The sequence below is a fragment of the Globicephala melas genome, chromosome 10 (assembly GCF_963455315.2).
Source record: "Globicephala melas chromosome 10, mGloMel1.2, whole genome shotgun sequence".
In the NCBI taxonomy this organism is placed as follows: Eukaryota; Metazoa; Chordata; class Mammalia; order Artiodactyla; family Delphinidae; genus Globicephala; species Globicephala melas.
This window is the reverse complement of record NC_083323.1, coordinates 84,030,370-84,102,458: the sequence shown is the minus strand read 5'-3', so window position 1 is coordinate 84,102,458 and position 72,089 is coordinate 84,030,370. Positions and strand designations below refer to the sequence as shown.

The following is a 72,089-nucleotide window of genomic DNA, read 5'->3' as shown; positions in this document are numbered from 1 at the left end:
TGACCAAATTTCGTTTCTTTTTATGGCCGAGTAATATTCCATTGTATATATGTGCCACATCTTCTTTATCCATTCATCTGTTGATGGACACCTAGGTTGCTTCCATGTCCTGGCTATTGTAAATAGAGCTGCAATTAACATTGTGGTACATGACTCTTTGAATATGGTTTTCTCTGGGTATAAGCCCAGTAGTGAGATTGCTAGGTAATATGGTAATTTACTTTTTAAGGAACCTCCATACTGTTCTCCATAGTGCCTGTATCAATTTACATTCCCACCAACAGTGCACGAGGGTTCCCTTTCCTCCACACCCTTTCCAGTATTTGCTGTTTGTAGATTTTCTGATGATGCCCATTCTAACTAGTGTGAGGTGATAGCTCATTGTAGTTTTGGCTTGCATTTCTCTAATAATTAGTGATGTTGAGAACCTTTCCATACATCTCTTGGCCATCTGTATGTCTTCTTTGGAGAAATGTCTATTTAGGTCTTCTGCCCATTTTTGGATTGGGTTGTTTGTTTTTCTAATATTGAGCTGCATGAGCTGTTTATATATTTTGGAGATTAATCCTTTGTCCGTTGATTCATTTACAAATATTTTCTCCCATTCTGAGGGTTGTCTTTTTGTCTTGTTTATAGTTTCCTTTGCTGTGAAAAGCTTTTAGTTTCATTAGGTCCATTTGTTTATTTTTGTTTTTACTTCCATTTCTCTAGGAGGTGGATCAAAAAAGATCTTGTTGTGATTTATGCCAAAGAGTGTTCTGTCCATGTTTTCCTCTAAGAGTTTTATAGTGTCCGGTCTTACATTTAGGTCTTTAATCCATTTTGAGTCTATTTCTGTGTATGGTGTTAGGCAGTGTTCTAATTTCATTTTTTACATGTAGCTGTCCAGTTTTCCCAGCACCACTTATTGAAGAGACAGTCTTTTCTCCATTGTATATCCTTGTCTCCTTTGTCATAGATTAGTTGACCATAGGCGTGTGGGTTTATCTCTGGGCTTTCTATCCTGTTCCATTGATCTATATTTCTGTTTTTGTGCCAGTACCATATTGTCTTGATTACTGTATCTTTGTAGTATAGTCTGAAGTCAGGGAGCCTGATTCCTCTAGCTCCGTTTTTTTTTTTTTCCTCAAGTTTGCTTTGGCTATTTTTTTTTTTTAATATTTCCACCTGCTTTTTTTTTTTTTTCAAAGAAGATGTTGGGGATAGGAGTTAATTAATTAATTAATTTATTTTTGCTGTGTTGGGTCTTCGTTTCTGTGCAAAGGCTTTCTCTAGTTGTGGCAAGTGGGGGCCATTCTTCATTGCGGTGCGCGGGCCTCTCACTGTCACAGCCTCTCTTGTTGCGGAGCACAGGCTCCAGATGCGCAGGCTCAGTAGTTGTGGCTCACGGGCCTAGTTGCTCCACAGCATGTGGGATCCTCCCAGACCAGGGCTCGAACCCGTATCCCCTGCATTAGAAGGCAGATTCTCAACCACTGCACCACCAGGGGAGCCCCTCCATACAAATTTTAAGATTTTTTGTTCTACGTCTGTAAAATATACCATTGGTAATTTGATAGGGATTGCATTGAATCTGTAGATTGCTTTGGGTAGTGTAGTCATTTTCACAATATTGGTTCTTCCAGTCCAAGAACATGGTATATCTCTCCATCTGTTTGTGTTATCTTTGATTTCTTTCATCAGTGTCTTATAGTTTTCTGAGTACAGCTCTTTTACCTCCTTATGTAGGTTTATTCCTAGGTATTTTATTCTTTTTGTTGCAATGGTGAATGGCATTGTTTCCTTAAGGTCTCTTTCTGATCTTCTGTTGTTAATGTATAGTAATGCAAGAATTTCTGTGCATTAATTTTGTATCCTGCTACTTTATCAAATTCATGAATTAGCTCTAGTAGTTTTCTGGTGACATCTTTAGGATGCTCTATGTATAGTGTTATGTCATCTGCAAACAATGACAGTTTTACTTCTTCTTTTTCAATTTGGATTCCTTTTATTTCTTTTTCTTCTCTGATTGCCATGGCTAGGACTTCCAAAACCATGTTGAAGAAGAGTGGTGAGAATGGACATCCTCGTCTTGTTCCTGATCTTAGAGGAAATGCTTTCAGCTTTTCACCATTGAAAATGATGTTTGCTGTGGGTTTGTCATATAAGGCCTTTACTATATTGAGGTAGGTTCCCTCTATGCCCACTTTCTGGAGAGTCTTTATCATAAACGGGTGTTGAATTTTGTCAAAAGCTTTTTCTGCATCTATTGAGATGATCATATGGTTTTTGTTCTTCAATTTGTTAATATGGTGTATCACATTGATTGATTTGCATATATTGAAGAATCCTTGAATCCCTGGGATAAATCACACTAGATCATGGTATATGATCCTTTTAATGTGTTGTTGGATTCTGTTTGCTAGTATTTTGTTGAGGATTTTTGCATCTATATTCGTCAGTGATATTGGTCTGTAATTTTCTTTTTTTGTAGTATCTTTGTCTGGTTTTGGTATCAAGGTGATGGTGGCCTCATAAAATGAGTTTGGGAGTGTTCTTTCCTCTGCAATTTTTGGAAGAGCTTGAGAAGGACGGATGTTATCTCTTCTCTAAATGTTTGATAGAATTCACCTGTGAAATCATCTGGACCTGGACTTTTGTTTGCTGGAATAATTTTAATCACAGTTTCAATTTCATTACTTGTGGTTGGTCTGTTCATATTTTCTATTTCTGCCTGGTTCTGTCTTGGAAGTTTATTATACCTTTTGACGAATTTGTCCATTTCTTCCAGGTTGTCCATTTTATTGGCATAGTGTTGCCTGTAGTAGTCTCTTATGATGCTTTGTATTTCTGTGGTGTCCGTTCTAAGTTCTCCTTTTACATTTCTTATTTTATTGATTTGAGTCCTCTCTCTCTTTTTCTTGATGAGTCTGGCTAAAGGTTCATCAATTTTGTTTATCTTCTCTAAGAACTGGCTTTTGGTTTTATTGATCTTTGCTATTGTTTTGTTTCTATTTCATTTATTTCTGCTCTGATATTTATGGTTTCTTTCCTTCTACTAACTTTGGGTTTTGTTTGTTCTTCTTTCCCTAGTTCCTTTAGGTTTAAGGTTAAATTGTTTGAATTTTTTCTTGATTCTTGAGGTAGGCTTGTATTGCTATAAACTTCCCTCTTAGAACTGCTTTTGTTGCATCGCATAGGTTTTAGATCATCATGTTTTCATTGTCATTTGTCTCTAAGTATTTTTTTATTTCCTCTTTGATTTCTTCAGTGATCTCTTGGTTATTTAGTAATGTACTATTTAGCCTCCATGTGTTTGTGTTTTTTATGGGTTTTTTCCCTCTAATTGATTTCTAATCTCATAGTGTTGTGGTCAGAAAAGATGTTTGCTATGATTTCAATTTTCTTTAATTTACTGAGGCTTGATTTGTGACCCAAGATTTTTTCTATCCTAGAGAATGTTCCATGTGCACATGAGAAGAAAGTGTAATCTGCTGTTTTCGGATGGAATGTCCTATAAATATCAATTAAATCTATCTGGTCTATTCTGTCATTTAAAGCTTGTGATTCCTGATTAATTTTCTGTCTGGATGATCTGTCCATTAGTGTAAGTGTGGTGTTAAAGTCCCCCACTATTATTGTGTTACTGTTGATTTCCTCTTTTATAGCTGTTAACATTTGCCTTATGTATTGAGGTGCTCCTATGTTGTGTGCATAAATATTTACAATTTTTATATGTTCTTCTTGGATTGATCCCTTGATCATTATGTAGTGTCCTTCTTTGTGTCTTGTAATAGTCTTATTTTAAAGTCTATTTCGTCTGATATGAGGATTGCTACTCCAGCTTTCTTTTGATTTTCATTTGCATGGAATATCCTTTTCCGTCCCCTCACTTTCAGTCTGTATGTGTCCCTAGGTCTGAAGTGAGTCTCTTGTGGACAGCGTGTATATGGGTCTTGTTTTTGTGTCCATTCAGTGAGCCTGTGTCTTTTGGTTGGAGGATTTAATCCATTCACATTTAAGGTAATTATCGATATGTGCGCTCCTATTATCACTTTCTTAATTCTTTTGTGTTTGGTTTTGTAGTTCCTATTCTTCTCTTGTGTTCCTCACTTAGAAGAAGTTCCTTTAGCATTTGTTGTAGAGCTGGTTCGGTGGTGTTGAACTCTCTTAGCTTTTCTTGTCTGTAAAGCTTTCAATTTCTCCATCAAATCTGAATGAGATCCTTGCCATGCGAGTAATCTTGGTTGTAGGTTCTTCCATTTCATTGTTTAAAATATATTGTGCCACTCCCTTCTGGCTTGTAGAGTTTCTGCTGAGAAATCAGCTGTTAACCTTATGGGAGTTTCCTTGTATGTTATTTGTCATTTTTCCTTTGCTGCTTTTAACAATTTTTCTTTGTCTTTAATTTTTGTCAATTTGATTACTATGTGTCTCTGTGTGTTTCTCCATAGGTTAATCCTGCCTGGAACTCTCTGTGTTTCCTGGACATGGTGGCTATTTCCTTTCCCATGTTAGGGAAGTTTTTTACTATAATCTTTTCAAATATTTTCCGGGTTCTTTCTTTGTCTCTTCTCCTTCTGGGACCCCTATATTGTGAATATTGGTGCGTTTAATGTTGTCCCAGAAGTGTCTTAGGCTGTCTTCATTTCTTTTCATTCTTTTTTCTTTATGCTGTTCTGCAGCAGTGAATTCCACCATTCTGTCTTCCAGGTCACTTATCCATTCTTCTGCCTCAGTTATTCTGCTATTGATTCCTTCTAGTGTATTTTTCACTTCAATTATTGTATTGTTTATCTCTGTTTTTTTGTTCTTTAATTCTTCTAGGTGTTTGTTCTTTAATTCGCCTAGGTTTTTGTTAAACATTTATTGCATCTTCTAGCTCTTTGCCTCCATTCTTTTTCCAGGGTCCCAGATCATCTTCGCTATCATTATGCTGAATTCATTTTCTGGAAGCTTGCATATCTCCACTTCAGTAAGTTGTTTTCTGGGGTTTTATCTTCTTCCTTCATTTGGTACATAGTCCTCTGCCTTTTCATTTTGTCTGTCTTTCTGTGAATGTGTTTTCTTTCCACAAGCTGCAGGATTGTAGTGCCTCTTGTTTCTGCTGTCTGCCCTCTGGTGGATGAGGCTATCTAAGAGGCTTGAGCAAGTTTCCTGATAGGAGGGACTGGTGGTGAGTAGAGCTGGGTGTTGCTCTGGTGGGCAGAGCTCAGTAAAACTTTAATCCATTTGTCTGTTGATGGTGGATCTTAGCTCCCTCCCTGTTAGTTGTTTGCCCTGAGGCAATGGAGCTCTGGAGGCTACAGACTCTTTGGTGGGGCTAATGGAGTGCTCATGGCAAGGAGTTCTTCCTGGAACTTCTGCTGCCAGTGTCCTTGACCCCGCAGTAAGCCACAGCTGCCCCCTACCTCTGCAGTAGACCCTCGAACACTAACAGGTAGGCCTGGTTCAGTCTCCTATGGGGTCACTGCTCCTTCCCCTGGGTCCCGATGTGCACACTACTTTGTGTGTGCCCTCCAAGAGTGGAGTCTCTGTTTCTCTCAGTCCTGTCAAAGTCCTGCCATCAAATCCCACTAGCCTTCAAAGTCTGATTCTGTGGGAATTCCTCCTCCCTTACCGGACCCCCAAGTTGGGAAGCCTGATGTTTGCCTCAGAACCTTAACTCCAGTGGGTGGACTTCTGTGGTATAATTGTTTTCCAGTTTGTGAGTCACCTACCCAGAAGTTATGGGATTTGATTTATTGTGATTGCGCCCCTCCTATCATCTCATTGTGGCTTCTCCATTGTCTTTGGATGTGGGGTATATTTTTTGGTGAGTTCCAGAGTCTTCCTTTCAATGACTGTTCAACAGTTAGTTGTGATTCTGGTGCTCTCGCAAGAGAGAGTGAGCCCACATCCATCTACTCTGCCACCTTGAATCAACCTCCTCCTCCTCATATTTCAAATATTTCTTCTGGAAATATTTAGTGATGTGCCTTTTTCCCAGTAATTTAACATAAAGTGTGGGAATCCTATACATTTGCTAACATGAATTTTTTTTAGGTCAGAATGTTTTCTCCTGTTATGTCTTTGATTGCGACCAAAAGCTCTTGCTTTTTCTTAAGGTGCATTACTTATACTCACAAATTTTTATTCTTTATTGTCCAAGTTTGTCACTTTCTAGTACTTTTTTTAACATCTTTATTTTTTCGCTCTAAGCTGTAAGATAATTTGTAAATCTTTGCAGCAAATGACTGATTACATTTTCTTCTTCGTCATTTCTGTATTTTACTACCTCTTGTTTCATATTTGTTTCCTGGAAGTGTTTCCTATTTATATCCATCCTATTGACTTTTATTTTAGATTTTGTCTCTTAACAGTGAAATAGCATTATAATGGCCATATCTTAAATTTTATTGAATGTGCCAATTTGTTTTCCAAAACTTTTTTTCTGATTTTCAAAATAAGCCTATTTTTAGAGATTTCTTTTTAGGGTTTGTTACTTCATTGTTTACAATACCTTTTTCAAAAGCTATATATATATTTTACTTTGATTTTACTCAAATGAGGCAAGATATTTCCAGACTTAATATTTACTAATGAAAGTGACTGTGGGTTACCTGAAGCTGAGACATAATCAATTTTCTCCTGCTTTTTTTCATAGCGGGGATTCAAGTTGCACAGCACCTAAATTTCTCTAATTTTTGCAGGCATTAGTATATTATTTAATAACCAGTGGAGCATATGAAATGCTACACCACTTAGTTGGCACTGCTTTGGGTCTTTTTTTAATCTCTACTTGACCTAATGCACTTTACTCCTAAAAACTATCTCTCTCAATCTCAAAGCAAGCGTATTGTTAATTTACTGCTCTCTTGGCTTTTGTAATTTGCTAAATCTGAGTGGATGTAGATAGCTGGGATTGAAGAAACAAGGACAGGAACAGTCTTCAGGCATGTCCCAAAAGCAGCACCTTATGAACAGACTTCAGTTGGCATAGGCTGTGTGTCTCTGAGTTAATGAAAAATACAACATATCTTAAACAATTTTTTTTTCAGGCAATATCCACTCAAAAATGAAGCATGGAAAAGCTTTTTCCAAATCAAACTTCATCTGCCTTACACTTGGTGGAATTTCTCCAAGATTCTGGCATATGTTTATCTTTCTTTCTTTGGTATTAATATTCGTGAGTTTTCTTTTTTCTATTGTCTCTTTTCTCTATAGCTTTTTTAACGTTGGAACTTGTGAGGATCTGCATGGAGGATTAAAGCTAAGGTCAATTTAAATATGTCCATGTTTTGATATTTTTAGAAAATATAGTGCCTATGAATTATGTATTTGAGCTATGTAAAATCACATCTAATAAGAAATACATGACTATATTGTTGACAGTTTCTAAATCTGTGAACAAGTATGAACTAATGGTTTGCTAATAAACAATAGCAAAAATGATAAGAATTAATACCTTAAAATATCTCCAAATTCTGAATATAAGTTTATATTTCATAACATAATATCAATGTAATACAAAGCACTCAAATAATATCCAAAATGGCATCAATGATTGTGACCCCAGACTCAGAGATTCAGAGCCTAGAAGGATCAAATTCTGTTGAAATGTTTCCTTGTGTGCTACCTCCTGCTGATCCATATTTGACCTTCCAGCTTTAGTGCTAGCTGGGTTTAAATTCTGCTAGGGATTTCTTAATTCTAATGCTCTGATTTCTGCTAAAGCACCTGAATGAAAGCCTTAAAACTCTCACTATCTGTTTATATCCTCCTCTGAAGGGAATGTAGGTTTGGGAGAAAAGATGAAGGGGAAAGATTGAGGAGGGAGGCTGTATCACCAGGGTGAAGAGATGACATCACTATTATGGAAAAAAAAATCAGAGAACACAGAAGACAAAGGATGAGCGTATTGAAAGCAAATTTTGCCCATGTTAGTTTTGCTTACAGTGACCCATTACCTGACTCCTGTTAGTCCACAAATGATCTCTTATCCACTAGTCATTATTAGCTTATTGATATGTGGGGGTGGAGTGTTTGATCAGACAATGTTCAGGAGGTGGAATTTACTGACTTTGTTCAGTTGTTGAGCATGGTTTTGAGGTTTTGAGATGTCTTATTTGTCACAGCTTTTGGAATAGCTTTTATTTCTCTGAACATGAGTGTACAAATTTAAAAAAAAAATCTCATTAAAAACCAAGCTCTACAAAGACAGGGAATTTGTATTTTTCCCTTCTGTATTCCTGGCATTTAAGAGGGTATTTGGTACATAATAGTTGCTCAATAAATATTTATTTATTGAATAAGTGGAAAAATGAATGAAGTCAGCAATCATCAAAGTGCAGTATCAAGGTTGTTGGATTATAGAAAAGTCTAAACTTATGGTTACCAGAGGGGAAAGATAGGGGGAGGGATAAATTGGGAATTTGGGATTAACATATACACACTACTGTATATAAAATAGATAAACAACAAGGACCTACTGTATAGGACAGGGAACTATTTTCATTATCTTGTAATAACCTATAATGGAAGAGAATCTGGAAAAGAATATCTTGAATATTCACTTTGTTGTACACCTGAAACGTTGTGAATCAACTATACTTCAATAAAAAACGAAAACAAACGTCTCCCCTTGTCAAAAAAAATGTTGTCTAATATAATGAATAGAGCCCTGAATGAGACATCACAATTGGATTCTCCTTCCTGTCATGGGACTAAATTTCTGTGCAACCTTTCTCCCATCTAAGTTTTCTCTTTTGTAATCTGAGTGACGAGAGAGTTTCTAATGAAGATAATCAGCATAAACTTCCCCACAAACTCAAGTAGCAAACCACATGTGTCATATTAGCCAGAAAATATCTGCTACTTTCTTCCTATAGATCTTTTGTTAACCTCGGGGCTTATGCACTGCAAAGCAGGGAGAACATTGCTGCTCTTGCTTTGCACTGCCACGTGGTATCACATGTGACAGATGATACCAGTCCACCCAGTGATGATGCTCCCTTGGTCCATAAAGCTGACCCTTCTACTGTGGTTCTGCAGGGAGGGAGGGTAATTAACAATCACTTGAGTCAGCCTGGGCAGCTCTTAGGTTGAAACAATTAGTTCTCAACTCTTTGAATCCTAAACCCAGCTGACTCCCAGCGTGCCCAACCAGGATGAAGACATGATTTAGTACAGTATTTGCCATCTTTCTGAACCAGAACCACCTCTTTCTTCCTTTCACAGCCTTCACACCTACAGAGAGTGGGCTGCTTTCTTTTAAATTTCAGAACATAAATTGTCTGATAATCCTATCTGTTGACTATAAGACACTCCTGTGTTTGACATATCTCAATTTAAATTGTAGTGCATTTAAGTACTGCTCTCCACTCTCCTCCAGGCTGGGTCTTTTAACACAGTATTTCATCACCCCAGGGTATTGTCAGATAGTCAAGAAGGCCACCTAGAAATCCCTTGTAGTCAAAACCTGATAGTCTCTTTTATCTGGGAAGGTGGGGAGAATAACTGAGATCAACTCTGATTAGGCATTTGGGAGCAGCTGGCAGCATATTGGTACAGAGGGGATAATTATATTTTATACTCTGGCAAATATGGTAACAAACTCTTTCCTTGGGCAATGGGGCACTTTGCCAGCCTTTTAAGAAAAATATCTCCTGATGCTTCCAGAGATTCCCAAACCTACCCTTTGGAAGGAACTCGGCTTCTTTCCAAAGATAATTTACCATTTTAGAAATTAGAATAGGAATACACCCTTGTTATCCATCCCTGGGCAGTGTGAATGGAGAAAAACAAAGCATTGTTCGCAGCATTGGCAAGCTATGACATGTCTGAATTTAATTTTGAGTCTCATTGTCAAAGCCAATTTGAGGAAAAATTATGAAACAGATAGAGACCAAACATTAACACCTTGCCCTCTACCTCATCAACTCCCTTTCCCATTCAATTTATCCTATACCCTACAATTGTAATACTCAAGCCCCCAGGAAGGACCTCACATATATATGTTCCCCTCTGTCTTTCAGTGGGTTTTCAACTAATTCCTGGTAAGGTTTTAACTAGTAACTAAGGTAATGTTCACTGGTAAATACTACGGAAAAATTCTGTACAAGGAAGAATTTGCATTGCTGAGTCTTTTGATAGATTATGGTTTTAATGTGTTTAGGGAGAGTGTTGCCTAATATTTCAAATTGACCTGGCCACAGAAGCCCTACTACAGGGGATTGGGGAAATTTAGGGTCTCCAGCTCGATCTCACAGACTTGTCAATAGGGACTCTCTGAACATCTGGTCACGGCCTGCCTGGTTGCATCAATAACATTTTCTTATACTCATTCTTCCCACAGGAAATGAAACATGATGCTGGAAGCTCACCCATAAAGCCTACTTTGGGTGTGGGATGGGGTGGAGTTGAAAAGTTTGACACTTTAGTGATCCCCTTCCCCTCCCACTCTCCTTTTTTTAATTGAAGATTAGTTGACATACAATATAATACGTTACAGGCATACAATATAGTGATTTACAATTTTAAAGGTTATACTCCATTTATAGTTCTTATCAAATGTTGGCTATATTCCCTGTGCTGTACAATATATCCTTATAGTTTATTTTGTACATAATCGTTTGTACCTCTTAGTCCCATACCCCTATATTTTCCCTCTCCCTCTCCATCTCCCCACTAGTAACCACTAGTTTGTTCTCTATATCTGTGAGTCGTAGATTCTACATATAAGTGATATCATATAGTATTTGTGTTTGTCTGACTTATTTCACTTAGCACAATGCCCTCCCAGGCCATCCATGTTGCTACAAATTGCAAAATTTCAGTCTTTTATATGGCTGAGTAGTAGTCCATTGTGTGTGGGTATATATATATATATATATATATATATATATATATATATACACACACACACACAATCTTTTTTATTCATTCATCTGTTGATGGACATTGGACATTCAGGCTGTTTCCATATCTTGGCAATTGTAAACAATGCTGCTATGGACATTTTCGTGTACGTATCTTTTAGAATTAGTGTTTTTGTTTTTTTCAGATATATACGCAGGAGTGAAATTGCTGGCTCGTATGGTAGTCTTATTTTTAGTTTTTTGAGAAACCTCCATACTGTTCCACAGTGGCTGCACCAATTTACATTTCCACCAACAGTGTAGGAGGTTTCCCTTTGCTTCACATCCTTGACAACTTTCATTATTTGTGTTCTTTTTGACAATAGCCATTCTGGCAGGTGAGAGGTGATATCTCATTGTGGTTTTGATTTGCATTTCCCTGATGATGAGCGATGTTGAGCATCTTTTCGTGGGCCTGTTGGCCATCTGCACTTCCTCTTTGGAAAAATGTCTATTCAGTTCTTCTGCCCATTTTTTAATTGGATTGTCTGGTTTTTTGATGTTGAATTGTATGAGCTGTTTATATATTTTGGATATTAACTCCTTATTGGTCATAACATTTGCAAATATTTTCTACTCTTCAGTAAGTTGCCTTTTGTTTTGTCGATGGTTTCCTCTGAAGTGCAAAAGCTTTTAAATTTAATTAGGTCCCATTTGTTTAATTTTGCTTTTATTTCCTTTGCTTTAGGAGACAAATCCAAAAAAAATATTGCTATGGTTTATGTCAGAGTGTTCTGCCTATGTTTTCCTCTAAGTGTTTAACTGTCACTGCTTGCAGATGACATGAAACTATACATAGAAAATCCTAAAAATGCCACCAGAAAATTACTAGAGCTCATCAATGAATTTGGTAAATTTGTAGGATACAAAATTAATATACAGAAATCTGTTGCACTTCTATACACTAACAAACTATCAAAAAGAGAAATTGAGGTAACAATCCCGTTTACTATTGCATCAAAAAGAATAAAATACCTAGGAATAAACCTACCTCAGGAGGTGAAATGCCTGTACTCAGAAAACTACGAGACTGATGAAAGAAATTGAAGATGACACAAACAGATGGAAAGATATACCATATTCTTGGATTGGAAGAATTAATATTGTTAGAATGACCATACTACCCAAGGCAATCTACAGATTCAATGCAATCCCTATCAAAATACCGATGGCATTTTTTACTGGAACTGGAGCAAATAATTTTAAAATTTGTATGGAAACACAAAAGACCCTAAACTGTCAAAACATTCTTGAGAAAGAAGAACAGAGCTGGAGGAATCATGCTCCCTTGCTTCAGACTATATTAAAAAGCTAATCAAAACAGTATGGTACTGGCACAAAAACAGACACATAGATCAATGAAACAGAATAGAGATCCCAGGAATAAACCCACACACTTCTGGTTAATTAATCTATGACAAAAGAGACAAGAATATACAATGGATAAAAGACAGTCTCTTCAATTAGTGGTGCTGGGAAAACTGGACAGCTATATGTAAAAGAATGAAATTAGAACATTCTCTAAGACAATATACAAAAATAAACTCAAAATGGTTTAAAGACCTGAATGTAAGACCTCCCCCATTCTTCTAGAGGATCTACTCTGTCTCATCACATTAGTTTCCACAACACCATAGAGGTAGCGAGTAGAATGAAGAATTGGGAGCTTCTTCAGAAACGTTATTTCACTAAAGCAAAATATTATTATCTACATTTTCCTGTTTTTCTTTACTAATACACATGCTTTCTTTCACTGCCTTAACCAGTATCCATTATAAAATTAAAATTATAAGCATATCCAGTTGAAACTTACATAGTCAATGCTGTGTCAATTTTTCAGACCATCAGTAGAGAGCCTCCAAGGGGTGGTAAGTCTTTTATGACAGCCCCACTATGGTAACAATTGCCAGAATAGCCTAGAAATGCTACTAAATGAAAGTACTTTGAGCAGCTCTTCAAATGTAGGATGTGTGTGTGTTGGGGGCGGAGGAGTACTTTTAAATATGGTATTGCATTTTAAGAGACATTCCCACCGTTAGTAGAGATGACAAAATTTACAGAGAATGAAAGCAATGGATCCAATTTTAAGTATGATCACCCACATAATTCAAGTTCTAAATGTGTGAGTTGTCAGTTTTGAAATCATTTGCTTTACAGTCAGGTTAGATGTAAGAGCTGGGGGGGAAAAGAGGAGATGACACTAACCTGAGCTGTAACCTGATTGTACAATGTTCCATTCTTATTTCCACTTAAACTTGTGGGATATTGGTGTAGGCTGTATTTGAAATCTGTATCTCCAGCACGCACCAAAGCCCTGATTTATTTTTATTAATAATATAGAACACTTTTCTTTTTTTGGAGGGGTGAAATAATTGCATAGACTTTCTTCAATTACATTGTACCATATGTTGTAAGATAAGTTATATGAGCATATGTATTTCACTATGAACATGAGCACATCAAGAAGAGAACACAGGATATTTGGACACTTTCACTGTATGCCATCTCTTCTCCAACCTCATCAAAACCCCTGAAATCTCAGGAAATTTGGATGCTAATCACCTGTGAATCTTCTCACATAAAATTTCCAGTAGTTCCTGAAGTTAATACGACCAAAAATGCCAATAGAACAGACTTTGCTATATTACAGAACATCTGGTTCTGATCCTGGCAAGAGAAAATGAAAAGTAATGGAAACCAGTATTTTGCCAGAATATGTTTTTTTCAAGGTTCTTTTTTAGAAATGGGCAGAGATTCAATGGGCATCAATTCCAGGAATTGCTGGTTCCCTCCCCATTTTCGTTTCTATAGCTCTTTCAATTATGCACACACCCAGATTTATATGCAGCCATATCTTCTTTTATTTGTAGAGCAAATCTTCAATTCACTAGAAATTTCTGATCTATAACGTGGTACACTTGCAACAGAGTCAACATGATAAACCTTTCATGAAACAGGATTATAGCTACTAATTAGAACATGTTTTGCATTTACTATTTAAAAAACAAGTGGTGGGTGTTCACGATATGTCAGTGACACTGACCTCTTTTATCATATTCATATTTCTCAAAGCTTATAAATCCACAATAGATCTTATATTTCACAGAAACATACTGTTCTAAAGACAAAATATGTTATTATGTTTGCTGTTAAAAAAGGAATTTTTTAAAATGCTACATTTAAACACAGAAAAATAATAGTGTAAATATATATATATATACTCATATATATGTATCCACATGTAACAAATATAATTTAATTTCATATAGAAGAAAACATCACTCTCTTTTGGATCCTTTAATGAAAAGGAATAAATTTGTCCATGGATTTAATATTATAGGAACACTTATCAATAAGCTACATTCCTAGAAAAGTATGAAGAGGTGTAACAAGGCATAATAAAGTGTTTGTCTAGGGATGCTTTACATTTCATTTTATTTGAAATTAAAGCCAAAGAACAGTCAGATGTTTATGACTCTGCTGGAAAAAGGAGAACATTTTCATTTTCCCATCTCTGTATATCCCCGCCTGCCCTGTAATCAAAGTAAATTTCTTGTGAAAAGTGGAATTTTAGATACCTTGGACAGGGAAAGAGAACTCAGTGAAAACAAAGGGATGATATGAAGGAAATCCGATAGGACATATGGGGGGAACAGGGATGGAGAGAAGGCAGGAATTCAGAAAATTAGAACTAAGTACTTTAAAGCAACCTATGGCATTATGAATGTTTTATTGTTAAACTAAAAAACATATTTCTATCACATTTATATAATTTCATTGTTTTGTGGTTCACATTACTGAAGGTTCTGATAGAGAGATTCAATCTTAATAAATTCAAAAAGCATTTCTCTTTAGTATTTCTATTCAACTTCTAGTTTTAGAAGAAAAGATCTGTAAAATATTAGGAAAATAAACAATTGGGGGTCTTTCCAAGTTTTCTCACAGTATTGACATAAATCTGTGAAATATGCCCTCCTCTGTGTCTTTCAGCTTCCTATTAGTAACATGGATCTATAACCCATGGTGCTGCCTTCTTCCCAAAGCTTGTGTTTGTTCAAGGACAAACACAATCCTATTTTTCTCATATCAGCAAATTCCCTAGGATTGAAGAAAAATTTGCACTAAATCCTTCAAAACATTAAATCCTGTGTAACCAAAATTAAACTTACATAAAATATTTTTCAAAGTTTTCAGCACTCCCTGTTATCCTTCCATATGTTCAGTGTTTGTTTTTCGTGCTGAACAAATAAAAAGGGGAAACTAGTGTTAAGAGAAGGATATTCGAGTTACTTTAGTGAAGTACTGCCTATCTATCAAAGCCATTCCCAGTTTTGGTGCAAAACTGGATGCAAATTTTAATTAACCTAATTAATTTGTGTATTCAGTGAAAAATGTGTGCACCCTAAAGGTTTAGGCGGGCCATGACCTCTCAGGTAACTACATGTTTTGATATGTGTCCAAACCCCAAATAAAATTTTGAAACCATTTGGGAAGGTCTCGAGTGAATGTTCTTGATATTTAAAATATGCTCTGCCTTACCATATGTTTGTAGAATTCTGAATATTGGCCAGTTTCTCTTTGCGAACAGTTGCAGTGCTAGGACTGACTTTTAGAAATTCCTCACTACAGTAGAGTGTCTCAAGGATCTTGTGAGTTTTGTGCGTATGAACTGTATGAATTTTTAAGTTTGGAAGGGGGGCAGTGGGGCTGGTTGAAATTCGAGGAGTAGGAGGCAAAATAGGTTGCAAAGAAGGACGTTGTACCCTTTGGAAATGGTGGCAGAATACGCGATGGGCAGCAGCACAGGTCTCTTTCCTTTGTGAGCAGCTTGGCCAGGTCTTGTGTCTCTGGACCACTGGCATGTAGCTGAAAGCAAAGTGCTGTGAGTCCCATGTGGTCAGGAGGAGAGCGCTGTGGACAGAGGCCACACTGGTGGCTGAAGGCCACCAGCTCCATGTCTTAAGGAGAGTTGAGGGCACTATCCATGGAGAAATAGAATGAGAGCTTTCAGAACCAACGGACTGGTTTTCATTCCAAGTCTGTCTTTCTAACTGGTGGTTCTGGGTAAGCTGCTTAACCTCTCAGAGATTTGGGTTCCCCATCTGTAAAACGGGGGTCATGGAATTTGTCTATACAGGGTTATACTAAGGATGAATGCTCTCCAAGTAAATGTACTAGTACCTAGCAGTCTTTCAATCAAGACTCTTCTCCCTCAGCCTGTTCTCCCTCCATCATCTTACCCATGCTTGAGGTTTAAACTGAGACATTTGCTGATAATCCCCAAATCTATGATGCAACTGTGTAATAAACCCTTCTCTTTAGTGTTTCAGACTCATAAAGCCAGGCCCCCCCTTCTCTCTCAATTGAGCTAACACAATAGTTCTCTAAACAGTCTCCCTGCCTGATGCCCTCAAATGCATCCTCCACGCATTTGGCAAAATGACCCTAAAATGCAAACCTAACAGGTCTTTCCCTTTTGAAAAGCACTCAATCATGCCTCATCACCTATGCAAGGTCTGCAATCTATGGTCCAAGGGCCACACACACACACACACACACACACACACACAAAGAGTGTGCAACAGGCTGATTGTGGTCTGTAAAGTCTAAAATATTTACTCTCTGGACCTTGACAGAAAACATTTGCCAAGCAGGATATGCTTCAGGTCCTGACTCACACACAGCTCTCCCGGGTCTTCTCTTGCCCCTCCTTACCTTCAGCCATACTGACCACTTGTATGTTGTTTAGTCATAGAGAATCTATAATTCCATGCCCCTGTGTGTGGCACAGCCTGTGATCTCTGTCACAAATGCCTTTTCTCTTATCTTCAGCTGGCTAACACCTACTCATTCATTAATTTTCACATCAGCTCTCTCCTCCTCCAGGAAGCCTTCTTTGAATACCTGCCTCAGGCATGCTGACCAAACAGAGTTCATTGTCCTTTCTTCTGTACTCCCATCATCGCTTATGAATATCCCTAATATTATAACTCACATTATATTATTTTTCTCATATGGGTCATACTTTCCAGCTTCTTTGTGTGCCTGATAATATTTGATTAGATGCCAGACATTGTAAATTTAGCCTTGTTAGATATGGATATTTTTGTATGGCTTTGCTCTGAGACACATTTAAGTTACTTGAAAAGAGTTTGACTCCTTGGGGTCATGGTTTTAAGCTTTGTTAAACTGGAAAAGAGCAGCCTTTAGTCTAGCGCTAATTTGGGCCCACTACTGAGTGATGCTCTGTGAGCTATGAGGTTTTCCACTCTGGCTGGTGGGAAAACAAATTATCCTCAGCTCTAAGTGAGCACCAAGTATTATTTCTTCAATTCATTCAGATGGTTCTTCACTTGACCTTGGTTAGTTCCCTCGGCAACCGTGCTCTCAGTACCCTATGGAAGATTAGAGGGGTCTCCAAGGCTTGGGCCTCCAAGGCTCTCTGTGCAGTGCTCTTTTCTCCTGCAGTCTACCATCTACCATGAGAACTCCAGCTGCTTGATCTCCTAGAACTCTCAGCTCCAACTCCTCAACTCAGAGAATCCACTGAGCTCTGACTGGGTTCGTCCTCCTGGCATGGTGGCCTGGAAACTCTCTGCAGACAGTAAGCTGGGGCTGTCTTAAGGCTCACCTAATTAATTTCTCATCTCTCAGTAATCACTTCCTTTGTTGCCTGATGTTCACTGTCTTAAGAATCATTGATTTATAGATTTTGTCCTTTTTTAAGTTGTTTCAGCAGGAGGCTAAATTCTGTTACTTCATCTGGATCAGAAGCAGAAATACCACATTATTTTACCACTACTAACTTATGACTGTATTTCCCCTTGCTAAACTGCGAGGTCCTTAATAGCAGGGCTTTCATTTCTAGCACCTAGTACCATGTTGTGTTTTACACATAGTACCTTCTCAACAGGTTTTTTTAAACAAATGTTCAGGGAAAAAGAAAAGTATGAAAGAGACAGAATTAAATGGATCTTCCGTCTTCTGCAGGGTTCCCCTGGACACCGTTATTGCTAGAGCTCTCTTTAAACACACGGCTGAACTCTCTGCAATACTAATCTTAAAGCAAACCTGCTTACAAAGCCACTTCAAAAATGGTACTCAATACATAAAATGGTACTCAGTACATGTACTGTTTATCACTATTCATCAGAGGCCATAAGAAACATGGTATTAGAATACAAAAATCAAACAATATTGCTTGACTTAGTCTGATAATAATAAGTACTAAAGCTCCCTGAATTACAGAGTTTCTTTCATTGATAAGGGTTTGAACTTCTCTGGTTATACTTCCATGTTGTGGGAAGACAATTATAGGATGTTTAGCTAAAGAAATGTTTCAGTAATTGCTTTCATTAAACATTTCATGTAGATTATTATATCAGACATTATTACCTGACAATCTGACAAACCTGCACTCTTTAGTGGAAGAAAATGATATTGGATTGACAATTAATAACATTAAATGCCTAGTTTTACAAAAAGCTGTTGCTAGTGAAGATAGCTTAGAATACCATTATGGATTGAATTATGTCCCCTCAAAACTTATACATTGGTGTTCTAACCCCCAGTATCTCATAATGTGACCTTATTTGGAAATAGGGTCACAGCAGATGTACTTAGTTAATATGAAGTCATACTGGAGTAGGGTGGGCCCCTAATGTGATATAACGGATGTCCTTTTTTTTTTTTTTTTTTTGTGGTACACAGGCCTGTCACTGTTGTGGCCTCTCCCGTTGCGGAGCACAGGCTCCGGACGCGCAGGCTCAGCGGCCATGGCTCACAGGCCCAGCCTCTCCGTGGCATGTGGGATCTTCCCAGACCAGGGCACGAACCCGTGTCCCCTGCATTGGCAGGCAGACTCCCAACAACTGCGCCACCAGGGAAGCCCCTGATGTCCTTTTAAATAAGGGAAATTTGGATACACATAGGGAGAACTTCATCTGAAAATGAAGGCAGAGATGGGGGCGATGCTTTTACAAGCCGAGGAATGTCAAAGATTTATAGAAAATCACCAGAAGCTAGGCAAGAGGCAGGCAACAGATTCTCTACACAGCCCTCAGAAGGAATCAATTCTGCTAACAACTTGCTGTTGGACTTCTAGCCTCTAGAATCGTGAGACAATACATTTCTGTTGTTTACACTACACCACTCAGTTTGTGGTACTTTATCATGTCGAACCTAGAAAACTAACACAGAGTTTGAGTGAGGATGTACATCTATTATCTAGTTGTCCTTAAACATAAGGATAAGAAGTTGGAAATTAACATCTCTTGCACATCTCTGGTAATATTATCTCATTTAAATGTCACATTTCTATAACATAGGTCTTCTCATCCTTAATATACACATGATTGAATTGATACTCAGGTGAAATAACCTGTCCAAACTGTAAAATCAGAATTCTAAACCCTAGTTTATCTGATCCAAAGCCCATATATTTTTCTTTTATATCACAATACCCAGGATACATCAAATATGGAAGAAGCAGGAAACGTGAGTGTAGAATTCAGCTGATGAGCAATCTTAATTCCCCTTTGCCATGTAAGGTTAAAAATTCACAGGTTCTAGGGATTAGGATGTACACGTCTTTTGGGGGGACAGATTATTCTGCCTACCACAGGGTCTAAGGCAGGTTATATGGGGCTTGTAATAAGCCCGTATAAAAGAATCATAGCAGAATTCTTCAGAGTTTTGAAATGAAGCCATTTCATCTTTGTCAGATATTTTTTCTCCTTTGGGGAAATAGCTAATTGTTTGACTTGCTAGTGAACTTTGATGGAGACTGACTCTTTAACGATGGAATATCAGGTGAAAATGTATTGGAAGACAGCTCTCCATGGGTCTTTCATGTTTCTGCACATCTCATTTTCAGGTCTGTGTGATGTGTCCCTTCAGTACAAAGTTTGGGCAGTTTTGCTAAGAGCCCCTTTAAAAGCCTGGGGTTTCCTAAGTGCAGGGTTCCTCAGCTGTGACACAACAAATTATGTGTGCAGCACCCACCTGGGCCCTGTGGGATTTGGGGGACAAAGGAACTGATGCAAACATGAAGCTTTGTCTTTTTTTCACTCTGCCATGAGTAATAAAGTCCTTTGTGTCTAACCCAGGAATTGTGTATCTTCTGCCAGCAGACCTGAAACTGTAGCAGCCTAACTTGTTAGCTTGCCAGAAGAGTAAAATCTCAGACCCTTCCAAGTTCATGAGCTTTGGTGACAAGGATGGGACGCTGACAGAGACATACAAGGCTTTCTGGAAAAGGAAAGAACAAGGGCTCTTCGTGGACTAGGTTAGGCGATCTGAGGAGCCTTCCCAGGATCCAGTAGCAAATGCTCTCACTCAAGTGGTGGGTGATATTGGAGAGTAAAGGTCTCTTCCTGTCTTACGTTTCAATGAGGCTGAGCTCCAGGATGTAGGGTAGAAACAGGCTGCCTCAGTGGTGTGTGTCTTGTTGCTCACTTTCCTCCAGGCAGGAAGAGGAAGAGTTAAGCAGGCTGTAGATCTAATATAGCGCTTTGCGTGGAACGGCATTAGAAGTTCATTTGGTTGAGTCATGATAACTCACTCAAAACCAGATGTGCCTTGCTTACTGCCCTGGAGTCTCTCTCTCTCCAACCCTGTTCCCTCATTTGCACCAGACCCCAACCTCAGCTACTTCCTCAGTATGCTGGAGAATATTGGAGAGGGAAGGATTCTGTCTTACATGGTTCTGTTAGACATGAGAGCCCAGTCTCCATCCTACAGAGACCCAGCAGAGAAGAGGTGCCTGGATCTCACTGACAGGTTTTTGATCAGGGATCAAATGGGGGAGAAAAGCTAACAAGACCTGTTGAGTGGGGTCTTTTGGTCAGTTCAAAGTATTACTTTTGATGTTTTACAAATTGATGTGTTATACGCTTGTACTTCCTTGTCATATAAGTACCCAAGGAGATTATCCCAATCTGGATAGAGAGAAGTGCTAGTGGGACAACCTCCACTGCCACTTGCCACCAGAGGGGCTTCAGGATTGAATATGAGTGTTATTCTTCCCTCTGATATCTAAAGCTTTCATTATAGAGATGATGCTTTTTTGTTTGGCAAATTAGAAATTTCAGTCTCAGTAACCCTGACGAGCCCTGATGAGTTATCATATTTCTGCCAACAGGGGTAGCTGATCAGTCTTGAGAAAGCTCATATTTGCCAAGTAAATCTTCTTGGAACTATAAGGATGGATTCACAATGCTCAGTCCATCCAGCAGCCAGAAAACAACTGCTGTGTCTTTACCAAAAAGGAGGTCCAGCACCTTATTTGACACATCGGGTATTAGAGATTGTACAAGTCTCTGGAACTTATGCTTTTGCCAATAGGAGCCTCTAACAAAGGGACGCAGCCTCTACCCGGAAGCAGCCCTTGGGGTTTTAAACTTGTGTCCTCCCTGACATGCTACCAGGCATACACCTTTAGAAAATCAGCCACTAGCTTGCTACTGAGTTCTTGTCAAAACTTAATATCTGGTCCGTGGAGTCCTGACTTGACATTCCATTTTTAGGTGGTCTAATTTGGATTCAATGACTAGCAGTGGGAAGGGATCAAAAAGCATTGTTTGTCAAATGGAAATGATATAGTCAAGGAAGTACCCTGCCTGACCCCAGTGGCATCTCAGTTTTATATAAAAATTGGTAGCTATATGGGGATATATGTATACATAGAGCTGATTCACTTTGTTGTACAGCAGAAACCAATACAACATTGTAAAGCAATTATATTCTAATAAAGATGTAAAAAAAAATTGGCATCTATCCTTCTGGGGGAAACTTTATCCCTTACTCGCCCACAGGAAATTAAACTCCCAGCTCACTGGGGACCCTGATGCTCAGAGATTCTCCCAAATGCCTGGGCCTGTTTCACCAATGTTGGCACTTTTTTGGGATACTGATCATGACTCCACACTAGCCCTTGAAACTAATCTATGTCATGCCTTTGCCTTTCCAGAACATTTGCCATCTGATAATGATGCACCTTTTATCACAAAAACTACCTCTTCTAGTTCCCCTTCCCCTAGGCCGCATACCTTAGCAATGCAATTTGGTCATTGAACGCAACAGTCTCCAGAAAGTGATAACCCTCTGTCACCTGTTCCCAGGTGATTTTCAGGATGAAAATGGTTGGGGAGGTCAAAGGGGTTTATTTGAAAAATTGGGGATTCCCTTTTGAATATTATTGGGGATGATGCATCTTTCTTTTTCCTAACAGTAATCCCGGGCTAGCCTGGTCGATACATCCTCCAGGAGGGAGCCCAGCCAGAAGGGGGCCTACAGGAATCAAGCTTAATTCTGGTTAAGTTTTATAAAAGTGACCTTGATTATGTGGCACATGATCCTTCCAGGTGAAGAGACTGGGTACAAGTAAAGTATGGCTGGGAGAAAGGTGAAGTCATGCCCCAAATGGGACACACTGATTTTATTGTGGGAGAGGGGCCACCTTATACCCTGAGACATGTGGGACAAGGAAAGACATTGACAATCCTGGCATCTTCCTCCAGAAGGACTGCATCCTGATAGAGCTCCCCCAAACTGTTGCAAGTGCCTTAAAATGATCTGACTGCTGGTCTGCCATTCCTTGCCAGGTGGCTTTGACCATGATTTGATCACCATTTCCTTCAGTCTTACTGTGAAGTCTATCAGAGGCAGCAGGACGTGGCCTGAGCCCCTGTGCCACTCACACAAAACACCTATCTCCAGATGTCCCCATCCCCATGCTCTGTCATTTCATGTGGTAGATTAGCTGGTGTCACGGACAAATAGGACAGATTGGACTGACACCCCTCAGGTAGTCCCTCCAATAGGTACTGGACCCGGCTGTCCAAAATGAACTAGAATCGCAAAACCCAGTAGCCATTCAAAAGGGCGTTTGGGAGGCACTGTCTACTTGTGCCACCAACTGATGTAAGTTTCGCTGAATGCCTCAACACTTGTAAACTCTTTCCTTCAAGGAACACCACGTGTAACCTCAGGACTGTGCTTCTTCTGTGGAAGCCAGACTTTTATTTGCTTACCTCCTTGAATACAAATCCACTGTGTATGCAGCACCCATTTCAGTTGACCGCCACATCTTCCCCATGGAACCAGTACAAACTCGTGGTCACCTGCATTGCCATGAGTGATCAAGTCCTGACCCAGGAGTCTTCTGCCAGCATCTATATGAAACTGTGGCAAACTCATTTCTCATCCACAAGCAGGGTAAACCCTTAGATCCTTCATAGTTATTGACAAGCCACCATCATGAGCTGGGTACTCCTTCTGGCTATGAGGTTGAACACGTGCAGCAGCAGTCAAATGAAAATAGTGTCCATGGAAACGGGATAAGCTGACCCAGAAGGTAAAAGTTAGTTGCATAAGCCAATTACTTACACCCTTAGCTTTTCTAGTGCTATGTTGTTTCCTCTTCATTAATTGGTATGGCTTTCTGGAGCGTTTCCTATGATCAGCTGGCTGGGAGTGAAGAAACTTCAAGCCTAGTTTGTTAGATTTTCTTGATATGTTAACACAAGTTGAAGTGGGCTGCTGTGGTATACAGCCCCATTCAGCATGATCTTGAAATCTGCCCAGTGGAGAGGACTTCTTCACTTAGAAAGGAAGGAAGGATAAATCAAGGTCAGGTTCTACAGTGATTCCTGGCTAATGACTAATAGTCTGGCTGAGTCTTCAGTCCATATGTAGAAGATGTTCTAAAAATAGGACCAGAGCATGGGAATAGTCATATGCCATGTGATTATTCAACAAAAGACCTCTATCAAAGAAGATATTCTTAATAATCAGGCATTATTATTATCAGGATGGTCTACTCTGTAAATGATTGTACTTCTATGGAAGAACTTTTCTAGTTACCTCAGGGTTTGATCAATAGGTTAATGAACAAGGGGGCCATGGTGAGAGGGATAGAGGCTATTACAGAACAAACAATCTGTACTTTTTTAACCATCTTAGTTTGCCCAGGTTAGTGTAACAAAATACCATAGACTGTGTGGCTTCAACAACATTTATTTCTGACAGTTCTGGAGGCTGGAAGGCCAAGAGCAGGGTGTCAGCAAGGTCAGGTCCTGGTGAGAGCTGGCTTCCTGGCTTATAGACAGCCTCCTTCTCAGCTTATCTTCAAATAGCCGAGAGAGCAGTATGGTCTCTTCATCTCCTTGTATGAGAACCTGTTCCATCCTGGAGGCTCCACTACCATGACCTGCAAATCCAATTACCTCCCAAAAGTTCTGCCTCAAAACACAACCAAATTGCATATTAGGCCTCAACTCAAATTTTGAGAGGACACAAACACTCAGTCCATAACATTAACTAAAACTGACCTGGTAACTGCCAATACAGAATGCCTATTTTCCCAGTAGCAGGGACCATTCCATTATGGAACTGTGTTGTAAGGACCCGTTAGTTACCAGATGATAGGCTTATCAGGTTGAAAACATAATTATGGAAGGCAACATAACACAGGGAGTAGGAAGTGACTTGTATTCATTGGATTAGACAACTTATTTAAGGTTTTGTTTTTACTCTCCTTTCTTGTTTTATATCTGCTAGTAATATCTTCAGAGGACTTAATGTTTTTTATACTTTTTACAAGGTAAACAATATAATACAGCTTCAAATCAAGTAAGACCTGATAATCATGAGGTTTAGTAATTTTACCATGGGTGCCTTCTCCAAGACAATGTTAGCCTTATAGAATATCCAGGATGACATATTTCTCAAAAATATCTCCGTGTAATTTCCCCAATTTTTTTCCTTATATATCTTAATTATACTGCCTTTAAGAATCTAACTTTTATAGATCAGTCATTATTTTCACAGCAAATTTGTGATCAAAATAGCTATTCAATATGTCTTATAGAAGCTACCAATGCCCTAAATTCTCAATAACTTTCAATATCTGATCTCATTGTGTCTAGCTTATCTTAATTTTATCTAGGTACCTTTCCAAATTTGCTTTTTTGTCACGACATACTACATTAAAAACTAACTTCTCCAATAAAAAAAGAAGACACTAATTTGAAAAGATATATGCACCAAAATGTTCATAGCAACATGTCAAGATATGGAAGCAGCCTAAGTGTCCATCAACAGATGAATGGATAAAGAAGACGTACATATCTGTACAATGGAATACAATTCAGCCACAGAAAAGAATTGTTTGCCATTTGCAACAACATGGATGGATTTGGAGGGTATTATTCTAAGTGAAATAAGTTAGAGAAAGACAACTACTGTATGTTATCACTTACATGTGGACTCTAAAAAATACAACTAGTGAATATAACAAAAAAGAAACAGACTCACAGATACAGAGAACAATTGAACAATCAACTACTGATTACCGGGGGGAAAGGAAAAAGAGCAGAGGGGCAAAATAGGGGTAGGGGATTAAGAGGTACAAACTACTATGTATGAAATAAATGATATACAAGGATATATTGTACAGCACAGGGAATATAGCCAATATTTTATAATAACTATAAATGGAATATAACCTTTAAAATTGTGAATCACGATGCCATACACCTGAAACATATAGTATAGTAGATCAACATTATCTCAATTAAAAAAACGGACTTCTCCAATTAATTTTATCTCAGTATATTTAGTTGATTGAACACGTATTTTTTGAGCTCTTACAATTTATATAGTATTTCGTTAGGATAAAGGGAATAGAAGGATGCATGAGACAAAGTCCTAGCTTTAGAGCATTGGCAGTTATACAAATTTTCATCATTCATTTAGTAAAGCCTTCTCCCATGCCTCTAAAATGTTTGAATCTGAAGGGAATGCTGAAAAGACCCATGGTTGGAATAATACTCTTTAGGGTAGCGAAAGACAATATTAGCCTAAAGATACTCCAGCGCCAATAGACTGCCTCCCCTCATAGATATTACGCTATGAAGTCATATTTAGTTTAATTTGGGGTTCTTTATGTTCCATATTGACAGCCTCATGAACTGTTCAGTTTCTGCCTGAAAAATTGAACGCTGGTGTCTCTAAGAGCTTGAAATTTTAAACTTTGTATTTCTATTTTGTTTAATAAGCGCTTTTCATAAACCATCATTTCAACTCTTTGCTCAAGAAAAGTAAGTTCTGTTATAACATTTCACCTAACTTTGGAAGACAGTTTTAAGAAACTAGTCTCCAACAGGCAAGGAAATTATCATCTACTGCAACATTAACTGAAATGAAGTTAAAAATAGTAAAACTTATTTCATAAATTGGCATTTTCTTTACAATTCTTCCCAATGTTTTTCTTTCTTTATTTTAAAACAATTTACATTATAACTTTTTAAAATCTTCACAAAAGTGATATAACTACTGCATAGCTCAATTATAATAACTGCACAGCAAGGACTTCCAAGCATCTTGCCCTTTGTTCAATTTTTTTTTTTTTTGCTTCCTGAGAGAAGGTTATTGTACAGTAATTACACACCTTGTTATACCTTATGACTTTAGTACTGTACACTCTTCTCTGCTACCTTTTTAGCAAGAGGATGGGATGTGACACAGGACTAACAGCATGTATTGACAGGAATGAATCTTTAATAATTCCTGGCTCCAAACAGAAGCACTAATTATGATTAAGATAATTAGATTAAACTAATGAGAAAAGTACAGGTAATATATCCAAGTCCCTCCAGATTTCTTTCTCCTTCTTCTCCAGGATACAGACACTTTCAATAGGAAAGAGTTAAGAAAAGAAGTGTTAAGAAGAGAGAGAGAGAGAGGAATCACGAGAAGGACTTCATTTTTACCCCATACCTAACTTTCTCACTATCCAAATTCTGGTTTTCACCCAAGCAGGTTATAAAAAGAATGTATACCGGGCTTCCCTGGTGGCGCAGTGGTTGAGAATCTGCCTGCCAATGCAGGGGACACGGGTTCGAGCCCTGTTCTGGGAAGATCCCACATGCCGCAGAGCAACTAGGCCCGTGAGCCACAACTACTGAGCCTGCGCATCTCGAGCCTGTGCTCCGCAACAAGAGAGGTTGCGATAGTGAGAGGCCCGCGCACCGCGATGAAGATTGGCCCCCGCTTGCCACAACTAGAGAAAGCTCTCGCACAGAAACGAAGACCCAACACAGCAAAATTAAATAAATAAATTAATTAAATTAAAAAAAAAGAATGTATACCATGCATGTGGTCCCCTCCATCTCCCAATTTTCAGTTCTTCTTTCTTTCACATTTCAGTGAGTTAAAAATTAGTTGTTAAAAGATGCCATCTCATACTTCTCTATAGTAGTTCAGGAATTATTCAGTATTACTATATCAATTTCAGATGAGTCCTAGTCCTCAAATTCAGGTGATCAATAAGCAGGTAAAACCTGGTCATACAGTAACTCATTTATTCAATATTTATTGAATGCTCATTATGGGCCAGACTCTGGTCTGGGACAACACATTTATTGGTGAGAAAGAGAGATATAAATAAATCCATGCAATCATGGAGCTAATAGTCTGGGAGGAGATAGATGCTGATTAAGAAATTAAGGTGAAAATCTCATAAAGAAGACGTATAGGGTGGAAGCATGTAATGAGATCTAGACTATTCTGGAATAGGACAAACTGATTTAGATAAAGTGAAGACAGGCATCCTCGTAGAAGACAATTTTAAATTAATCACAAAGCCTTATAGAAGTTAGTACAGGGACTTCCTTGCTGGCTCAGTGGTTAAGACTCTGTGCTCCCAATGCAGGGGTCCCGGGTTTGATCCCTGGTCAGGGAACTAGATTCCACATGCATGCCACAACTAAGAGTTACCATGCCACAACTAAGGGGCTTGCATGCCTCAACAAAAGAGCTGGCGAGCTGCTACTAAGGAGCCTGCCTGCCACAACTAAGACCAAGCCCGACCAAATAAAAATAATAAATACACAAATTTTTTTTTAAAAAAGGAGCTAGTACAGATATCTAGGCCTGAGAAAGGAGAGTTGATGGAGATTAAGAACGAAAATCCCAGCAGAGAAAACATGTGCAAAGACCTGGAGGTGAGGAAAAGCATACTGCAGTCCGTGAACTAAGAGCGTTAATATGATTAGAGCATTGAGAGCAACGAGGGTGTTTCTTAAAGAGGTTCCTTACATTGCTGTCTTAAGCCCTCTTTTCATTTTACACTATGTCTATGGCTTCAATGGACCATGACTTTTATTATGATCTACAAGAAAATGGTTTACAATTTTATTTCTGTAGCTGAGACGTCTCTTCTGAACTCTACATAGTTATATACTACAGTCCACTCAAGGTCTCCAACTGACTGCCTCCAAGGCACTTCAAATTCCATATATAAAAAGTCAGACTATTAACTTCCCCTGAAAATTATCCTCTTCTAATGTTCCCTGTCTTTTCATTATCTTATCTTAAAGACCAGAAATTAGGCTCCATTTTGGACAATTATCTCCATCTTCCTCCTCTACCTTACCCAATGTGTAATCAAACATGCTAATTTTACTTCTTGCCTGTCTCTTCAGTAGGTTAATTTCTCTGTACCTCCACCATCACTACTTAGTCTAAGCAATCATCAGCCTACTTATGAACTACTAACGACCTACTCCTTGGTTCTCTTGCATCCATTTTTGGGTCATGCCATATTTATTCTCTACACTGCAACATTAAAACTATTTCACACATTGTAGATTTCCCTTTTCTGCTTAGGATAGAGAAAACTGGAAAGAAAATCACTCCCATCCTTACAAAAATGAAAACACTGGACAATCTACAAATTCACCTGTTTTCTTGAACTACTTATAGAGCAAAGGTCACAGGACAAGCAACACGTGAAATCCAAGGAAGACAGGTCCCTGAAAAGAGAGATGTGATTCTAACACTACATTATTTGAGACAGATTCCACAGAGCAATGGTAAAAATGATTCAACTAGAAATTTTTAAGAAACTGTGGGCTAACACGAGGAAAGAACTCCTAGGGGTGCAGGTATATGGGGGAAAAAAGAGTCCAGAGGAAACATTACTTGTAGGTAGTACTGTGGCAAGATGGAAACAGCAGGCACTATCTTCTTTATTGAATAAAGTCCTTATACTGTAAGGAGGACAACAAACAATACCCCTCCGCTTAGGGCACTGTTAAAAATTCATTCCAATATTGAGTTGACTAGGTTGTATTTTTATTCTTGGTGGAAATATGAGAGACCAGATATGTGATTATAATGGATTTCTAGTTAAAATGAACTATCTATGACTTGTAGAAACGTGCTTTAAAAATACAAGCTGACAGGCTTCCCTGGTGGTGCAGTGGTTGAGAGTCTGCCTGCCGATGCAGGGGACACGGGTTCGTGCCCCAGTCCGGGAAGATGCCACATGCCGCGGAGCGGCTGGGCCCGTGAGCCATGGCCGCTGAGCCTGCACGTCCGGAGCCTGTGCTCCACAACGGGAGAGGCCACAACAGTGAGAGGCCCGCGTACCGCAAAAAAAAAAGCTGACTATTCATAAGCTTTAAAAACAACTCATTGCAGCAGGTGGAGGGCAACAGGAAAAAAAAAAATCCTCTACTAATGGGGTGGCAGGAATATGTACTGTGTCAAGAAGTAAAGCTGGGAAAAGGGCAGGGGCACCAAGAAGGCCACATAACCTAAGTCCAGCAACACAGTGCTTCCTATGACTGAGGCTTAATCAGGAAAACAGAGAACTCCATACTTCCTCCTACCACCATTCTAACAGGTTTAGAGGAACAAGTAGCAGCAGTATACTGATGTAAGAGAGACAGGAGCACATAGAGAGACCCTCTCTGAATGATAAAACAAAGGAGATTACACATGATAAAACAAAGAGACTACAACTAAGATTGGAACAGATATTGAGGGAAACTTCCTGGCAAACTAGCTCCCATCTTAAGCACAAAGTAATGCTAGAGGAATTTGAAGTCAGTGGTGCACTTATAATAACCATAGCAGTAACAAATACCAAATCCTGCTCAACTCTGGAAAAACAGACTCTGAATCTCACAGTAACAGCCTAGAACAAGAAAAGGCATGCCTAATTCCAGCCATAAAATCTCAGCCTCTGCTATCCTAAATATAATGTTCAAATTTCAACAACCAAAAAAAAAAAAAAAAACTAAAACTGTAAGTCATAAAAAAAAAAATCAAGAAAAACAGCACAGTGGCAAAAGACAAAGCAATCTCTTTGATTTGAACCAGACTCAGACATGACACAGGTGGAAATATCAAGACAGGGAATTTTAAATAACTGTAGTTAATATTTTAAATGCTCTAGTGGGAAAGATAGAACACAAAATAAGATAAATTATTTCAGCATAGAGATAGAAACTATAAAAAAGAATCAAATGAAAATGGTATAAATGAAAAATATTTACAATAACAGAGATGAAGATTTCCTTCAATGAGCCCATAAGTAGACTCAACACAGCCAAAGAAAGAATAAGAGAAAAAGATAGCAGAATTACATTCTCTGGTGGATTGCATTTGAGGATTTCTTTATTGCAATAGTTTAATCTTCTACTATTACTAGTAAAGAAACCATTGCAATATTTAAGAAAGCTAATGACTCGCTTTAGGTAAAGGTGGTGGTGGAAATCTGAGTCTGCTTTTAAATCTGCTGAAGGCAAGGATGATGGAGCCACTTAATGAGATAAGAAATACTGGTGGAGAAAGAGGGAGAGGAGGCAAAACTTCTTCAGAGCCTCTCTTCAGAAAAATAACAATTTAACTGATAAATTTTTTTTTTCAAAAATCCCATTAAGAGCTTCTGAAGATTGTTGTAAGAGCATACAATGAATAGAGAAAAAATCATTCACTACACTCTACTAGCTCTCAATGAGAAAAGCAAGAGTCTGTGGCATTTGAGTCATGGCCTTTCCCTTAACAACTCTCCCCAGTTTTGTGCTAGAGAAGCACTCTGCCAGGCATTTACTCCAAACAGGAGCAGCCAAAAAGATGGGGCTCTGTCCTCCCATCGTCAAGTCTGGAGCCACAGTTTTACCATAGAAGGGTCAGGCCAACAGCATTCTTTGTCCCCCAACTCCCACCCCCAGTCTCATGTTGTAGGAAGCCTGTTCAAGACAAGTGTAGTAGAAGACTGGGTCTCCTTTTCTTCACCCATTCGCCACTCATAAGATGGAAGTAATTCTCCAGGTGTGGCAGGTTGAAAATACTCAGTCCATATTTGCCCTTACCTGATCTGCCTCCAGTTCAATGCCAGGAGGAGCAAGCCAAAAAAACTAAGGGCAAACCACCATCCCAGTGCCCATTCATAGAGTAGGAGTGTCACTCCAGTAAAAACATGATTCTTCCCCCAAGTGGCAAAGGCAGGCCATCAGACTAAGGATTCTAGAGCTCTACCTGAAAGAACCAACTGTATTTGGAACAGAGCAAGGAGATTCCATGTCTAAAGGCATTGTATAACAATGGATATCTTGGTAGAGAGCAATTAAGAGAGGCTGGTAGCTCCATGATTCTAGTAAAACAGATGAGTAACCAAAAGTTTAATAGAAAGAACTGGAGAAAGAAACAAACAAGAGTCCTCTTGGGATCATAGTCAACTCTGGGGGTTGAGAAGGTTATGCACATACATTAGGCTATATTCACTCAGAATCAGTCAGAGCAGAATATGGAGCAGACATGTAAGTTTTTCCCAAGCCACACTCAGCCTCATTAATACAGGGTAGAAGCCTCACTGGCACAAATAGCTTAAGCACAATCTCTGACAAAACACTAACTTAACAATAAGCTACTGTGGCCAAGGGATGACTCCTAGAAATCCAGGCTTAAAAATAAAATCACACTCTCCCTGGCAGTCTGTAAGACTATGTGAACACTCAAGGCAGCACCCTCTCAAAAAAAGACCAGAGAACAAACCTCTAAGCTACTAGTCCCTAACTGAACATGGAGCAAAATGAAAAGTAAACTCCCTGATCTGTGCTAGGGACTTCTAAGCCATATATATTTTCACAGTAAAGAGTTAAAATCTAACTGGGAAAGGGAACTTAAGCATGAGCTTTAACATATTAGTGATTCATAATGACAGGGGTGACCATAGATTTGAAACTAAAAAAATGTTACTAGAAATAAATAGGGCCAATTCACAAAGACAAAAGTATTAATCCATTAGGAAGATATAGCAAGTATATAAACACACATGTACTTAACAACAGAGCTACAAATACATAAAGCAAAAACTAACAGGATTGAAGGGAAAAATAGAGAATTCAACAATAACAGTTGGGAACTTCAACACCTCACTTTCAATAATGGATAGAACAACTACACAGAAGATCAACAGGAATATTTTAGACTTGAACAACTATAAACCAACTAGATATACCAGACATCTATAGAACACTCCACCTACCAACAGCAGATCACATATTCTTCTTAATTGCACGTGGAATATTCTCCAAGATAGACCATATGGTAGGCTATAAAGCAAGCCTCAATAAATGTAAAAGGATTGAAATCATACACAGGATGCTCTTTAATCAGAATAGAATACAATTAAAATCAATAGAAGGAAATTTGGAAAATTTACAAATATGTGGAAATTAACACAATCCTAAATAACAAATGGGTCAAAGAAGAATTGAAAATAAACTAGAAAATACTTTGATATGAATAAAAATGAGAACATGGTATCTATTCGAAAATCTATGGAATGCAGCTAAAGCAGTGCTTAGAAAAAAACTGAAAGCTGCTAATGTCTATAATAAAATAAGAAAGGTCTTAAATCAAGATCATACCTTAAGAAACAAATAATAAAGGGTAGAGTGAAAATAAATGAAATAGAGGATGGAAAACTAACAGTGAATAGCAAAACCAAAAGTTGTTTTTTTAAAAAGATCAACAAAATTGAAAATTTTTTAGCTATACTGACCAAGAAAAAAGAGAGAAGATTTGAATTAGTAAACTCAAGGATTACAAAGAGGACATCACTATAATCGCAACAGAAATAATAAAGGATTATAAGAGAATACTATGAATAACTGTATACCAACAAACTAGATAACTTAGGTGAAATGGACAAATTCCTGAAAAGATACAGACTACTGAAGTAGACCAAGAAGAAATAGAAAGCCTGAATACACCTAAAACAAGTATACAGATGGAATTAGTAACTTAGAAAAAAAAATTTCCCATGAAGAAAAATCCAAGATAAGATGGTTTCAGACTTTCCTGGTGGTGCAGTGGTTAAGAATCCACCTGCCAATGCAAGAGAAAAAACACTCTTTTTGTAAGAGAAACTATATAGAATAAAGCTTAGCAATACCTTACTGAGCAGGAAGCCCACTTAGGAGATATTAAGAATCTCTCACAAAGGAAACGCTCTTAGATCAGAATACTGGGAGGTGTGTGTATGGAATTCTCTCTTTTATCTAAAGGGACAAATATCTTTAAAAGTTCAGAAACACTGATTTAAATAAGTTACTTCTTAATTTATGAATATTGTAAGTTTGAATTTCCACAGGTCCTTTTTTCCTTCAAGTGTATGTATGCATAAGATATACATGTATGCATAGACACATAATTTGATCACAATAATTGAGAGAAAATTTTTTAAATTAAATTAAAACAACTGACCTCTCCATTTTCATAAAACATTTCCTATAGTATGTTATGATATGATGATAATTTAAGAATATGGCAGACAATTTCTATCCTTTCCAGTGAGGGAACCCATCTGGTTATTAGGTGATGTTTCCAGATTAGACCATGAATCAAAGAGAAGCATGAGTACCTGTCCTGTTCAGCCACTTACATCTGGTCAGAACAACACTTTAAATAATTCAGACAGGCAAAACTGTCATTAATTAAAAACCTCTAGAGAAAACATGTATATAACCACAACTATGGCTAATAGCCTCCACTACCTAAAAATGCTCCTTACCCTTAAATGGAATCAATTGAGATACTGCATTTGCAACCCATTTCTTTTTATTCTATCTTCATAGAATATAGAGACTGGCCACCATCTTTCAAATAAGATCTGTATTACACCTCATTTTACTAAATTTTTAATTAAAATTTAAAACAATTTTAATACTTTTAAATTTTTTTATTAAAATATTAAAATTTTTAGAATTAAGCACCAAAAAATGTCCTGTTAAAACCTCATTGGTGGACTTCCCCAGTGGCACAGTGCTTAAGAATCTGCCTGCCAATACAGGGGACACAGGTTTGAGCCCTGGTCTGGGAAGATCCCACATGCCGCGGAGCAACAAAGCCCGTGTGCCACAAATATTGAGTCTGTGCTCTACAGCCCATGAGCCACAACCACTGAGCCCACGCACTGCAACTACTGAAGTCCGCCACCTGAAGCCCGTGCTCTGCAACAAGGCAAGCCACCACAATGAGAAGCCCGCGCACTGCAACAAAAAGTAGCACCCTGCACGTAGCAACAAAGACCCAGCACAACCAAAAAAAAAAAAAAAAAAAAAAGAACCTCATTGGCTTTGGTGTTAAGTGGTTATACAAAGTTTTCATTTTCAGAAAAAAGAACTGAGAAATAAATTTGAATATCTTTTCACCACCAAAAAATAAAAACCTCATTGGTTTTGGGAAAATACGTATAGATTCAAGTCTAGGTTCTTATTGGTTGTGTTAATATAACTCAACCTCTTAGTAGTAAATGGGGGAGTGGTCATATCTATCTCACGGCGAATGCAAGGATTAAGTGAGACAAAGCAAATGAAGTGTCTGGTACATCATAAACATTCAGAAATGATAGCTCTTATCAATAGTATGGATCAAAATAAGTAAGGACCCCAGAGATTTTCTCTGCCTCCTCTTTTCACATAGGTGTGAAACTGAAACTCACCAAGTTATATAATTTATCTACCGTCATCCAGTTCAATGATGGCAATCAGTACTAGAATCTTAGCCTCATGACTCCTCCCTTCCTTCCGCATTTCACTCAGGAAAAATTCCAAATGCCATAGCAAGTCATAAGGATGCTCAGTGAATGCCACTTGCCTGTCTATACTCATTTCCTAGTGTGCAGCCCACCACCCACAAACCCTAGTGTACAGAATAGCGCTAATGTCTCATGGGATTTTGAAATCGCCCAGCCTCCCAGACCTCCTGCTCTGGGTGATCCCTCCACTAGAAGCTCGTCGTGACTGTCCTCCTTCTCCAGTGGGACTGCCCGCTCTCTCTTCCATGCTCCACTGCTTTCTTTACAGTTTTACTCTCAAGCACGATAACTGTACTGCACTGGCTTGTTTTTATGTCTGCGTCTCTCCACTAGAAAGCAGGCTCCTCTGGAAAAGCAGTACAGTTGGTAGCACTTCTGTTTCTGCTTCTGACGATTTCAATGGAAAAAGGCAGGACCATTTGGAAGTGATCACTTGTAGCGTGAATATTCAACAGCAGCTGGGCGTCTTCCAGGAAGGTCCTCTGACAAATATCTATCTCTAAACATCACGGGAGGTAGGGGCCTGTGTCAGGTATTCAAATAAACTTTGAAGTGGACTCAGATGATAAATATTTGCTCTCTTAGGAATATAATGGTGCTCTGTATATATTATGCTCAACTGGGAATTTCCTCTGCTATTTGTTTAGTTCTCATCAAATTCATACTTATTCTAATTGCTATTACTTTACTTTCATCTTTAATAAACACACTGTGTGTGTTTTTAAACCTTTCTGTGTCTGTAATTGAAAAAGTATACTTGTTACTTGGCAGCCCGCACAGTAGCTTGTCCTAAATGTGTAACCCATTGTATGTATATACACCTCAGACCTACTTGGTAGCTGTTCTACACAAGTTTTGTTTATCCTTGGCTAGGTCTCCTTTTTTTTTTTTTTTTTTTATGGTACGCGGGCCTCTCACTGTTGTGCCCTCTCCCGTTGCAGAGCACAGGTTCCGGACGCGCAGGCTCAGTGGCCATGGCTCACGGGCCCAGCCGCTCCACGGCATGTGGGATCTTCCCGGACCGGGGCGCGAACCTGTGTCCCCTGCATCGGCAGGCGGGCTCTCAACCACTGCGCCACCAGGGAAGCCCTAAGTCTCTTTTTGTTCTTCAGATCTCTCTCTCTCTCTCTCCCTCCCTCCCTCCCTCTCTCTCTCTCTCTCTCTCTCTCTCTCTCTCTCCACACACACACACACACACACACACACACACACACACACCAGCCTTGGTTAGTATCTTTCTCCTCACTCTTACAGAGCTTCTGAACTGCAACAGAGTGAGTGACAGGAAAAAGAAAAAAGATTAAAAAACTAGCAGAGATCAAAAGAAAGTATGACATGGAGATAGAAAAAAGGAAAAAGAAAAACTTCAAGCAGAAGTGAAATGAGTGAGTGGCAGGACTGAATTATGAGATGTTGGCCTAGATCCAAAAAATTGTCCGAAAACAAAGACCGAAATAATATACATGTTTCTCTGTGAATTAAAGGAGGAAGGAAAATCAAGGATATGTCAAATGTATATCAAAGGGCCCTTTCTCCCCAAAAGGCAGGTGGACAAATGCCCATAACCTCTGATCTAAATTTAGATATTTGAGTGTGTCTGTGTGTGTGTGTGTGCACACAATTATGCTTCACTTTCTGACACAGTGGTGAACTTAGGTAATCAAAACATTCTCAAAGATGTATCACACACACACACAAAAAGATGTATCACACTCAGATCCTTTTTTCACGGGACTTAACTTGAACAAGCTAATAATTTGGTCCCCTTTGAAAATAATCGTTAAGCAATTTTCATTTAAATGGATTTAGTGAAGATGGAGAGACACCAATTTTCTATTAACAAATATTATATTCACATATAAATTTGCTTAGTGATTTGCTTCCAGTGACTGAAGGCAAAATGTTCCAATTCTTAAGGTTTACATTCCACCTTCCTTTTTTTTTTTCTGAACCAGGTGCATTTGGGAAGCATCATAGTAAAGTGATTAAAATTTAGGTAATAAGGAAAATCACTTGTTTCCAGTAAATAGCACTATGCAATCATTTTTTGTTTCAGAACTTTAGCTGCCAAGTTCAGGTGACTGTCTACAAGCTAGCTTCAGAGTTGGCTGGCAAGGGGTAGTTTTTTTAACAAATTTCCATTCAGGCCATCTCCACTTTGGTAGGAGCAGGACCAATATTCATTTTGACAAAATTATAAGGAATTGCTTGTGGAAACCTGAGTTTTTTGGCACCATATATTTGATTTATTCCGCTGAAGTTTTAGCGCCCTTTACAGATTAGCACCCCTGGTGAGAACCAGCTGGCCCCTAATCCACGTGTCCCTCACTCCGAGTGTATTAGCTATTCAAAGTTGTGCTGGACTTCTTAGCACATGTACAAGAAATAGGAGGTGTAAGGACTGGAAAGGGAAAAACAAAATTGTCGGTATTCTCAGACACTACGATTAGCTATAAGAAAAAAAAATCCAAATGAATCTGTAAGAACAAATTCAAGTTTAGCTAGGTTGTAGGATTAATGGTGTTTCTATATACCATCAACAAACAAAAATAAAAACTAGCAAGATAAAATGTTTCCATTCAAAAATCAGTAATGTACCTATTAATATGAAGACATTTAGAAAATGTATTGAAAGACATCAAAGAAGATTCACCCAAATAAAGTGGATCATGCATGAGGGTATGAATACTCGATATTTGAACATCGAGTGTACGTTATCTCCAAGTTAATCTATAAATATCATACAAATCTAGACAAAACTCCAACTTCTTTTAATGAGAACTTACTGATTTTAAAATCCTTATGTGACGGTAAAGGGTCAAGAAGTGCTAGTAATTTAAAAGAAAAAGAATAAGAACTTAACACTAACTCTGAGTCATAAAAATATATTATAAAATTATGGTAATTAAAACTGTGGTATTGCAATAGAAATAGACAAAAAGATAATTGGAACAAATTAAAGAGCTGTGGAAGAGTCCCAAGTACAAAAGGGAACAGAGTTCATGATAGGAAGGGCATTACATATCAGTAAAGGAAAGGATGAAATAATAAATGGTGAAATTGTGCAGTTATTTGTTTGTTATAATATGAAATAAAAATTACACTTCTCTCCCTTACAGTTCTCAAAAACACATTCCAGATGGATAGAAACCTAAATGTGAAGAGTAAAACTTTAAAACATTTAGAAGAAAATGTACAGACTTGACTTATGACCTCAGTTTAGAGAATAACTTTGGAAAAATGCACAAGAAGCACAAATCATAAAGAAAATCACTGATAAATTTGATGACGTTATAATAAAAGTTTCTTTTATGACAAAAAACCCACACAGACTAAAAAAAAGTATCTGTAGTGCATACAACCAATGGATGATTGATGTTCAGAATAAGTTAATAAATAAATGCCTATAAATTATAAGGAAAAGGCAACCAGCTGAAAAGAAAAATCAGCAATGGATGTGAACATTCAGTTCATAGGAGAAAAAAATTCATGGGCCCAACAAACACTTGGAAGGTCCTCAACTTCAGGATTCATCCGGCGCGGTGGGGAGTGTGGGTTCCATGCTTCCTGTCTTATTTGGAAAGTGGAGAAAGCTAAAAATACATTTCTAGACTCTCTAGCTGTGAAGATTCCAGATGGAAGTTAAGTCCTGTCTGTTAGGTGTACTCAGGGGAGATTCAAAAGGCAGAGATAAGAGGGGGCCATTTTTCCCTGTCCCTTTCGACAATTTTGGCAGGCACGCAGAGTGGAAGGAAATGTCTGCACCAGGCTACCGGTGTCCATTCTCTAGCTGCCTGGATCGTGAGTATTTGCAACCCATGCAGCAGTAGAAGGGACATTCTAGTCACTGATTGGCAGCAATGGAGTGTGTGATTTCAACTCACGATTTCCAGAAGTAACCTCAGACAAGCCTAAAGGCTACTTCCCCAACTCTTCCAATAATTTTGTAAATTCCCAAATTCTCTATTAATCTCTCCATTCTCAGTATATGTAGAAAGTTGTTTTACTTTTCCTGCACCAAACGTTGCTTGATACGACAAATGTTCATTAAAGGTTTACCCGTTTATTTTTGTGTATGATGTTGGGTGTGTGCATAAAGACGTAGACATAGAGAACTGACTTGAGAACAAGGGGTGGGCGAGGGAGGGGGTAGCTGGGGTGAAGTGAGAGTAGCATTGACATATATACACTACCAAATGTAAAATAGTTAGCTAATGGGAAGCAACAGCATAGCACAGGGAGATCAGCTCGGTGATTGGCTATGACCTAGAGGGGTGGGATAGGGAGGATGGGAGGGAGGCTCAAGAGGGAGGGAATATGGGGATATATGTATGCATATGGCTGATTCACTTTGTTGTACAACAGAAACAATTATACTCCAATAAAGCAATTATTGTGAAGCAATTATACTCCAAAAAGATCTATTTAAAACAGAGTCATACCCATTTCACAGCCCTCTTAAAGACAATAATTTTAAAGTCTGATTATAACCAAACATTGCTAAGGAGAGCTGGAAGTAGGGGTGAATGAGAAAGCTATCATTTGTAATTTTTAAAATCAAAAGGATAGAGAACAGGCAATATAGTTTAGTGACAGGGCAAAGGTTTCAGATCCAGGTAAATAATGGTTCAAATCATGGCTCTTCTACTCACCGTGGCAAGTCTTTTTCTAAACTCCAGTGTCCTCAGCTCTAACATGTAGAAAATAATATCTCCCTGCAGTGTGAGAATTAAATGAAATAATGAATTATTATTTACTGAGTCTGAATTTGCATAAATGGTAGACATTATCATATTATATTTCTACTAAATGAAACTGGAAAAAAATACAAAATCAATGGAAAAAAGAAGAAATTCTAGAAAATAAAAAACCTTAGGATATATTAGAGTTTAGGAGGAAATGAAAAATGCCTACCTCCTGGACTTTTCAGACTGCGGCTAAAGAATGAGATTCCCCATCCTTTTAATACATAGGTTGATTATGATATACTTCCCCACTGATATATTTGTTATAACCATCACCCCCAAACTGTACCCCTCAGTTTATATCGCTGCAGGCTTATTGTCTCAATGTCACATTGTGGCCATTGCTTCTGACCTTCATGGGATGGATGCTCTGCTGGGCACCAGTCTCCTCCGTATCTGATGAAGCCACTCCGGCCATGAAGAAGGAACACTGATCTTTCAACCTGCCGTAATATAACTCAGACAACAGGGAGAAAGTAAACAAGACTTGCTGAAAGCTTGAGAAAAGAGACACACCAAATAGCTTATATCACTTTAAGCTGTCTCGTCTTAGGACTCCCATAGTCTAAGCAAAATTCACTACCATTACCACCGGCAGACCTTTAAATGGCGGAGTTACCGCCCTCCTCCCATCAGGAGGTTATCCCCAAGCAACAAAGTGCAGGCCCCCCCCCAGATTCTCTTTTGGTCCCAGAAAATGGAAGTTCACCTCAGTTTTTGTTCCAGATGATCATGGAAATTTTTCATTTATTTCAGGGCAAATCCTATACCTCAATATATGTATTTTTTTACCCCAGATCTGTTAAAAATGAATTACAATGTTTTACACTGCTAGGTTTTCTGATATTGAACTTCCTTTGCATTCCAGAGATGACCAAATTTGGTTATGATGCATTGTTATTGGGATGGACTGCTGTATTAATTTAACATACATAATTTTGTATCTACCTCCATAATGAAATTATCCACCAATTGATTTTTCTGTGAAGTTTTTGCCCGGTTTTGTATTAAAAATTACCAACCTCAAAAAGTTAGTTGCATGGGCTTCCCTGGTGGCACAGTGGTTGAGAGTCCACCTGCCGATGCAGGGGACACGGGTTCGTGTCCCGGTCCGGGAAGATCCCACATGCCGCAGAGCGGCTGGGCCCGTGAGCCATGGCCGCTGGGCCTGCGTGTCTGGAGTCTGTGCTCCACAACAGTAAGAGGCCCGGGTACTGCAAAAAAAAAAAAGTTAGTCGCATAATTACCATCATATTTCATATTGTAAAACAAATTATGAAAGATAGGAATATGATCTGTTCCTTGATGGTTTAGTAGATCTCTCCTATAAAATCATCTTTGTCTGATGTCTTTTGAAGAAGGATATCTTTACCACCATTTTAGTTTCTCTTACTGTAATTGGTCCATTCAAAACATTTTTCATTAATTTATAGCTCTCTAATTTTTTTCATTTTCATTTTATCTAGACTTCCAAATTTTTATTAAGTAAATTTATTTATAATAGTCGCTTATGGATTTTAATATCTCTGCTTCTCTGTAGTTATTTCCTCTTTCTTATTCCTGTTATTTTTACTTTCTCTCTTAATTAATTTTCCAGGGTCTTATCTACTTTGTTAGGCTTTTAAAGAAGGATCTTTTGGATTTGTTGATTATTACCATTGGTTTTAGTATTCGATTTCATTATTTCTGTTTTATATTTACTTCCTTCCATTTTATTTGAATTTATTTTACTTTCCTTCTGACAGTTTCTTGAGCTGAACACTTATTTATTTTTATTCTTTCTCATTTATTAAGAAGTTTGATATATGGTGTTTTCATGGGCATTTAGTTGTAAGTGTTTATCATTTCTATTTAGGTTTTCTTTTTAATCCTGAAGTGGTTTATAAATGTGCTTTTTAGTTCCCAAATAGGGAGGCCTTGTGGCTAGTTAATGAGTTTTCTGCAAAACACACGAAGTTTTACATGTTTCTTTTTACCTCAATAATAAACAACCTAAGTGTCCATCATCGGATGAATGGATAAAGAAGATGTGGCACATATATACAATGGAATATTACTCAGCCATAAAAAGAGACGAAATTGAGCTATTTGTAATGAGGTGGATAGACCTAGAGTCTGTCATACAGAGTGAAGTAAGTCAGAAAGAGAGAGACAAATACCGTATGCTAACACATATATATGGAATTTAAGAAAAAAAAAATGTCATGAAAAACCTAGGGGTGAAACAGGAATAAAGACACAGACTTACTAGAGAATGGACTTGAGGCTATGGGGAGGGGGAAGGGTAAACGGTGACAAAGCAATAAAGAGGCATGGACATGTATACACTACCAAACGTAAGGTAGATAGCTAGTGGGAAGCAGCCGCATAGCACAGGGGGATCAGCTCGGTGCTGTGTGACCGCCTGGAGGGGTGGGATAGGGAGGGTGGGAGGGAGGGTGACGCAAGCGGGAAGAGATATGGGAACATATGTATATATATAACTGATTCATTTTGTTGTGAAGCTGAAACTAACATACCATTGTAAAGCAATTATGCTCCAATAAAGATGTTTAAAAAAAATAAATAAAAAATAAATTAAAAAAAATAAAAAAAATAATAATATTCCTTTCATTACATGGTTTGTTATTATAATTTGGTCATATAATATTCCATAATGCCATTGTTTTGTAATTTATATAATCATCCTCCTAGCACTAGACTTTAGCTTGCTTTGAATTTGTTGTTGTTAAAGTTAATGTTTTAATAACTTCAGATAAATTTTTTCTCTTCTAGATTGAAAGGGGAAATCTGGGAATATAGGTCTCTAGTAGGGAAAAGATTTAGGACAGTATCCTAATACAGGATTAAATGTGGAGCGGAATGCTGTCAGCACCACTAAAGGAATTATTTTCTCTCTCAAATAAGAGGAAATTAAGGGACTTAAGGAGGGATGAGCACCATTGAATTTAGTAAGTCATAATGATGATTAAAGCCATGAAGACAAATCAAGATAATCTTTTAAATACAACCCAGCAAGTTACATAAATTCATAGGATTCATGCCTATAAAAATGGCTTCCTGCTCCCTCTTGGATTTTGAATACGATGTGAGTGACCAGTTGCTTCTGCTTTCAAGATTTCAGCATTGAAGGCTATTTTTCCCAAGCATTTCACAGCCCATAAAAGAGTCGGGGCAGTGAGGCACGGATCTCACCACCTTTGAAGACCCCTTCGACGCTTGCCATTTCCTGAGGCTCAGTGTCCATGATGCCTCCTGCTCAAGGCATTTCCACGTCTTCCAACTTCCCCTCCTTGAGGGTTTTCTTCTTAAAATTTAATTAATTTGGAGTTATTTTGGTTGTTTTTGTTTGTTTCTGTTTTTAACATTCAGACCTTTACAACAAAACCCTGTAGATCTCTTCTTTGGAAGAAAAGATGCTCTCTTCTTCCTCGACAGTCCATAGTACCCAAAAAATCAAAATGCATTTAGCTTTGGTTTACCCTTCATAACTCCTTGTGATAGACCCATCAAGAAGCCTCTCCAATGTCACCTTTCAGAGTGTCTTAGTGAAAATGTAAAGACAGCCTAAGTCCTTGAAGTCAAACTAGGGATATTTTGTTAATGTTTGCCTGAAAGGAATCTCTTACCTCCCTCTGTTTTGTGTGACTTTGCCCAGCTCTGACCTGGAGCTCTGCCCAATGTCTACAGTCATATACGGCAGAGACTGTGGATTTTAAATAATGTTTCCCTTCATAAGGGAACTGAGAAAACACCACCATTTGGGCAGTTCGAATGTGCTGTTAGTGCAGATAATATTAGCATTATCCTGGGAGGAAATTTGAAACTTGGTGGTCTCCTGAGTCCCTCAAGTTAAAGTTTTAGCAGATTCAACATTAAAAGGGATTTGGGAACTATTAAGGGAGCACAGAAGTGTTGCTATTCTCAAGGCTTCCCTGTTTTTGGTGACTTTCTCTGCCTCCATGACCATGCCTCCTTCCTGACTTCTATAAAGAAGACGTAAAAACAATTTTAAAAGAGAAGTACCTAATGAAAAAGGAATAAACTCAGTAAAATAAAGAAATAAAGATGATTAAACAAAGTGGACCCCCCCCAAGATAAAAGAAAGGTAACTTATGGAATAAAAGTAAAATAATTAGAAAAGTAGTTAACATTTTTAAAAGTTGAGGAATAAAACGAACTGGAAAAAAATAGCAAAAGTGTAAAAACATAAAATTCTCTTCCAGAGCAAAGTCAAACTATAAAATCTTGCAACAAGATATAAAAGGATACACATGAACAATAATCCAAAATTGAAATAATAATAAAAGAAAAATGAAATTACCAACTAAAAGATGGGGAATAAACAAATAAATTGAGAAGTACAGTATTTTAAAAAGCAAAAGTTTGTTTTCAGCCCTCAGAGCCCCTTTCGATAATTCCTCCTTGTTCTCCAGCCCGAGTCATAATGTTTCCCCTTGATTGACAATGCCGTGATGGGGAAAAGACCACTGTGCTCGCTCTTACCATTACGTGTATCTCCCGTCCTTTCCAGGGTTCTTGCTAGACCCAGATGCACAAGGAGTTTGTCACATTGATTCTCCAGTTGGCACAGACATGTCTGGAAAAACAACGTTTCTCTTCAAATTGGACATCCCAACATGGCCACCATGTTTGTCATCTCCCTGGAATCCCCACCAGCCTTGGGATTCCATGCAAAAGTAAAGAGGATGGAGCAGAAAAAACAACTCCTTCCTAAGGTGCCCCTCGGGAGACAAATCAGAGTGTCACTTCCAAGAAGAATTTGCTACCACGGATGCTTCTATGCCCTCATCTTCTTTACCATCTTGAGTTTGTAGGAATGTAGTGAGTTTTGAGGAGTGAATGTTTGAAAGGAGCCCTGAGCAATGACTTAGTGTCAGGAGCTAATCCCAAACCCTAAAAAACTGTCCCCTGGAGTTGACTGCCACCCTGAATTAGTCCTGAGACATCCCCACAGCCTCGGTCACACTCCGATGAAGGCTCCTGAGGTAGCTAATATCCATCAACGCCTTAACCTTTAAAGGTACACTAGGAAACCCAAGGTCTAAGTAAATAATACAAACAAAGCCTCCGAACAAATTCTGCCAAGCTACCTCTCCCTGCTCCCCACCCACCTGCTGTGCCCAGACACCTCTTACACAGAGATTCTGGAGCCGTCACACGCTCCGGTAAAGCAGCGGCACTAACCATGGTAGCAATGGCGTGGCCACGTCAGGGGACCTCAGAACAGTACCTCATAAAAATCTGGACAGAATGGCAGCTTTGGTACTCTGAAGTGGCCTTGTTTCTCTTGATAACAGGAACCAGCTATGGCAAGAATGGAAATAGGCACATGTACTATTGATAGTGGAGAAAATGAAGAATAGCCATGTGAATTTGTTCATGAGTATACATGAGACATCTTCCTAGGACCCCAAAAATAAACGGGGAAGATACAGAGCAGGGCTTTAAAGAACTGTAGTGTTCGGAGGGTGATAAGAAAGAGACAAGGAAATACTCCTATCTACCTCATTTTTACTCCAAGTGGGCTGTGGCTAGAGGGAAATGTACAAAGACATAAAGAAAGTAACTTAAAATGACAGTAGCCTGAAGTCTACCACCAAGACGCAGTCTGACATAAATTGCACAGCCTACATTAATTTCTCAGCCCTCAATTCTCTAACTGCCCTGAAGATTTTATTCCTTGGGAATCACTCTCTGCCATGATATAATATCAACTTTTCCCTACCAGTTTGCAAAAAAAAACCCAAAAAGGAATGTCATACTTACGGATTACTTGGAGAGGGTCCAAAAGATCATAACAAAAATGATCAGGGCTATTAAAATGAGCAATTCGAAAATGTTAAGGGAATCAGAATGACGTGTCCTTGAGAAAAGATAAAAACTTCATAAAAAGTTCAGGTATTTCCTTTTTAGTCCTGAATGAGAGTTTTTGATAAGGTAAAAGGGGTAGAGAGAGGGGAAGTGAAAGAATGTTAATGCAGTCGGGGGTGTCCCTGAAGGATGGTTCTTCCGGCAAACAGTGAAAAAATAATCAAAGCACCATCAGGAAAAAAAAAATGTATATGTGCTGACATTCCCTTTAAAAAAATTAAAAATCTACGTTAAATTCAAACTCAAAATTTAGAAAGCAGTTTAGATAATATCTGAAATTTGGGGTGACGGTTATACTGTTACCAGAGACATAGTAATTAAGGGCATGAATTATCTCTGCCTTTTCGGACCTGGGAGTGGTGCTCTAGACGAAGATCTAGAACAAGTGCAAAAAGGCAATCCCTGGGACAAAGCAGGGAAGACCTATATTACTAAACTTATTCCAGAGAAAATCATTTGATACATGTAGAAAAATATATGAATATAATATCTGGAAAATAATCCTGAGCTGACATAAAGTTCTGAGGCCTGGGGCTTAGCAAGCCTGTCTATCTTTTTAATATGAAAGAGAAAGAATCGGTCATGGGATGTTCTTCCTTAGGCAATTATACATTTCACATGACTGTTAGGCAGCTGTCAGTGTCAGTAATGACACTATGAAAATGGAAATCTTAAAAAAGAAAAGATACTGTTTCTATTGATAAAAAAACCCTCTACTAACCGAGTGAAAGAAGCACAATAATGAGAAAATATATGAGTAGTGAACCAAATACACAGTTCTTTATTATCCTTGAATTTTCCCAAGAAAATTCTGCTGAAAAGAAAGCAAATCTGAATTTGTGGTAGAAGAGGAGAGAACAATCTCAGATTTGAGTCAAAAGGAGATGACACTGACCCTTCTGATTCTTTCTAACAATGAATGTGAGGTCACAAATAAAGATTTACAGCAACACCTCATCTTTTCATATCATCTTACATACGAACTAGGCAGGAAGTAACATCAAATGACAGGTTTGGAAGAGATGGTCTGAATCAAGCCCGAGGTGTCCCCAGACAGGTGAGTTTCTGCACTGGACACGTGTGCCCATCCCAGTCTTAAAGATCACCATTGTTACAGTTCCAGAGTCTCAGTTGTGCATTCCTACTTTAAGAGTTCTTCCTTTAGTCTAACCGAAGTGTTTACATATACAAATCAACCACGTTTTCCCAATTACATAAGGCTGGTCTTTGCTCTTTCATTTTCTCTCTCCCGGGTGACATAGTGCCAATTCCTATAACCTTTCTCCAGAGTCCCTTTAACCTTTCTTTGATTGTTCTTGTCTAGACCACTTCAACCTTCGTAGGCTCTCATGGTTTGGAAACTTAGGCTTTTACAAAACCGTGACACTGGACTATGAAAAAGCTCAGGACAATATTAATAAGGCAAGTAGCTTCCCACAATTATACATTTGAGTTTTGTTTATTCAAGAGTGTTACCTTGCTGGTCAAATTGAACTAGCTTCAAATGGGCGGAATAACATTCGTGATGGTTGGTTAATAGATCACATTACCTGGGGAAGAAGATCCCCTTTAGAAAATAAAAATTCACATTAGCTCAAAGGAGGTAATGCTGCAAATAAATAGAAATGAGTTCATGAGATACTTTCTACATTCATACACAGAAACCAAGCACCAAATTAAACCCACAACTAACTCTAATAATAAAAGTGGAAGAAGAAGCAAAATGAATGAATGTTCTTTCTTTCCTCTGTGGTTTTTGTATTCTTTGCTTCTCACTCAAGATCTCTCTCTCCTCAGAGCTACCGCTGAAGTACCATCAAAGGAAGTGGTCACATTCAGTCCAGACACCCACCCGGGCCGCACTCTTCTCCCTTACCTATGCCACCTGAGGCGGAATGGCAAATAGGCAGCAGACAGCTGCCTACTTCAAGGTGGGAAGTAACGCACGTGCTGTAGATGCATTCATTCATGTTATGGTATAATGAAATTCTAGAGCAAACAAAGACTGAGCTTTAATTTTGTATCAAGTGCTATCTAGCTACAATCTCTTTTCTCGCCCTGGGCTTCAGTCCATGCTCTCCGCTTGGCCAGTGTCAATCTGTCTCCTGCCCTTACCCAATGCTTGACCTTGTCAGCCTATGATCCCCACCTCTGGCGCACTGCCCTCCCCCTAGTTTGCCAAATTCCTCATCTGATTTCTTTACATAAAGACCTCTTCAAGCTCCACCTCCCTGGTAAGACTTTTCCTCATTAACTAAAAATGAAGCTCCCTCTCAATGGATGACATAGAGTGCCTTTTTATATCCTAATCTATTGTACATTACAGCTCAATTTTTTTCTTTCTGTTTGCTTGATGCTTTAATTTCAGTACATGATCTTACAGTGTTATCAGTTGTCTCAGCCTATTGTCATCTGTTCTCAATTGTAAACTTTAAAGAGTAGCAGGGAGCGTGTCTGTGCCCTGCTCTGTATGGTGTCTGGCCCCGCAATGTGCAGAGGTCAGTGCGGACTGGATGTTCATTAATGGCAGTGTCCAGGAGGTTCTGCCCTCCCAGTTCCCTCTTTTATTGAACTGTCCACTAGTGAAACAGCATTTTGGAAAGTGCTTTTGTTAGAGTCTAATCAGAATGCCACAGGACTGTTTCACTCTTTGTGTCATGCCCTACTGTGGCCCTGGCATTTGAGTATGGGGCAAAGGAGAAAGAACAACAATGTTTCACATAGGCAATGATAGGGAAAGTTTAGGAAGTAGTGTTTTATTGGTGTGGCGTTGTGATTTCTGTTTGAATTGCACCAAACTCTCTTCTGTAAAGGGTCTCTCTTTCTTTCTTTGTCTTTCTTTCTTTTTCTTTCTTTCTTTCTTTCTTTCTTTCTTTCTTTCTTTCTTTCTTTCTTTCTTTCTTTTCTTTCTCTTTCTAGACTTGTTCAGCTTTCAACAATTGCAATGGAGAAGATTTTATATCACCAAAGACATAATTACATGGTGAATGTACAAAATAACAGTTTGGCTTCTATAGAAAAGGTATTTTGCATTGTTATTTCAAAACCTTTCCTCATCTTACCTTGAAAGAAGAGCTCTTTCAAAGAAGCATTTGGCTTTTTCTTGTCTATCTGTTTAGCCATCGCTCCTTGGTATATGCATACGTGAGTGAACAGAAACAACCCTTTTTGTTTCTCTTGAAGATATCTAAGTAAAGTTTCAAGTAGCCAATTAGCTTTTTGACCTAAGCTTTGTTGGCTGCAGAAAGCCTGAATCCCAGGAACATTTGGTTCTCAAGGCATTTGGATCTCATAAGAAAGCCTCGGTGCCAGCACCAATCAGAATGGCTGCCAGCTGTTATTCTTCTTCACAACTGGCGGCCATTTCCAGCACTGTTACCGAGCCGTGATCAATCTCTGCACCTGTCTATCAGTGGATGTTCATAGAGAGAACTGTGTGGGCTGCATCTGCAGATACCACATGTAACCAAAAGGGAGAGGGGAGGAGGGAGAGTATAACCCCCTACATACGTAAAGTAAGAAAAGCTACAAGGAGAGGAAAAAATACAGGAGAATAGGCAGCAGCTAGGTACAAGTCAGAGGAGAAGAATGCTCTGTAATGGGGTGTTTATGGTGGGAATGCAGTTTCCACCCCATCCATGAGCTTAGTCGTTAATTTAACCCTTGCACAGGTTATCTCAATGTTCCATGGATATGCCTTGTCTTTGCAATAATACTTCAAGTTCTTACCGAGACAGAGAATCTTGTTATATTTCTATGTCCTATATCCTATGTTATTAGACTCCTTCTGTGCCTATAGTGACATGTTTGTCATCACTCGTTGGTGTATGCACATGTGAGTTAACAGAAACGACTTGGCATGTTGATTGTTTTCTATGTGTCTAGTTTAAGGAGAGTTTTTGTTTGTTTGTTTTGTAAGTTTGTTATCAACTTCTTTCCTACAAACCAGGAAACTGAGTAATCATTTTGGTAATTAATAGAAGATTTTGCAATATGTCTTTATGCAGGAGACCATAAAGTGGTGATTATATACACCTGTATTTTATGTTTGTGAAAGGTGTAATTTGTTCTTGAGACCTGAAACATGAAATTCTAAGTGATATATTAAGACAATTTAAAAGCATTGCTTTTTTTCCCATCTTTGCAGATGCATATATTTATGTCTCATATGTCTAGTGCAAGCTGCAATGTATGATTTCTGAAGCCCTTTAATTTTGTGTTGAAAGCTGAGTTCACATTGCATGGAATTTCTGTTGAATTGCCCTGCAGTGAACTTAGCCCCTCAGTGCTTCTCTCTGAGTGAGTTTAGAATGCTTTACATAGTCAATCAATAAAGTTAACAATTCAATGTGCCTGCTCTTATTTCATGATGCTGTTTTATAAGTATTCTTTTCAACTTCTGCGTTCAGTAAAATTCCCTTGAATAAATGGATTCGTGTTAGTTTAAAAATGAAAGAGGAAAAAGCACTTGCTAAAATCTTAAACCTAGCAAGATGTTTGATATTGTTGAAAGAACAGTCTAAAAGAAACAGTGAAAACACAGAAATATTTCAAACCTAACAAAACATTAAAAAAAATACTCCACATCTGTCTAGGGATCTCAGCCCTCTCTCAATACCAGTTAAATCAGATCAAGCAATAGACATTTTGGAAAGAAAAAGTATATATGTAGGGAAAATTATATCTATGTCTGTCTATCCATCTATATTTCTTGAGATCATGACTATATAGATCTCTAAAGGGAAGAGTACAGAAAAAGTGCTCTGGAACTCTAGCAAATAGAATACCCAGGTTGTATGCAGTTAAATTAATTGATTTAATTCACAGTATCTGTAGACTCTCCTATACAAATCCAAGCTCAGATATAAATATTATTCTCGAGTAATCCTACAGCTCAGTTCTTCATTTGATAAAACTTGGTCCAAAAGGAGGTAAGTTTAAAAATTTTCAAAGTTCAGCTATGATTTTCTTCTGCAATAACATTTGCTTTTATCAAGTCTACCAGAGCCTAATGAGAATGCAGGCAGAATTTTCCTTAATAAAGTCTCACCACTTCCAGAATATTCTGATTTGTTTTAATGAGGAAGAAACCAGGACTTCTAAGAATCCAAAATAAAGAAAATGAATAAAACAGTGTTGAGAATTTCAAGAATCTGAGGGTTTAAGTTGAAGATAGGGTCATCATCTTTTTTTTTTTTAGAATATTCCTTAGGTTGTATGGAACACAACTGGGGGGAAAGCAAAAGATATTCTTAACTGAATATCATTTTAAGAGATAGATATCCAATATTACTGTTTTGGAATTCACTCTTTTTATCTGGGTAGGAACAAAGATGAGCCATCTCTTAAGAATCCCACAATTTATTTGCTGTCTATTAAATGCTCTAAGCCTTAGTCCTGAAATGATACTGTGCCACCAGGGAGTAAGGAAAGAGAGTAGAGGAAGCCTCTGGGCACTTTACTGAGGTGAAGGTGGTCTTCAGCACCCTCCATCACTTTCTGTGTGCACACTTCCCTGTTAGCCCTATTGGAGTACCAGTACTATCAGAGGACTCTTCCTGGGCAGTCCAGTGATCAAGATTTTGCTCTTACCTTCCTCAAGGAGAGCGTCCCCCTTTGAAAGTTGCCCACTTCATGTCTAAATCCCTTAGAGTTTTACTGGAAAACAAAACTAAACTGATAAAATTAACTGGATTTAAAATTTGAGTGGCTGGAAACGATTTTTCCTGATGTTCTTCCCAGATAACCTGTCCATTACAATAAGAGGATAAGTAGCATGGAGATTTTAGGCATGATGGCAAAACAAGTGAGGGGGTATTTGGGGGGCAAGAGTTTCAGGGGCTATAAAATCAGAACAATAAAGAAGACCACCTTTGCAAGGAGTCACAGTTTTTGCACAGATGCTGGGCCTTGAGGACGAGCAAGAATGCCAGTCTTCACCTCTTCCAGCCTATTGCTTTTGCTGTAATTCTAAGTCCTTATACAACAGCAACAGCCCAGTTGACTCACCAGCTATCTTTTCCCTCTTAGAGTTTAGGGGACGAAGGTCCTCCAGGACTAACTTAATGTAAAACATGATGGGCAACATCTTACTAGCAAGTTCTCGACCTCCCCCTGGCTTTAATTCCAATCCTGTATCATGAGTCTCTGCCTCCCTGCTTCGCCCTCTGAATACTTCAGCTTCACTTTCCTCCCCTGAACTGCCTGGCTGGCAGTTGTCCCCAGAGGTTTGCTAAAAAGTGAAGGATGAACGAGCAGAAGATTTATTTTTAGACTTTTGCATGCCTTTAATGAGGAAAAGGGAGTTTTGTACCGCACCACAGGTCCACATCCTGACAGCACGGAAGCGTACCTCCATATGGCATTGAATCCCTGTTGCAAGGAGGATTCTAGAAGAGAAGATAAGGAATAGAAGAGACAGTCGCTTTTATTGTTATGTTGCCCATCATTATTTTCTTGCTGGAGTTTAGAAGTGACATGCAGAGAGAAAGTCACAGAGTACAATTTCATGAAGACAACAGAACTGCTTTGAAGCCAAGTCAACTTCTGTAATGACAGCAACATATCTGCATTTCAGTGTCAATGAAATGTGATATTAGCAAGTAGCCTTTAATTAAAAAATAAGTTCGTTTGGTAAGTGAGAAGTTAATTCTCAATCTAGAAACTGCAAAGAAGAGAGGGCCCAATTAAATTAGTCATTCATTTCACTAAACCTCAATAGAACATCTACTCTGCACAATAAATACAGGCATACCTCAAAGATATTGTGGGTTCTGTTTCATACCCATGACAATAAAGCGCGTCACACATTTTTTTTGGTTTCCCAGTGCATACATAAGTTACATTTACACTATACTGTAGTCTACTAATTGTGCAATAGCATTATGTCTTAAAAAACAATGTACATACACCTTCATTAAAAAATACTTTACTACTAAAAAATGCTGCCCATCATCTGAGCCTTCAGTGAGTCACAGTAGTAACATCAAAGATAATTGACCACAGATCACCATAACAAATATAATAAAAATGAAAAAGTTGAAATACTGAGAGAATTACCACAATGCGACGCAAAGACATGAAGTGAGCAAATGCTTTAGTAAAAATGGCGCCGGTAGACTTGCTCGACTCGGGGGTGCCACAAACCTTCAATTTGTAAAATACGCAGTATCTGTGAGGCACGGTAAAGCGAAGCACAGTAAAACGAGGTATGCCTGTATAATATGTGAGTGTTTATGATGAGTTTTAGATACACTAACTCATTTAATTCCCAAGATAACCCTCTGAAAAATCAACATGAGATCCAGAGAAATTAGGTAACTTGCTAGTACTCATAGCTATTGGGGATATACAGATGTATATATATGACATGTTTCTTGCCTTCAAGTATTTTCATTTCAGAAAAATCTCATTTAAAAATTATGATCATTGGAGAAGCTGCGCGAGGGCCGCCCTGGAGGCATCGGCTGCGCTCGTCTCTTCGCGCTGCTGGGCTCGCGGCAGGGGGTCCGGCCCCTCCGTCGCACCCGTGCCTGTGACGGGCTGCTTCCCCATCCGCTGCACCCTGCAGTACCTGCGCCAGGGAGACGTGGTGTTCAAGGACTCGGTGAAGGTCATGACGGTGAACTACAACACGCACGGGGAGCTGGGTGAAGGCGCCAGGGAATTCGTGGTTTTCAACGTACCTCCGATCCAGTACAAGGACCCCTGGGTGCAGATCATGATGTTTAAGCACATGACGCTGACACCCTTCCTGCGGTTCTACTGGGATTCTGGGGAGCAAGTCCTCATGGGCGTGGAGACCAAGAGCAATAAGCAGATCGTGGAGCACATCAAAAAGATTCTGGGGAAGAATGAGGAAACCCTCAGGAAAGAGGAACAGGAGAAAACTCAGCTTTCTCACCCAGCCCACTCTGGGCCCTGAAAGTGGGAGTGCATCTGTGAGATGAAGGGGCAGGTGCCCTGCCCGGGCCTCGTGCCGTTGCCCAAGGAGATGACAGGGAAGTACAAACTGTCTCTGAAAGCCAGTGCCCGAGACTGAGGCCGGAGAAAAGCCCCTGGTTCTATTCCCTGAGAGACTGAAAATCTCTTTGCAATAAAAGGGTCCCCTTTACACACCTGTGTAAAAGCACGTGGGGGGGGGGGAAGGGAGGAGGTGGGCTGCAGCCACGCTGCCCAGTGAACACCCTGCACCATCAGGGCAATAAATGCTTCAGAATCACACACAGAAAGAAAAACTTATGATCGTTGAAGATGGGTTAGGCACTTCCTATCCTCCTGTCCTCACTTCCTGGCAGAGTACTTGGAAACTAATATATATTCAGAAAAATTGGGGGTAAGAGTAAAGTAATTAATATAGTAACTCATCGTGAGAGGCGTTGCAAGCGTCTGAGAAAGGCATTTGAATTGGTAAAGGGTCTCTGTGTGGAGAGTCAATGATGATGACTAGGATTCTGCAGTTTAACATATCTATTACCTTCAGACTGTTTATTAAGATCCATTTGTAAAAATCCTATATTTGAAGTAAATGGGACTAATTTCAAATGCTTTTGATGGCATTGCTTTTTAAAAGCATCATCCGGTTACTCTGACTTGCAAGTTCCAGTTTTTACTTGAGAGATAAGTCAAAGAATCAGACATGTTCTATTACAGGATAATAAAAGATAATCTAAGTAAAAGGTAATCTAAATATCAAAAGGCTGGAGGAAATTTAAGAATAGAAAGCAATTAGAGAATAACTTAAATGTTATGAATTAAGTCGTGGGATCCTCTTATTCTCTACCTTTAAAAATCACCGGTGACGCCTTTCTTTTTCTTTTTTTTTTTTTTTTTTTTTACTTTTTCCAACTTGCATGTAATTTGCGGAGCAAGTCTTGTCCTTCGGGTGCTGTCATCCTTGTGGAGAGAGTGCTTGTGTTCAGAGTCTAGTCATTGCCCCAGGCCAGGTATGTCTTCCTACCATTTAACAGGTCAATATCATTTCATGTTTTATGTTCAATTTGGTAATACAGATGGAGATATTAAAGTTCCAAAGGTTAAGTCAATCCTTTCTTTTACAATAGAATAAAATCAATGTCTTAGCTTAGTATTCAAGTCTACAATCTAATTCCATCGTTCAACACCAAACTCAAAACCCACCTCTCCTATAAAATCTTCCTAGATTCTCCCAGAGAATTAATTTTCTATGCCCACTTTGGCATAGATAAATTAATTAATGTAATATGTAGCATTTAATTAATATACTTTTATACTAATATAATACACTACCTTGTATTAGAGCATTTTGTGTTGTCTCCACTTTAAAAATTTTTATGTACAGCAACTAATAAAACAAAATGACCAAGAAATGTTTGTTGAATAACAGGGACTTGGAAATGGGTAGATAGAAAGCATTTTTGAAGATATGATTATTTTTTAAAAACCTAACTATTAACTGTCTGTGTTCATGGTATATAAAGTTTGGATTACTCCAGTGAAGAGAATAAATCTTTCAACCATTCATTTTGGGAAGGCTCTATAGAAGTAGAAATTCACAAACCAAACTGGTTTCAATTCAGTGCCTTTTTGTTTTCACTTTCTGATAAAGACACTAACAAGAAAAGGAATGGTACTAGGGCATCCAAAAGCTTCAGGAAGTAATGATAATAGTGGACCAGAATAACCTACACACTGAGCCATGAGCCTCTGATTACTTAAAAATGGGGTCGGACTGTTCTACAGAGATACATCTGAATGAGGTGAAAGGAGAAAATTGTAGAAAAGACACTTGAATAGGACCAGGACAGAAAGGAAATGACAAGAAAGAAGCTCTACCATGTCATTTTTCCCCCTTATATCTTGGGAGTTCATGTTTTGAACAAGAGTGGTTTCTATAACAATCAATGAAACAGGTACTAACCTTGGAGCCCCTGCTGTGTGGCAAGTCCTGTTTGGTTTTGAAATCATTGAAAGGTTTGACTATGAGGAAGATGTCATTTAGGTTCTATGAAAGATAACGCGGGAATAGGATTTATTGAAACCAATTCTGCGATCAGAATCACTTCTTTTATTAAGGACTACTGAGCTAAATACAGCTGAATTTGGCAAGCACCAGTATGTAATAAAGTTTCATTGATACCTCAGAGGACAAAGAGAAAAAGTGTGAGAATGAACTCTTGGCTAATTTTTAAAAGACACCTCATACCAAAACATTCTCTCCATTTTTACGCTAAGCCTCTTTTCCAATCAAAACCCTACAAAAGTATTAAAATATTTAAATTACCTGACTTTGGCCTTGGCTCTTTCCTGTTCCTCTGGTTGCTTTTCCACTTTATGCCTCCATTTTTCCTTACATAAAATGAGGAAAATCTGCCAAATTGCATTATAGTATTGTAGTGAGACCGAACAAATATACACGTGGGACTGATAAATTTTTAAAACACACGAGCAATTATTGTCAGTTATATTGTAATGTATTATTTAACTGTACTAACGGCCCCAAAAAGGAGCAATAGAGCGAAGCAAGAGATGTAATTTAGAAATTGATTGTTTCTCACTTTGTCTAGAAATAACATTATAAAGAAAGCAAAATATAACACTGTTTGTAGTTCTTACGGATGAGAAAAATGAGCTTCGTCCTGACTCTAAATTATGAACCAGGCTACTTAAATACTCATTCAATTATTTGGAGAGGGGAGAAAAAAGCTTTTACCTTTTGGCTTTCCATTACATAGGGGAGCAAATAAGGTGAGGATTCCCATTATGTATGGGAGTTAATATGAAGTTTAGACGGCTTCCAGAAAAGCATACCCTATGCATCTTTAAAGGAAAGAACAGACATAAAATGTTGAAATTATCCGTTTGTCAGAGGAAACTAACCTTGGGCTGAGGAAAACATTGACTGTGTTTACACATCGCCAGAACAGGCTGCTGCTTTTTTTTTTTTTTTTTTTTTAATAAGTCAGGTAAAACAGGTACTTGGCCTTGTTGTTTAAGGGAAAACGAAAAGTTTCTTTTAGTTGGACTGATTAACTGCTTTGTTTATTTCGCTTTGTTTCTTAATCCAGCCAGTTAGTCCCAGATGCATAAGTGGAGTGAACTTGTCCTGGAAAGCATGGTTGAGGGGTACAGCTGGGTGTCTCCCCTCAACACAATCTGTGATTTCACCCTGCAGGCAACAGGGGCCAGCTGGGTCTGGGGGATATTGAAAAAGCAAGAGTATTGCAGCATAACAAAAGATAGAAAGAAAGATGAGGAATTGCCCGAGAATTGTCTTCAGTAAATTAATGTAGAAAAATAAAAGGACACCATTTAAGAAAAGCAGGAAATACCATAAAATTTAAGGGGAGGTCATGATCCTCCTTGCATAGCAATTGTTACTTTAATTATTACATTTCATGCAGTAGAAAAAAGAAATGAATGATCTATCATGAACTAAGAAATTGTTGACATTATCTCTTTTTCCACAGGGTGGGTTTTGTTTTTGTTGGTTTTTTAACGTTTGTTTCTACTTTATGAGATAATAGATGTGTGAGGATTAGACAATATCTATAAATGTCTTGAGATTCTCCAATATAATACGAATATACATAGTTACAAGATACATTATATACACCAAAAGAAATGTGTAAATAAAAGCAAATATATATACATTTTGGAGGGGAAGCGTATTTGACTTATAGTCTTGACTTTAGAATAATAGTTACCTTTTATCTAAATTTATCCTTCTTGGCCACAAGAAGGGTAATTTAGAAAAATTGAAATGAATTTTGAAGATGACACCCTCACTGATCTTGATGATTTAGGGAGGCTGGCTGATCCTTCCTTTCATGCAGGATCACCTTTAATGTTTTCCAGGGGAACCCAAGTGCATCCATGCAGGGGCTCCCTAAATCTTTTGCTTTACAAAATAACCAGCCAATGTTCTTGGGATGGGCTAGGAAAGAGGCAGAGACATTAGGATTCTCCAATGTACTAATTGATTTAGCAGCAGTTTAAAACAATGTTGAGCCTTGTCAGAGATGTTCCTTTGAAGTATTAAATCAAGTTTCCCAAGATGGATTGCATGCTAACAACATACTACCTAAAAATCTCAAGGGCTGTTTATTGTTCTGCAATTTATGATCATCTTGTTAAAGGATTGCACATCAGCTTCCCTCGAGCCCAGGAAGAAACAGAGACAAATAGCATGCAAACTATATCGAACAATTCATTATATTATATTGTAGAAACCTAAGCACAGTGTGGAGATAACCATTTTATGCATGCTGCCTTATTGAACAGTAATCACTCTGTAATGCTTTAGATATTTAAATCATATTTATAATAACACATATTAATGTAACATCCCTCATAAAGTTCTCAAGGCATTTTATGGGGTATATAAACCATGGAAAAATACAAAATTTTAGAATGCAGATATACCAGCCTTGGGGTCTTAGAGGCAACCTAATGAGGAATATATACAAAATCCCAGGCTGACAGTTTAACTATTTAAGTAGCATATAGAATAACTCAAACACATTTTAAGATATTGCTGGTTACAAACTCATTCTTTAAATATTTGGCCAGGTTGTATAAGTGCTTATTTTCAGTTTTACTGTTATGGGTAGGAAGAAAGAGAGATTAAAAATGTTTAGAACATTTTCAATCAAAGCTTTCAAATTCACTTGCTGGAAAATCGATCACTGATTTGGGTTTACGTGTTCTGTAGTTACCTTGTTAGAGCAGCGGGGTTAATTTTAAAACAAACGAAGGTATTTATCTTGGCATGGCTTGCCTAGATTTGGCGTAATGCTGTGCCTCTATGTGTCTGGTAGATAATACAATAATTAGTTGTTGACTGATTAATCCTCAAAGAAATGGAATGGGGTACTTTGAGGTTTCATGAGGATATTCTATCCCTTTCACAAATGGGAGGTAAGCCATAGGGGGTCTAAATTGATCTAGTCACTTCGCCTGAATTTTTCTTTTAATTTTTTACCCTTTAGTGGGTCAACGTATAATTATGGAAAAGTTTGCAATCAACCTAAGAACATACAAGGCAGTATTAGATGCTCTGGGGTGGGGGAGGGGTGGGGGAGAGTGCAGGGAGTTCAGCATTTTCTTATTTATAACATCCAAAGCAGGAATAATATGAGTTAAAGAATATTCTCATTTATAGTCATCCTGCTTTCAAATGAATGGGATATATAACATTTCATTTTCTAAAATGTAACTTGTTCGAAAATCAGATGGAGGAGAGAAAAATCACAGAAAAAGCAATTTTCTGACTGTAGGCCAGTCTCACCATTAGCGGTTATACCACCAACTGCAGCTTTTCAGTTCCCTTTATTGCACTTGGTTTGATTCTACTGTGTACATACTTTATTCAGAGGCTAGGAGCACATCAAGTGTTCCAGGAAAGGAAGAGAATAAATGCAGGATAACCAACTCCCAAGTTGTTCAGTAGTGGTTCCAGGGTCACAACCCTTTCTTGACAACATCACCTGCAACACATTAAGACAACTTCAAATGTTTCACGTGGAGGACACATGCTAGTGTGACTAAATGGTTTCCTTTTTGTTGGGAAAGAATTCAACCCAGCAGGAATCGGTTATTAGCACTGACATTCAATTGTTTAAATATAATGAAACTTTTCTCAGGGGTATCCTGCAGGCTGTCTGGTTGTGTGTTCTTAATTTTTAAGAAAGCTGTTAAATCTAGAAGTCTGCTCACTAGTATTGCCATCTTCTGTTTAAGTTGCAGTGGATCCAAACCACTTTTTATGAAAGTAGGGCTTTCTGGAAACATGACTAAGCTCAGGTCTAACTGCAAACGAAAGACTCTTTGGAATAGATGAGCTGCTGCGCTGTTTTAACAGGAACTGTCTGGACCATTTATCTCCAATTTTCTTAAATTCTGAACTCAAGACTTTGGAGTCAAAGCATAAAGCAACAGGAAAGATTTAAAATATTTCCAGAAGTTCTGTAACTTAAATCTCAATTCACTCCTGATCATCATGTTTATGCAATTCCTGGGAATGATTACCTATCGCATTTACTGTGCTTCACTCAATGACTATTTATTTATTGAGGACCTGCTAGGTGCAAGTTTCTGTGCTGAGTATTGAGAATTCAGCAACGAACACAGAATCCCTGACTGCGTGGGATTTCCAGTCTAAACGCTTTCAATTTCCAGATGATTAGATGATTTGGGGGAAAGAAGTTGTATATGTGTGCAATCTCCAAAGCAATTTTATGCCTATTTGTTTCAGTAAACCTGACAGAAGCCTGATGTGGGCTTTCTTATTTTAAACAACTGGTCAAACTTACTCATGCTCTGGTAATCCAGAACACTCCAAATAATGTTACTACTTGAATTAGAGCGAGTGACACTTGGTTAAGAACTTTTCCTACATATGCATGCTAAGGATGCTGTGTGTGCTAAGGTTCCGTGGACATCTCCCTGATAGATTTCACAAGTTCCGGCTTCTTCCCACTGCCAGTGCTGCTCTTACCCCTTTAAGAGTTCCCCCAACAACAACTACAGATGCACATTGAAATGTTCAATGTCAACGAAAATAAATTAAAGGGACTTCTGATATAGGTTTTCATCTGGTGCTCTGTTTGTGAACTTCATTCCAGAGAAGCTATGCATGATAGAACATTCACAGAATGATGGCTGATTAACAAATTAACTCCAAATCTGTCTCCACACTGTAACTTTTATTGACGGGCCGTTATTTACGTCTTTGGATCAACCCAGAGTCAGCCTCCTTCCTTTATCACATGACAGCTCTTAAAAAGTTTTAACTCAGGGCTTCCCTGGTGGCGCAGTGGTTGAGAGTCCGCCTGCCGATGCAGGGGACACGGGTTCGTGCCCCGGTCAGGGAAGATCCCACATGCCGCGGAGCGGCTGGGCCCGTGAGCCATGGTCGCTGAGGCTGCACGTCCGGAAGGGGCCACAACAGTGAGAGGCCCGCGTAAAACAAAAAAAAAAGTTTTAACTCAATTGTAATGTTCCTACTAATCTTCTCTCTATGAAGCTAAATCCATTGAGTCTTAAGAAAATCTGCGTCATTTGATGTGATTCAGAGATTTTCCAACATTCTAGTCATTTGCTTCTCTCTGTTTCAATGCAGGTACCTCCACACTCCTATACTCTGGCGAGATGTTATTGGTGAAAGTTCTGAGGTAGAGAATCTTCCATATTGCTTCCTTATTTTGTCTATTAATCTGTAATCTTACCATAAGTTTCCTAAAATAATTTGATCAGTAATCACAAAACGTTGTATGGTAGTAGTTAAAATGTGTCTCAGGAATTAAACTTCCTATCTTCAAATCTGAGCACTGCTGATTACTAGCTTTGTAACCTTGAACCAGTTCATTAACTTCTTAAGGCACTTTCTGAGTTTGTAAAATGGGGACGGTAAGAAAAATACGTAGCTCATTTGGCTGTTGTGAGAGAATTACAACAAATGAGGTAAAGTAATAAACACCCACATAGGAATGGAAACACAGAAAGCACTGTTAGAACTGTTAGCTATTTTTACTAACACCAAGAACACTTCCAGAAATGACAAATAACATGATGCTTAATTCAGGTAATCAAGCTCCTTTTTCTCTGATTATTTGAAATGTTATATTGTATCAGACGTTGATGTCTAAAATGAGTGCGAGTCTGATAAACCCTTTGTGAAATCAACTTGTGATTTATTTTGATACTTGGAAACTCCAATTCTGTTGCACTTTGAACACACTAGCTCATTCCAAAGGTTATAGCATAATTGTTTTAAAATGCCATTGTCCCAAATGTAGACAGGTTTGATTCATATATTTTAAATATATCTACTTTTTGTACAAGATTGGGAAAGTTTTAGGAACATAGTTTCATTTTTCTCAACATACTCTTTGAGTTTAAAATGAGGAAGATGGAAGTTATTCATATTTAGTAGATGGGGAAACTAAGGAATTGAAGGTTTGAGTGAGTTGTGAAAGACCACTCTGACACTTAAAAGTAGAATGAATATTATTTTTTTAACATCTTTATTGGAGTATAATTGCTTTACAATGGTGTGTTAGTTTCTGCTGTGTAACAAAGTGAATCAGCTATACATATACATACATATTCATATCTCCTCCCTCTTGCGTCTCCCTCACACCCTCCCTATCCCACCCCTCTAGGTGGACACAAAGCACCCAGTTGACCTACCTGTGCTAAGCGGCTGCTTCCCACTAGCTATCTATTTTACATTTGGTAGTATATATATGTCCATACCATTCTCTCACTTCGTCCCAGCTTACCCTTCCCCTTCCCCGGGTCCTCAGGTCCATTCTCTATGTCTGCATCTTTATTCCTGTCCTGCTGCTAGGCTCTTCAGAACGATTTTTTTTTTTACATTCCATATATATGTGTTAGCATACAGTATTTGTTTTTCTCTTTCTGACTCTGTATGACAGTCTCGAGGTCCATCCACCTCACTACAAATAACTCAATTTGTTTCTTTTTCTGGCTGAGTAATATTCCATTGTATATATGTGCCACATCTTCTTTATCCATTCATCTGTCGATGGACACTTAGGTGGCTTCCATGTCCTGGCTATTGTAAATAGAGCTGCAATGAATATTGTGGTACATGACTCTTTTTGAATTATGGTCTTCTCGGGGTTTATGCCCAGTAGTGGGATTGCTGGGGTGTATAGTAGTTCTATTTTTAGTTTTTTTGAGGAACCTCCATACTGTTCTCCATAGTGCCTATATCAATCTACATTCACACCAACAGTGCAAGAGGGTTCCCTGTTCTCCACACCATCTCTAGCATTTATTGTGTGTAGATTTTTTGATGATGGCCATTCTGACCAATGTGAGGTGATACCACATTGTATTTTGATTTGCTTTTCTCTAATGATTAATGATGCTGTGCATCCTTTCATGTGTTTGTTGGCAATCTGTATATCTTCTTTGGAGAAATGTCTATTTAGGTCTTCTGCCCATTTTTGGGTTGGGTTGTTTTGGGGTTTGTTTTTTTTTTTTGATATTGAGCTGCTTGTATATTTTGGAGATTAATCCTTTGTCAATTGCTTCATTTCTGAATATTTTCTCCCATACTGAGGGGTGTCTTTTCATCTTGCTTATGGTTTCCTTTGCTGTGCAAAAGCTTCTAAGTTTCATTAGGTCCCATCTGATTATTTTTGTTTTTATTTTCATTTCTCTAAGAGGTGGGTCAAAAAGGATCTTGCTGTGATTTATATCATGGGGTGTTCTGCCTATGTTTTCCTGTAAGAGCTGTATAGTGTCTGGTCTTATATTTAGGTCTTTAATCCATTTTGAGTTTATTTTTGTGTATGGTGTTTGGGAGTGTTCTAATTTCATTCTTTTACATGTAGCTGTCCAGTTTTCCCAGCATCACTTATTGAAGAGACTGTCTTTTCTCCATTGTATATTCTTGCGTCCTTTATCAAAATAAGGTGACCGTATGTGCGTGGGATTATCTCTGGGCTTTCTATCCTGTTCCATTGATCTATATTTCTGTTTTTGTGCCAGTACCATACTGTCTTAATTACTGTAGCTTTGTAGTATAGTCTGAAGTCAGGGAGCCTGATTCCTCTGCTCCATTTTTCTTTCTCAGTAGCTTTGGCTATTCGGGATCTATTGTGTTTCCATACAAATTGTGAAATTTTTCTTCTAGTTCTGTGAAAAATGCCATGGAATTTGTTAGGGATTGCATTGAATCTGTAGATTGCTTTGGGTAGCATAGTCATTTTCACAATGTTCATTCTTCCAATCCAAGAATATGGTATATCTCTCCATCTGTTTGTATCATCTTTAATTTCTTTCATCAGTGTCCTATAGTTTTCTGCATACAGGTCTTTTGTCTCCTTAGGTAGGTTTATTCCTAGGTATTTTATTCTTTTTGTTGCAGTGGTAAATGGGAGTGTTTCCTTAATTTCTCTTTCAGATTTTTCGTCGTTAGTGTATAGGAATGCAAGAGATTTCTGTGCATTAATTTTGTATCCTGAAACTTTACCAAATTCATTGATTAGCTCTAGTAGTTTTCTCATAGCATCATTAGGATTCTCTATGTATAATATCATGTCATCTGCAAACAGTGACAGTTTTATTTCTTCTTTTCTAATTTGTATTCCTTTTATTTCTTTTTCTTCTCTGATTACTGTGGCTAAAACTTCCAAAACCATGTTGAATAATAGTGGTGAGTGTGGGCAACCTTGTCTTGTTCCTGATCTTAGTGGAAATGATTTCAGTTTTTCACCACTGAGAACAATGTTGGCTGTGGGTTTGTCATATATGGGCTTTATTATGTTGATGTAACTTCCCTCTATGCCTACTTTCCAGAGGGTTTTTATCATAAATGTGTGTTGAATTTTGTCAAAAGCTTTTTCTGCGTCTATTGAGATGAGATGGTTTTTTTCCTTCAATTTGTTAATATGGTTTATCAGATTGATTGATTAGCATATATTGAAGAATCCTTGCATCCCTTGGATACACCCCCCTTGATCATGGTGTAAGATCCTTTTAATGTGCTGTTGGATTCTGTTTGCTAGTATTTTGTTGAGGATTTTTGCATCCATGTTCATTATTGATATTGGCCTGTAGTTTTCTTTCTTTGTGGCATCTTTGTCTGGTTTTGGTATCAGGGTGTTGGTGGCCTCATAGAATGAGTTTGGGAGTGTTCCTCCCTCTGCTCTAATTTGGAAGAGTTTGAGAAGCATAGGTGTTAGCTGTTCTCTAAATGTTTGATAGAATTTACCTGTGAAGCCATCTGGTCCTGGGATTTTGTTTGTTGGAAGGATTTTAATCAAAGTTTCAATTTCAGTGCTTGTGTTTCATCTGTTTATATTTTCTATTTCTTCCTGGTTCAGTCTCGGAAGGTTGTACTTTTCTAAGAATTTGTCCATTTCTTCCAGGTTGTCCATTTTATTGGCATAGAGTTGCCTGTAGTAATCTCTCATGATCTTTGTATTTCTGCAGTGTCAGTTGTTACTTCTTTTTCATTTCTAATTCTATTGGTTTGCCTTCTCCTTTTTTTTATTGATGACTCTGGCTAATTGTATATCAATTTTGTTTATCTTCTCAAAGAAACAGCTTTTAGTTTATTGATCTTTGCTATCATTTCCTTCATTTCTTTTTCATTTATTTCTGATCTGATCTTTATGATTTCTTTCCTTCTGCTAACTTTGGGGGTTTTTTGTTCTTCTTTCTCTAATTTCTTTAGGTATAAGGTTAAGTTGTTAATTTGAGATGTTTCTTGTTTCTTGAGGTAGGATTGTATTGCTATAAACTTGCCTCTTAGAACTGCTTTTGTTGCATCCCATAGGTTTTGGGTTGTTGTGTTTTCATTGTCATTTGTTTCTAGGTATGTTTTTATTTCCTCTTTGATTTCTTCAGTGATCTCTTGGTTATTTAGTGGTGTATTTTTTAGCCTCCATGTGTTTGTATGTTTTACAGATTTTTTTCCTGTAATTGATATCTAGTCTCATAGTGCTGTGGTCAGAAAAGATATTTGATATGATTTCAATTTTCTTAAATTTAACAAGGCTTGATTTGTGACCCAAGATATGATCTATCCTGGAGAATGTTCCATAAGCACTTGAGAAGAAAGTGTATTCTGAAGTTTGTGGGTGGAATGTCCGATAAATATCATTTAAGTCCATCTTTTTTAATGTATCATTTAAAGCTTGTGTCTCCTTATTTATTTTCATTTCAGATGATCTGTCTATTGGTGAAAGTGGGGTGTTAAAGTCCCCTACTATGATTGTGTTACTGTCTATGTCCCCTTCTATGGCTGTTAGCATTTGCCTTATGTATTGAGGTGCTCCTATGTTGGGTGCATAAATATTTACAGTTGTTATATCTTCTTCTTGGATTGATCCCTTGATCATTATGTAGTGTCCTTCTTTGTGTGTTGTAATAGTCTTTATTTTAAAGTGTATTTCATCTGATATGAGGATTGCTACTCCAGCTTTCTTTTGATTTTCATTTGCATGGAATATCTTTTTCCATCCCTTCACTTTCAGTCTGTATGTGTCCCTAGGTCTGAAGTGGGTCTCTTGTAGACAGCATATATACGGGTCTTCTTTATGTATCCATTCAGCCAGTCTATGTCTTTTGGTTGGAGCTTTAATCCTTTTACATTTAAGGTAATCATAGATATGTATGTGCCTATTACCATTTTCTTAATTGTTTTGGGTTTGTTATTGTAGGTCTTTTCCTTCCCTTGTGTTTCCTGCTTAGAGAAGTTCCTTTAGTATTTGTTGTAGAGCTGGTTTGGTGGTGCTGAATTCTCTTAGCTTTTGCTTGTCTGTAAAGGTTTTAATTTCTCCATTGAATCTGATTTAGATCCTTGCTGGGTAGTGTAATCTTGGTTGTAGGTTTTTCCCTTTCATCACTTTAAATATGTCCTGCCACACCCTTCTGGCTTGCAGAATTTCTGCTGAAAGATCAGCTGTTAACCTTATGGGGATTCTCTTGTATGTTAATTGTTGCTTTCCATTATTGTTTTTAATATTTTTTCTTTATAGTTAATTTGTGATAGTTTAATTAATGTGTGTCTTGGTGTGTTTCTCCTTGGATTTGTCCTGTATGGGACTCTCTGCACTTCCTGGACTTGACTGACTATTTCCTTTCCCATATAGTTTTCAACTATAATCTCTTCAAATATTTTCTCTGTCCCTTTCTTTTTCTGTTCTTCTTCTGAGACCCCTAGAATTCAAATGTTGGTGCGTTTAATGTTGTCCCAGAGGTCTCTGAGATTGTCCTCAATTCTTTTCATTCTTCTTTCTTTATTCTGCTGTGTGGTAGTTATTTCCACTATTTTATCTTCCAGGTCACTTATCTATTCTTCTGCCTCAGTTATTCTGCTATTGATTCCTTCTAGAGAATTTTAAATTTCATTTATTGTGTTGTTCATCACTGTTTGTTTGGTCTTTAGTTCTTCTTGGTCCTTGTTAAACGTTTCTTACATTTTCTCCATTGTATTTCCAAGATTTTGGACCATCTTTACTATCATTACTCTGAATTCTTTTTCAGGTAGACTGCCTATTTCCTCTTCATTTGTTTGGTCTGGTGGGTTTTTACCTTGCTCCTTCATCTGTTGTGTATTTCTCCATCTTCTCATTTTGCTTAAGTTACTGCATTTTGGGTCTCCTGTTCACAGGCTGCAGGTTCATAGTTCCCATTGTTTTTGGCATCTACCTGCAGTGGGCAAGTTTGGTTCAGTGGGTTGTGTAGTTTTCCTGGTGGAAGAGACTGGTGCCTGTGTTCTGGTGGATGTGGCTGGATCTTGTCTTTCTGGTGGGCAGGGCCACGTCCAGTGGTGTGTTTTGGGGTGTCTGTGACCTTAGTATGATTTTAGGCAGCCTCTTTGCTAATGGGCAGGTTTGTGTTCCTGTCTTGCTAGTTGTTTGGCGTAGGGTGTCCAGCACTGTAGCTTGCTGTCTTTGAGTGGATCTGGGTCTTAGTGTTGAGATGGAGATCTCTGGGAGAGCTTTTGCCATTTGATATTACGTGGGGCCAGAAGGTTGCTGGTGGACCAATGTCCTGAACTCAGCTCTCCCACCTCAGAGTCTCAGGCCTGACACCTGGCCAGAGCACCAAGACCCTGTCAGCCACACTGCTCTCAAGAAAAGGGAGAAAAAGAAAGAAAGAAAGAAAAAGTAACTAAATAATATAAAATAAAGTTATTAAAATAGAAAAAATTATTAAAAATAAAAAATTTTAAATTAATAAAAAAAAGAGAGAAAGAAAGAAGAGAGCAGCCAATCCAAAAAAATAAAAAAATATCTACCAATGATAACAAGTGTTAAAATCTATACAAAAGACAAACAAAAAAATGGACAGTCAGAGCCCTAGGATAAATGGCAAAAACAAAGCTATACAGACAAAATCACACCAAGAAGCATACACATACACACTCACAAAAACAGAAAATGGAAACAAAATATATATATATAAAATTAAAAAAGGAAGAGAGCAACAAAATCAATAAACAAATCTACCATTGATAATAAGCTCTAAATACTAAACTAAGATAAACATAAAACCAGAAACAAATTAGATGCAGAAAGCAAGCCCCAAGTCTACAGTTGCTCCACTGCCTCTATTTTGGGATGATTCGTTGTCTCTTCAGGTATTCCACAGATGCAGGGTACATCAAGTTGATTGTGGGGATTTAATCTGCTGCTCCTGAGGCTGCTGGGAGAAATTTCCCTTTCTCTTCTTTGTTTGCACAGCTCCTGGGGCTCAGCTTTGGATTTGGCCCCGCCTCTGCATGTAGGTTGCCTGAGGGGGTCTTTTGGGAAGTCTGAGGTCTTCTGCCAGCATTCGGTGGGTGTTCTGTAGGAGTTGTTCCACACGTAGGTGTAGTGTTGTTGTATTTGTGGGGAGGAAGGTGATCACGTCTTACTCCTCTGCCATCTTGAAGGTGCTCCCTAGATTGAATATTATTTTAAAAAGTGTTTCCTATTTCCTGTGACATTTGTGTACTATTTCTCCTAAGACTATTTTGAATAAGAAATCCTATATCTCTCCAAATCCTGAAAGATTAGCTTAGGGAGGAAATGAGCAAAACATCAGGTAAAGAAAGAAAGTAATTGGCATTGCTTAAAGTTTAAAGGAAATGGGACACCGGTTGCCAAAAATACAAAAAATAAATGACATAAAAAGTAGTTAAACAGGGATATTAAAATATCACCAGTAAGAGCGAACACACAGTGAAAACTGAGTGTGAAATTTGTGTGACTTTGAAGTGGCCAAGATAGTCAATTCATTATTCAAAAATCTCTTTAGTATAAAAGAAGAAATTGTGCTGCCAAGTCATAAAATCTTGCAAAAATATATTTCAACCAAAAGCCTGTTTGCAAAGTGCATTTTCACTTGAATGTAGATCAGCATGTTCATATGACAGGGATCCATCGGTATTAATGTAAATGGCAAGTGAATTGTCTAAGCTTCTTGCAATTATGTTAGAAATCTCATCTAGTCAGAGTATTCTAGGAACTGTCTTCTTGCTTTCCCCCCTCAATCTCTTTTAATAAGTAGGTTGAAGTAGCTATTTGGGAGTCACCTATTGATTGCCTGAATAAAAATTCTTGAAGGTTTAAGTAGCTCAGAGACTTTCATTTTCTAGATATTTTAAAAACCACACTACAGCAGTTTTGTTTATCCATAAAATGCCTTGTTAGCAGATTTAATCTTTGTTCACTTAAACCTCCAATACCACTATTCCTTTAACTAATTTTACAATTCAATCAAAAGAACCAGTTAGTTTGTATGTCACATCTAATACATGTGTGTTAAATCAGGTGCTGCTTAATTTTGAGGTTCTTGGAGAACATATTATTTGAGCCTGGATTGAAGTTGCAAGTCTAGAAGAGAAGAACCAGAAAAGCTGGTTTGTAACTTTGTTATGCCAATTTGAGCAAGTCTCTTCATTTCTCCTAGTTTTTGTTTCCTCATCTGTCAAATGCTCTATCAGTCAGGCTAGGCTAGGCTATGCTACAGTAACAAATAATCACCAAAATGTAGTGATTCTTTATGGTAGTCACTCAAAGACTCAGGCTTATGGAGGCCATATTTTTGTGCTCTCATGATTGCTACAAGAGAAGAAAAATTACTTCATCAATTGTTTTTTCATGGAAATGATATATGTTACTTCTGATTGGATTTCATTAGTTAAAGCGAGTCACGTGGCTATATCTAGCTTCAAAGAAGTGGGGAAGTGCAATCCTACCATATGCCTGAAAGGAGAAAAACTATATTACTTATAAATAAAAACTACATTACTTATAAATATAAATTTTATTTGTTCCCTAGAACAAATAAAATTAATTATTTGAAAATGATTGGAATACAATATGCTTAGTCAATGACTATATTTTTTTTCTCTCTCTCTTTCTTTTTAATTGAAGTAGAGTTGATTTACAATGTTGTGGCAATCTCTGCCAAACAGCAAAGTGACTCAGTTTTACACATATTTACATTCTTTTTAAAATGTTCTTTTCCATTATGGTTTATCCCAGGAGATTGGATATAGTTCCCTGTGCTAGGGACCTTTTTGTTTATCCATTCTAAATATAATAGTTTGCATCTACCAACCCCAAATTCCCAGTCCATCCCTCTCCTGCCCACCCTCCCCCCACAAGTCTGATCTCTAGGTCTGTGAGTCTGTTTCTGTTCTGTGCCGTATTTTAGATTCCACATATAAGTGATATCATATGGTATTTGTCTTTCTCTTTCTGATTTACTTCACTTAGTATGATAACCTCTAGTTGCATCCATGTTGTTGCAAATGGCATTATTTTGTTCTTTTTATGGCTGAGTAGTATTCCATTGTGTATATGTACCACATTTCCTTTATTCATTCATCTTCAATGGACATTTAGGTTGTTGCCATGTTTTGGCTATTGTGAATAGTGTGGCCATGAACATAGGGGCGTGTGTATCTTTTTGGATTATAGTTGTATCCAGGTATATGCCCAGGAGTGGGATTGCTGGATGCTATGGCAATTCCATTTTTAGTTTTCTGAGGAACCTCCATACTGTTTTCTATAGTGGCTGCACCAATTTACATTCTCACCAAAAACTAGATTACTTATAAATAATACTATTGCTCCCTAGAATAAATAAAATTATTTATTTGAAAATGCTTGGTATACAATATGCTTAATCAATGACTATATTTTGTTCATATTTATTTTTATAGTAAAAGAAAAAGAAACTGAATATTATAAGAATGGTACCATATGACATAGAATACCTTAATAGGCTTAATCACATGGTAACTTCAGATTTTATAATAATTTTACAAGATTCTTATGCACAAAGACTATGAGGATGCTTGAGGCTATCCAAAAACACAAAACAGATTCACTTTTTAAAGTTAAGGTACATTTTTTAATTTATAAAGTATAAAACTTTTATTTAAAAATTAAGAATGTTAACATTAAATAAATAACTGAAAAACTTTTTTCTCAAATTTACCTGTATATGGGGACCTATTTCCTTATGAGCTGTGTTTGTATCTATGAAAAATATTAGAGAATCTGATCATTCAAGCAAATATTACTTTTCCTTCATTTTCCTGTAGACAGAATTACCTGGATAAATTACAGCAAAAGTAATCAGAGGTGCAGTGTTTAAAAATAAAATGAGTTGCTTTCCTTAGTTTGGATGGCATCAGAGTCCTCCCATTTCTGTGTCTTCAATTTTCAGTGCAAAGAAAGCTCCAAGCATGTAGAGAGCAAAACAACAGGGCATTTCACCCAAAGAGAGCGACCCTCACAGCAGGTGAAGGAAGCCAGAGGAGCCATGGAGAAGTTCATCTCCACCCACTCATTCCTCTCCTGTCTCCCTTCTGAGTTGAAGACTTGTTAATGAAGAAGAGTTCTCAGCTTAGGGTGAAGAAAGCACGCCGATGCAAATTCTGTGCTTAGTAAGTCTTGTATACATTGTTAGCAAGGTGATTCTATTTCGTGAGAAGCACACCTCTGTCGCCTACATAATGTGCAGCTTGAGCAAATGCCTAAAGCTGTCCACATCTCCATTTCCTCACCTGTGAAATGATTAGATATCACTTGCCTGTATACTTTGCAGGGTTGAAGAGAGAATCAAAAGATATGGTGTTTAGGGCTTCCCTGATGGCACAGTGGTTGAGAGTCCACCTGCCGATGCAGGGGATATGGGTTCGTACCCCGGTCCAGGAAGATCCCACATGCTGTGGAGCAGCTGGGCCCGTGAGCCATGGCCGCTGAGCCTGTGCGTCCGGAGCCTGTGCTCCGCAGCGGGAGAAGCCACAACAGTGAGAGGCCCGCGTACCACAAAAAAAAAAAAAAAAAAAAAAGATATGGTGTTTGTAAAAGTGATCTGCAGAGGGAAAAATCAAATAAATGTCTGATTATCTCTTCTCCACCAATCTGCCCTCAACCGATGTTTATTTTTCTTTCTGTACAAAAGGGATGATGTTGCTTTGCGTGGCGCAATCTAAGTACAAGGCCCAGTGCTCAGGGTCATAGATAGCTGCATTCCATTACATTCCATTGTCAAGGAAGCACAACATAAGTCAAGTGAAAAGGAGTGATATTATTACAGAACAAACTGAATTCCTGTAAATTCATACTAAAAACTAAGTACTTTCAAATATATGGACTTGTAAAGCATTAGTGGCATAACTCACAATAGATTACAGCCCATCAAGGGATTCAGACTCTGGTAGAAATCTACATTTACATTAATTTAAGAGAAAGATGGCATGCTTACAGATCAGAGGGCCATCCACCCTCTCTGTTGTGGCCCAAAGAGGTGGTATTTGGAACATCGATCATTGACTCAAGGGGTGAACAGCAGCAGAGGCCACAGTTACAACAGTGAAGGCAGCATCCCCACACACAGCTAACAGTCACTCCTAAGGTAGGCAGTGTTTACCCAAGCGTAAGAATCTGGCAGGTCTCATTACTGGTTGAATAAATTATAGTGTGTTAGAGAAGGCAAGGATGGATAACAGGCTTGTGTATGTCCAACTGTAGGTACCATTGGAGCTCTCACAAAGGGCAGCAGTCATAAGAAGAGGACAAATGACAGAGACATTCACCCATGACTTTCCACATCATTTCCCCAACCCTTTTTCACCTCCCATCAATTCCAAAGAAAACGACTATTTTAAATCTTAACCTGAATGGAGTGTTCCCCCCCCCCCACATCTTG

The 72,089-nt window shown here is 38.1% G+C and overlaps 1 pseudogene; it reads left to right on the top strand.

Annotated features, from left to right (window-relative positions):
• The first annotated feature begins 52,782 nt into the window (after nucleotides 1-52,782).
• LOC115844385 (small ribosomal subunit protein mS25 pseudogene) lies at nucleotides 52,783-53,454 on the top strand (annotated as a pseudogene).
• Nucleotides 53,455-72,089: the final 18,635 nt, after the last annotated feature.